At 43.8% G+C, this 72,089-nt stretch overlaps 1 protein-coding gene across 2 annotated transcripts; it reads right to left on the reverse strand.

Annotated features, from left to right (window-relative positions):
• Positions 1 to 936: 936 nt before the first annotated feature.
• Positions 937 to 48,138, reverse strand: ZC3H12C (zinc finger CCCH-type containing 12C). Of its 2 annotated transcripts, none has more exons than XM_038762203.1 (7): positions 48,120 to 48,138; positions 46,466 to 46,535; positions 38,557 to 39,317; positions 15,924 to 16,063; positions 10,203 to 10,437; positions 7,077 to 7,183; positions 937 to 4,668 (listed from the first exon to the last, which is right to left on the reverse strand). In XM_038762203.1, exons 2-7 carry the CDS (start codon positions 46,487 to 46,489, stop codon positions 3,263 to 3,265), a joined length of 2,673 nt encoding a protein of 890 aa, XP_038618131.1. In that variant the 5' UTR covers positions 46,490 to 46,535; positions 48,120 to 48,138; the 3' UTR covers positions 937 to 3,262. The 2 variants fall into 2 exon arrangements, with proteins under 2 accessions (XP_038618131.1, XP_038618130.1); XM_038762202.1 differs by lacking the exon at positions 48,120 to 48,138 and adding an exon at positions 47,315 to 47,378.
• Positions 48,139 to 72,089: the final 23,951 nt, after the last annotated feature.

The following is a 72,089-nucleotide window of genomic DNA, read 5'->3' on the forward strand; positions in this document are numbered from 1 at the left end:
TATATAGAAATATTAAGGCCAGCCAGACCCTTTCTTTGTACTCCAAGATAGAAAATCTGAATTACAATAACAATGCACAAAACAACCAGGCCTTAATGACTCAAAAACGGATTTTCCAATTAACGGTTCCACTGCGCTTCTTCCTCCCCTCATCAATCCTCCTCTTCTACTCTCGCTTGGTCATTTTTCTTCTATTTACTGACAACTCAAATAAAAGATCTGACGGGAAAGTAGGCCGAAACTTTGGCAAAAGGGAAGGTTTTGGATTCTCCGTGGATTTCATTTGTCCACAATACCTCTGCCCTTATTTCCACGGCTAGTCTAGATCAAGCTGTATTTCAAGTAGGCCCCGAAGCTTGGACGCTTGAAATCAAAATGAACTGTCCATTTGACCTGAGGCGGTGGATAGCTATATACCTGGCCTTTCATCACTTCAAGTTGAAGAATTCAATGCGGGCAACTCATCTCTGTTCACCTCAGCTGTAGATTTTACTACTTCTCTCGTGGTGCGAATGATTTGGTCAGGACCAAGTAGTATTTTGTCAACCTGCTAGAAACATCAGGGTATCAAACGGAAAATGAGACGTGCATTTACTCCTACGACCCGCTCAGAGAAGTCCATAAAGCTTAGCAGAAATCTTCCTACGATTTATAATCAAAGATAATAATAACAATAATAATAATGGCATTTATTAAGCACTTACTATGTGCAGAGCACTGTTCTAAGTGCTGGGGAGGTTACAAGGTGATCAGGTTGTCCCACTGGGGGCTCACAGCCTTAATCCCCATTTTACAGATGAGGGAACTGAGGCCCAGAGAAGTGAAGTGACTTGCCTAAAGTCACACAGCTGACAATTGGCAGAGCCGGGATTTGAACCCATGACCTCTGACTCCAAAGCCCGGGCTCATTCCACTGAGCCACGCTGCTTCTCTGTGATGAAAAATGATGAAAGATGAAGATGAAAAATGAAAACGAAAAGTCCGGATCAAATCACCACACCGTCAGTAAGTATAGTGCCCCCCGCCATGCTATGATGTAGCCAAGTCTGCTTCCATAAATTTTAAAAAATAAAAGGTAACTTCACGATCAAACGGAGACCGGGACCGTGTACAAACGAAACTCCGTTAATGGCACTGAATCAGTCTCTACCGTAAAACGCGTTCAACGAAGTGACCGATAAAATCAATGAGAAAGATTTCTACAGGTGAGGGATGCCTCCCTTACGGGCACCGCTCGAGAGAGCCCGTTTGCACCGTCCGCCTTGTTGTCACAGGAGACGGGTGAATGTCGACTCGGCCTCAAAAACAACAGTAAAAGCTGTAGAGAGGAACACTTTCTGTATTAAGTTTGCTGAACATGGTTCAGATTATTGGCTGTGTCAATAAGCACAATGCTTTTTAGAAGCATTTACTGTATACCCAAATCCTACTCGGTGCAACACACGGTGTCACATAAGTAGTGAAAATGTTATCCTAGTTAAAAGGTGCTTGGACATTATTTTTAGGCAGCATTTCACCTTTATTTTTAGTCAAGTTCACACTCGCTAGGTCTTAGGAGGAAGAAATTGCCAATAAAGTTATTTTAATATATATTATATGAAATCGAGACGGACACTTTACTTAGCTAAATAAATTACTGAACTTTTTTTGGCTACCCTACTCTAGACCTCAAATCTACTTACATTTTTTTTTTCATTTAAATAAGGGATAAAATGTTGCCTAAATGTCTAATCAAATATAGTTACACATTTGTGTTTTAACTAGATCTACAAATGAAAATAGTTAAAAAGATACAATTTGTATCAACGGCAAAAGGTACATTCTGGTTCTTCAGGGTTTTGCTCAGCACCGCGGCTAATAGGCTAATCGGCAACAACGTTGTGAGATACGAGATCTCCTAGGTGGTTTCAGGAGATTGACTCTCTGATCGGACGCTTATATGGACTTCCGAAAAAGCAGGCAACAGTCCAAATTCTGTTAAGCAAACCACTGCCTGTCGCTGATTGCCAAGCCTACTCTCTAACCTCTAAAAATATTCACAAGCAGCTAGCAAAACCCGTAACTCTGAAACCAAAAATGTCCCTTACTAATATACAAGAACAGACTTCCGCCTGTTTCTAAAACTACGCTATCTGTGGCAAGAACCAGGCCTTAATAATACAAGAGGCTAGAGAACGCTACCTTCCAGAAAATATACAGTATCTTACAAAAAACACCTTAATTTATCATTTTACAGCGTTACCACTGACCCGATATAGTGCAGTATCAATAAAATGTTGCATATCCTCAACACATAGAACTGTCTCAGGCCAGCCTCGATAAATAGCAAGAAAACCGAACGGTATCTTAAATACAAAACTTGTATTGAGAATAATTAGATAAAAAACTAAATATTGTGAAATGGGTACTTTATCCAATACGACTGTGCACCAATACAGAGCCAGTTGGAACTGCAGCATTAAAGGCTTTTGCCTTGACCTAAAAAAAAAAATGGAAACCAATTCCTTTCCATTGATTGCATCTGCTCTCTCCTCGAACACATTAAAACAACTTTTTAAAAATTAAAAAACGACCCCAAATGAAACCATGAAAAGTGCCGTACTGTAAACCATTCTAATATATTGTTACCTATTTCAACACAAACCGGTAACGTACGTTTCATTTAAAAGATAAACTCAGTGCCGCGGTCTTTCTTTTCTATAAATAACGGTTAAAATACAAAGAAATCCACTCCTTCCCTCCCCCCTCCCCAAATAAAATAACTTAAAAACACTGTAAGAAGTTCAGATGAAGCTTGGCTTGAAAAAAAAAAAGTCATCTAGGTCTACCCAAAATGCTCTCAACTTTCTGCAGATATTCTTTGCAAACGATGGATGAATACTAATTGAGTTCCTCAAACTTGAAACCCGATAAAAAGTGCTGCATATAAACCCCTGATGCACCAAAGGTCAGTCTCGAATATCATAGATATATCTATTAAACTGGCCAACACCCCCCCACCCAGTCGCGAATATAGTTTTACAAAGGGCAACTTTCTCTTCTTAAAAAAGGGTCGGGTTTGAACGGAAAGCGACCCCGCGGTATTTCCGAAGCTTGAGCCTATGTACAAACGGATTCCACGATCGAGTATTTCACATAAATGGATTACTAGTATAACCTCCTTGCCGAGAAGGAGATCGCAAATGCTATTGTAGCAAACGTCCCTCAGCTTTTGAGCTGAACCGCAAACCGCCGCACGCACGTCGCAAAGATGCAGCCTCTCTCAGAAACCCAGCTGGGACTTCTCCACCAGGATGGCCGCCGCCAGCTGCTGAGCGTCCGTCACGTGGGGATTCCTCTTCATGACGACTCTCACCAGGTCGGGCGGGAAGATGTTGCACAGGTTGACGTACACCTTCTCTCGGTTATCCTGGTACCTCGGGGGGTCCGGCGGCGGGCCGCAGTAGGGTATCCTCCACGTCTGATCCCGCTGCTCGGGCAGGCTCTGGAAGGCGAACTGCTCGTAGCACGGCTGGGTGGGGTTGTCCGGCAGAGAGTAGGTCTGGCGATAGCCGTAGGGATCCATCCCGAAACCCGGCCGCTCCCAGCTCCCGAGCCCGTCGGGGCGGGGGCGCGGCTGGCTCTGCCTGGAAGGGGAGCCGTCGTACAGGCGGGAATCCGACCCGCTGTCCAGCCGGGTGGACGCCAGGGATCTCCCGAGATGCGGCGCCTTCGACGGGGCCGAGCTCTGGGGCGAGGGGTAGTCGCCGGGGCAGCTGGAGCGGGCGCTCGCGGCCGGGTGCTGGAGGGGCACGGCCGCGTAGGGGAGAGGAGGGGCGCTGGGGTGATGCTTGGGGTCCTCGTGCCCGTAGGTCTGCGCTCGGATCGAGGCGTCGTGGAAAGTCTGGAGGAAGGCCTGGGAGCCCAGGCGGCCGTGGCCGTGGGGGTGCAGGTGTGGACATTTCAGGTTCTCGTCCAGCTGCGGGTCGGGGGAACTGACGTAAGACCGATCGCTGTAGCCCACGTACGAGTCGCTGCTCCCGCAGCTCACGCTCCCTTCGCTGCTGCAGTCGGACGCCACTGAGCTGATCCGGTAATCCGTGTCCAAGGAGAAGCGCCTCTCGGGGCTCCGCGGGCCCGAGAGGCCGAGGTTCGAGTACCCGCTCAACATGGAGTAATACCCTACGTCCACGGGCGAATCGCACGTGGGATACTGTTCGTAAGGCAGCGGCGTCCCGTGATTTTTGGACGCCATCATCATCGGCGGATACGGGCCCTGCGATCTTTGATCCTGAGGAGGGAAGTGAACTCCGGACGGAAGGCCGTTGCTCGGAGGCGCGGTGCTCGGGGTTTTGGTAGCCGGAGCGGCGGGTACGCTGACTAAAGAAGGGACTGACCTGCTCTCCAGTTTGTTTTTGGTGGGAAGCTTTTCCTCCAAATCTTGGTAGACGTGCGTTCTTATGCTGGGATCCGACTGCCTCTTCGGAGCCGCGCGCTTGACGTCGGAAGCGCTGTCGCTTTTCGTACTGCAAGGGACACTGTTGCTTTTCACCAACCCTCCTTCGCTCGCGGTTTTGGCTGCTGTGGTTCTCGACATGGCCCGGAGTTCGTCAGCGACGGAACGCTGAGGCTGATTTCCCCTTTCGGGATGGTAATATTTACACTTATGCCCGTAGGTGCACTTCTTCCCTGTGGAGAACGAAACGTGTTAGGCCCAGAAGCTCAAGCTGCTCCTCGTTCTCTTAAACCCGGGCCTGAGATACGAGGAGGGACCTCCCGGGCCGGTTGAGGAGATATCTCTTGGCTTCCGTACAAGGAAAAATATGACCGGGTCCTCTCTCAGTCAAGGGTATGGAGAGAATCGGGAACTCGTGGGATTAAGTGAGCCAGGAGCTTGGGACACCCGAGGAACTCGCTTCCTGCCCCTGATATGGTCTGTCTGCCCCTCTTCACTTCCAGAGCCAAACAAAACATCTGGAATTTGCAGCCTCGCCTCCCTGCACACCCTCCTCCCAGCCCGCACCACCATGGGCAAGTGAACTACCTTCACCCAACCCAAGACTGACGTCTTCCCTCAGGAGACCTCATTCCGTCCTGCTTCCCACCACTCGGAGAGAATGAGCAAAGACCCTGCATCCCAAGGCCTCAAAGAAACTTGTGAGTCCGTTGTTGGGTAGGGATTGTCTCTATCTGTTGCCGAATTGTACTTACTAAGTGCTTAGTACAGTGCTCTGCACACACTAAGCGCTCAGTACGATTGAATGAATGAATGAAAGATGTGGCTGCTTAGCCAGTGGTGTGATGTCGTCGTTCTCGGAATCACGAGGAGAAATTCTGTTCCTCCAAAGTTTATTTTGTATAATGTCTATTTGTTCTTTTCCCTTAGCCTGTTTTAGTGTTTCACTGCTCCCTATTTGCCCATTTCCAGTCTTTTCCTTCCACTCCCCAACTTATATTCAGAGATTCTAAGCCCCATGAGGGCCAGGGTCCATGTCTAATTACTACCTGCATGCTATTTCCCAGTGCTTAGTACAGTGCTCAGCACACAGTAAATGCTTAATAACCACTACTACTGATGGGAGATAAACTAAGGCACCCTAGAGAAGCAGCGTGGCTCAGTGGAAAGAGCATGGGCTTTGGAGTCAGAGGTCACGGGTTCAAATCCTGGCTCCGCCAATTGTCAGCTGTGTGACTTTGGGCAAGTCACTTCACTTCTCTGGGCCTCAGTTCTCTCATCTGTAAAATGGGGATTAAGACTGCGAGCCCCACGTGGGACAACCTGATTACCTTGCATCTCCCAGCGCTTAGAACAGTGCTTTGCACATAGTAAGCGCTTAACAAATACCATTATTATTATTATTATTATTATTATTATTATCATTAGATGGCTGTCTGTTCTTTCTTAGAAGTTTCCCAAGGATGGGGACTTAGCAATCTCTCTTGGTAGTGATGTTTTGAAGGGTGTGGCCAGTGGTGATTTTCCAGTAGGCTGTAGACCTTTGGTTTGAAGGGCAAATTTTGTGGGGACGGCAACTTTCAGGAAAAAAATATCCCCCAACAGCTTTTATATTAATAATGCCAGGTTTCTCTATGTGCATATTTTTTCAACTGTCATGTTCACTTTATGCCCCTAAACTTTTACATTTTGTTACAAGTGTTTTTTTTTCATTTTTAGTTACTCCGTTTAGACTTACACATATTCTGAATTATCTCTTTTTGGTATAGAGGACTGCTTGAATTCTACCCATGGGGATCTCATTCAGGCAAGTCTTACCTATTTTAAACTAGTTCCTGCTTCCAAAGTGAATTTGTGAATTCTTTTTGGTGAAGGGTTCCAACTGAAGTTATTAAGTAACATAGCAAGGCAGTGAATGGAAACTTTTGCACTATGAAGCTACCCGTGTTAACACACTCATAGGGTGAACACCTATCCCCCGGGGCCATTAATGTTCTAGCTTACTTATGAAGCAAGATATATAAGGTTTGAAGAGACTTTCACATTTGGTATTTACTCCCTCTGTTTCGAGAAGAGTACATTGCAACACAGTTTATAGCACACAATATGGTGAGATTTCTTGTACGATCAAGGCAACGAGAGTCATTAAAGTCTTCTAGACTGTGAGCCCGTTGTTGGTTAGGGACTGTCTCTATATATTGCCGACTTGTACTTCCCAAGCGCTTAGTACAGTGCTCTGCACACAGTAAGTGCTCAATAAATACGATTGAAAGAATAAATGAATGAAAGGCTTTAAAAAACCTAAAAATCAATCCAATAAACTAAAGGGTAGCACTGAACCTACTGCTGCTGAGTAACACAATGACAAACAGGTCCCTGGGAGTAATCATTAATCAATTGTATTTACTGAGTGCTTACTTTGTGCAGAGCACTGGGGAGAGAATGCAGTACAACAGAGTTGATTGACACGTTCCCTGCCCACAACAAGCTGACAGTCTAGAAGGGGGGGGCTAATGATCTAATGATCCTAAAATACTTTCACCAGTTTCATCACCACATTGTTTTGTAAATGGAAAGAACCAAATGATCAATTCATAGAGCACTCCAAACCGTATGCTGAATACAGTTAAAATGTGGTTACCGTATGGACACGGCTGCTTCTTATGTTCAGGGACGACAGGTTTCTTCCTCAGAAAGTTATCCAGGCTCGGACCGTGGCGGCCAAGAGGATCATCGGGCGGCATGAATCTACGGGGAGTACGATAGAGAATTCTCATCCAGGAGGAGGCTCGTGTGCAAGGATTGGAGTTGGGACAGAAACGAGATTTTAATGCAAATTAATAATACTAATAATGGCATTTGCTAAATGCTTACTCTGTGCCAGGCACTATACTAAGCACCGGGGTTGATACAATCAAATCAGGTTGGACACAGACCCTGTCCTATATGGGGCTCACAGTCTCAATCCCCACTTTACAGATGAGGTAACTAAGGCTCAGAGAAGTGAAGTGGCTTGCCCAAGGTCACATAGCAGACAAGAGGCAGAGTGGGGATTAGAACCCATGATCTTCTGTCTCCCAAATCCGTGCCCTACCCACTGCGCCATGCTTCACCGTAGTGAATTAGAAGCAGTGTGGCCCTCTGGCATGGTATTAGGAATTGGGAGGCCTGGGTTCTAATCCCACTTTGCCACTTGCCAGCTGTGTGACTGTGAGCGGTCACTTCACTCTGTGCCTCAGTTTCCTCACCTGGAAAATGAGGATTAAATAACTGTTTTGACCCTCCCCTTTAGACTGTGAGCCCCAGGTGGGATGGGGATTGGGTCCCATCTCATATCTACCCTGGTCTTTAGCACAGTGCTTGACACATAATCAGTGCTTTACAAATACCACACCATTAACGATGCTTTCAAATTGCACCTTTTCTCCCCAGAAACACAGTACTTAAATATCACCACCATAACTGCAGGAATTAGAATTACAGTCCTGCTGTTAGTCCAGCAGAAAGAGCATTGCTCGGGGAACCAGGAGACTTGGGTTCTTTTGCTGTCTGCTTGATTTTCTGATCAAGACCACAGTGGCCCCCTGAGGGAGGACTTTTTCCCAACTGCCTGTTCTTTCCCAGTGCTTAGCACACTGTGCTTAATAAATTCTATGGCTAACAGCTTTATGCCGTGGCCACTTCAGTCGTAAGTGGATCCTAAATGAAAATACATTCTCAGGCAATCAATCGTCGGTCTTTAGTGAGGACTGATTCTGTGCAGAGTCTTTTACTAAGCACTTGAGAGAACATAGTAGAGTCACACATGCGTTTTTCAATGTGCCACACCCCCGCACTTCAGGCCCGAGGAGCAAAACGGATGCCAGGGAAGTGGGAAAACAAAAATGACACTGCACAAACGCCCCCTCACTGGAACCAATTCTTCCAGGGTGGGTGCTTTCGTCCTGACATCCTAATATCCCCTCAGCTCTTTCGCCACTAGACTGTAAACTCTTTGAGGTTAGGGATCGTATCTACGGATCGTCCTGTAGTCTCCGAAGACCTTAATATAGTGCTCTGCACGCAGTAAGTACTCAATAAATACCACTGATCGATTAATCATTCCTCCCCCTTTCCAGGTTCCAGCAAGCCACTCTGGTAGACTCTCCTTGCTACCTTTTTGGAAGCACAAACAATGTACTCTGTGTTAAGCGCTTGCTGTGTGCCAACCACTGTACTAAGCACTAGAGGTGATCCAAGATGATCAGGTTGGACCCTATCCCTATCCCACGTGGGGTCAGCATCTAATCGGGGGGAGAACAGGTATTAGAACAGTGCCTTGCACATAGTAAGCGCTTAATAAATGCCATTATTATTATTATTATTGGCCCTCCCATTTTACAGATGAGGCAACTTCCAGCTCTTCAGCTCTGTTTCTGTTTTTTCCTATGGTATTTGTTAAGCGCGCACTATGCGTCAGCGCTAGGGTAGAAACCAGGTAATCAGCTTGGGTACAGTCCAGGTCGTAATTCCCATTTTACAGATGACGTAACTGAGGCCCAGAGAATTGAAGTGACTTGTCCAAGGTCACACAGCAGATAAGCAGCGGAGCCGGAACAAGAACCCAGATCCTTCTGGCTCCCAGCTCCATGCTGTATAGGCTCAGACAGCAGTTCCTCATTTACTTCTTACCTCATTCACTCGGAGCACTGCTAATAGAAATTTTAAGTTCCAAGAAGTGAGTGCAAATGGGAGAAAGTCTACTTCTATACAAGAGTCGTTTTGTGGGAAGTTGGTACATTATCTTCCTAGGAAATTTAAATTTAATTTTAGGAAATTTAACCTAGGAAAACCTTATGTTGCCAACATGTACTTCCCAAGCGCTTAGTACAGTGCTCTGCACACAGTAAGTGCTCAATAAATATGATTGAATAAATGAATGAATGAACCTGGCTTAAAAAAATGCAAAAGTGTAGCAAATCAAACACGGACAGTGGACGCTAGCGTCTAATTGCTTTTTCTACAGTTATCAATAAATCAGTACGATTCATCGAGAAATAGCATGGCTCAGTGGAAAAGAGCACAGGCTTGGGAGTCAGAGGTCATGGGTTCAAATCCCAGCTCTGCCAATTGCCAGCTGTGTGACTTTGGGCGAGTCACTGAACTTCTCTGGGCCTCAGTTCCCTCATCTGTAAAACGGGGATGAAGACTGTGAGCCCCCGGTGGGACAACCTGATCACCTTGTAACCTCCCCAGCACTTAGAACTCTGCTTTGCACATAGTAAGCGCTTAATAAATGTCATTATTATTATTATTATTATTATTATTATCGAGTGCTTACTGTGTGCACAGCACAATACCAAGTGCTTGGGAGAGGACAATATAAACAGAGTTGGTAGATGGGTTTCCTGCCCGCAGATAGAGGACGGGCCCGGGAATCAGAAGGTCCTGGGTTCCTATCCCGGCTTTGCCACTTGTTTGCTGTGTGACCTTGGGCAGGTCACTTAACTCTTCTGTGCCTCAGTTACCTCATCTGCAAAATGGGGATTAAGACTGTGAGCCCATTGTGAGGCAGGGCCCGTGTTCAAACTGATTAGCTTGTATCTACCCTAGTGCTTAGTAAAGTGTCTGGCACATAATAAGCGCTTAACAAACGCCATTAAAAAACTCCAAAAAACAAGCTTACAGAAGGGGTTACGAGCTACTGTTTTTGAAATCCATTTTGTGAAGGCCGACATGGATTCTGACCCTGGTGGTTTCTACTAAGTCCAAAGACTGAGTCACTTACTTGTCATTGACAAATGAATACATCAGCAATCGTTCATCTATGAACTTCTTCCATTCTGGCTTTTCATTAGCGAGATCCCTATAGTTGTCATTGGATACAATGATCCCATCTGATTCAAAAGCCAACTTCACAATAAATCTGTCATCATAGCACACTACTCTTCTTCCCTGTACTCTGCGGGATGGAGTGAACACCAGAATTTTCTCCTTTTCCAGCTTTCGCAAAATTTCTTGATCTAGAAGGACATGGAGGGAAACAATTCCATTTACAAGAGAAAAATACCACGCCAAATCAAATGATTTTACCTAAAGACAGGTTTGCAAATAGGTATAAAAACTTTACTAGGCCACGGTGATGTTTTTACTAATATGCCCTCTCCCCAAACTACAAAGGCTAATGTGGAATAATTTAAATACTGTTCATGGATATGATAAGAATAATAATTGTGGCATTTGTTAAGGGCTTACTTTGGGCCATGCACTGTACTAAGCGCTGGGGTGGATACGAGCAAAGCGGGTTGGACTCAGTGTCTGGGCCACTTAGGGTTCACAGGGCCATGCTGCTTCCCATCCCGTCCACAGAGCTGGCGTTCTGCACGGTTTTAAGGTACGTTGGATGTCAAAAAAGAAAAAAAGAACAATAGTTCGGACTGGGCATGGACTGTAACTTAGAAAACCCACTCTAGAAGCAGCGTGGCCTAATGGAAGCCAGAGACCCTGACCTCAGGAGGATTACAATGCAAAATATAGCTTAGATATAAGAAAGAAGTTTCCGATAGGCCTGCTACTGGAATGGGTTACCCCAAAGGGGTGTGAGGAGAGGGCAGGTCTTTAAAAACTGGGCATTCTCATTTGGCTGGCCACTGACACACTAGAAAATATTGTACACTGAGAAGCAGGAGAACGCAGTCCTGGGAATCAGAAGACCTGGGTTCTAATCCTGGCTCCGTCACTTGGCTGCTGTGTGACCTTGGGGCAAGTCACTTCACTGCTCTGGGCCTCGGTTACTTCATCTGTAAAATGAGGATTAGGACTATGTGCCTCATGTGGGAGAGAGACTATAATTAACCGGACAATCTTGAATCTTTCCTAGAGCTTAGTACGGTGTCTGGCACGTAGTAAGCGCTTAACAAATACCATAAAACAAACAAAACATCTGCAAATTAGCAGTAGTAAAGTGTGGAAGAATAGACAATCACCCATGCACTCAGTCCTATCCGCTAAGCACTTAGCGACTCACACCATTCCTAACCCCACAGCACTTCTCTAAGTAAATCCTTATGTTTGGTGGCTTCCCCTACCTGTCTCTCTCCCTAGACTAGATTATACTCTCCCAAACACTTGGTAGAGTGCTCTGCACAAAGTGCTCAACAAATAGCAATGATTGATCGATAGATCTGCTCTCAAAATGGCAGCGCACCTCACAGTGCATACTGGGTAGTTGAAGGATTAGCATTAGCCCATCTCTCCAGAAGAGTAGAAATCAAAAGGGGATGTTGCAAAATGCTTAATAATAGTAATAATAATGGTTCTTGTTAAGCGCTTACTATGTGCAAAGCACTGTTCTAAGCGCTGGGGAGGATACAAGGTGATCAGATTGTCCCACGTGGGGCTCGCAGTCTTAATCCCCATTTTGCAGATGAGGTAACTGAGGCCCAGAGAAGTTAAGTGACTTGCTCAAAGTCACACAGCTGACAATTGGCAGAGCAGGGATTTGAACCCATGACCTCCGACTCCCAAGCCCGGGCTGTTTCCATTGAGCCACACTGCTTCTCCACGCTGCTTCATCCCACTTCGGGATAATTTTTGGCAGTGCAGAGGTCCAAGTCAAACTCTCCAGTGGGCTCAGGCTAGGCTAACTCTCCCCTATTCCTGTTTGGGAAAATAATTATTATGTTAATGATGGTGTTCTATAAGTAAATACTCTCTTCATCTCCCCTCCCAGCCCCACAGCACTTATATATATGTATATATATACACATACATATATATATACACACACATATATATATGCACACACACACATATATATATGCATATATATATATATATACATATATCTGTCATTTGTTTACTTACAGCAATGTCTGTCTTCCCCCTGTAGACTGTAAGCCTGTAGTGGGCAGGGAATGTGTCTGCCTATTGTTACGTTGTACTTTCCACAGTGCTTAGTACCGTGCTCTGCACACAGTAAGCACTATGGGCCAGACACTATGATAAGCACTGGGGTAGACAAATGATAATCAGATCAGACCTTGTCACTGTTCCCATTATGGGCTCTCGCTCAGTAGGAGTAGGAGGGGAAACAGATATGTCATTCCAATTTGACAGACAGATCAAGGGAATTGCCCCAGCAGGCCTGTGGCAAAGAGTCAAGACTAGAATCCGGGTCACCTGGCACCCCAATCTAAGTTGTGAAAGCATGTGGTTTTTACATGGCTGATTTTAGAACGCATAATTTAAGGGAAAGTGTGGAGAGCAGCTAAGATCATTTCCAAAATAATCACACAAATATTGTCATTTCTGGCAGAATCGTGAGCTTCAAACACTCCAAACACCCCTTCTAGACTGTGAGCCCGTTGTTGGGTAGGAACCGACTCTCTATGTTGCCAACTTGTACTTCCCAAGAGCTTAGTACAGTGCTCTGCACACAGTATGTGCTCAATAAATATGATTGAATGAATGAATGAATGAATGAAAATCACCCAGTGTTTTCTACTAATAACGCTTGGATGCCTCGGGTGGCTTTTAACGACGTCTGTTACCGAAACTAGAAGTAGGGAGGTAAATGTGAGTTCTGCGGAAGCCTAGTGGTACCACATTCCTGGAAGGAGATGGTTTCCAGTTGGCTTTTCGCTCTAACCTCACTCTGGGAAAGCTCAGGTTTGGCCTGTGGTTTCTTTCCTGAGGAGTTGCCAAAACTGTTCCTAGCTGGGGCTGGCCAACAAAGAAAGGGAGTCCCAAATGCCTCCTTTGTGTGGAGTAGAAGGAAGTGACCCACTCACAGAGGGGAAACGGGAGAAAGTTGCAAGGTGGGAGAGCAGCCAGAGGTATGGCCATACCTGATTAGCGTGGCCTAGTGGAAAGATCACAGGCTTAGAAGTCAGAAGACCTGGGTTCTAATCCCAGCTCCATCACTTGTCTGCCTGGGAAAAACAGGTCCTTCTCTGGGCCTCAGTTCCCTCATCGGCAAAATGGGGATTCAATCCCCAATCTGCCTCCTGGTTCGACTGAGTCCCATTTAGGACCTGATGATCATGTATCTACCACAGTGCTCAGCACACTGAAACACTTAAATACCACAATTATTATAATAATAATAAAACTGCCATTGCTGGGATGCCAGCAGAGTTTTCCTTTCCCGTGTTCCTACTTCACTTCTCTGCCCTTCATCACATGGAACTCCTCCTCCGGAATAGCCTTATTGTTTCCTCCCACAATCCGCATGTCTGAATGTGTGATTTGTGGCAAGAGAAAACAGGAGAGAGAAAGGGAGAAGAGAGAAGCAGCGTAGCCTAACAGATAGAACACGGGCCTGGGAATCGGAAGGACCTGGATTCTGATACCAGCTCTGCCACTTCTCTGCTGTGTGACCTTGGGCAAGCTGCTTAACTTCTCTGTGCCTCAGTTACCTCATCTGTAAAATGGAGATTAAGTCCCATATGGGACAGAGACTGTGTGCAACCCGACTGTCTGGTGATTGGCATATAGTAAGCAATTAAAAAATACCTCAAGTATTATTATTATTATTTGGAGAAGGGGGAGAACTTTTTACTTCTCTCTTTCTGATCTTTGTTGATTGCCCAGACTCATTCCCAGCTCCCTAACCAGCCTCCTCTTTCAGTTACGGGCATACTGTGCCAAATTTGCAGCCATCCTAGGCCCTTAGGCATGAAGTTTACATACACCTAGTAGCCTTTTCAAAATCATGATACTAATACAATGCTAATACTTACTTTAAAAATTATTATTATTATTGATAGCAATAATAATAATCGTATTTGTTAAGCACTTCCTAGGTGCCAGACACCATACTAACTGAGGTAGATAATAAATAATAAATAATGATGGCATTTACTAAGTGCTTACTATGTGCAAAGCACTGTTCTAAGTGCTGGGGAGGTTACAAGGTGATCAGGTTGTCCCACGTGGGGCTCACAGTCTTCATCCCCATTTTAGAGAGGAGGGAACTGAGGCTCGGAGAAGTTAAGTGACTTGCCCAAAGTCACACGGCTGACAAGTGGCGAAGCCGGGATTAGAACCCCTGACCTCTGACTCCAAAGCCCAGGCTCTTTCCACTGAGCCACGCTGCTTCTCTACAGATACAAGGCATTTGGTTTGGACACAGTCCCTGTCTCACATGGGGCTCACAGTCTTAACCCCCATTTTACAGATGAGGGAACCGAGGCACAGAGAAGTGAAGTGACTTGCACAAAGTCACACTTCAAACCAGTGGCGGAGCCATGATTAGAACCCAGTTCCTTCTGACTCTCAGGCCCAAGCTCTATCCACTAGGTCACGCTGCTCTTCCAAACAGTTTTTATAGAACTGTTCAGATCATTTTCCTCTATCAACAAATGTCTTCCCTCTTTTCCATAGTTTCCCAGAGCAATTTAATTCCAAAAGGACCTTTGGCTATTAATCTACATTTTTAGAAATCCCCAAAATGCCAAATTCAGACTTCATACTTTGCTGGGACTGAGTCAGTTTTTTTTCCTTCCTAGACTATTTTGTGTTCTATATGAAGGCTTGCCTGAATAAAAAAACCTCCTGCTCCTGGGTAATGTCATCCCATTATAACATCTCCGCCTTTATATGACTATCCGTGAATGGAGTTACATATTTTCTTTCTCCTCCCCATTTGTCAACCAATCATCTTAGCTCCTTTTGGAGTCTCAGTTTCTCAAAGTCAAGAGACTTGTTTTATACCTCTCTTGCAATATTTCTACTTCTTAGTACACAAAAATAGGGCTATAAGTTTACATGCAGTACAGCTAGCGGGAGTCTTTCCACTCTAGCTGAGCATCAAAGGAGTCAACTTTCCCTTTCCAGTTTTTGATCTTGGAAAGACTGTAGCAGTTTGTAAGCAAGTACTGTTGCCTGCAGTGATGAAGTGCTCAGAGAGCATGGATTTTTTTTCCTCATTGATATTTTTTTTGTTAATTTTAACTTGTCTGTTGTGTTTACTCTCAAATTTCCTGTGTTTTCCTCTCCAGCTTAGATAGTGAATTCCTTGCGGGCCTTAGAGCTTGTCTTCATTTGATTTTCTTCTACCCTAGTGCTTAGTATAACATCTTGCTGTACTACAAAGTATCGTACAATGACTAAGAAAGAGGAACGACGGAAAATTTCAACATTATAATTGTGGTATTCATTAAGCGCTCTCTATGTGTCAAGCACTGTACTAAGCTCTGGGGCAGTTAGAAGATAATCAAGTCCCACTTGGGGCTCACAGTCTTAGTAGGAGGGAGAAGGGGTATCAAAACCCCATTTTGCAGATGAGGGAAATGAGGCCCAGAGAAGTGACTTACCCAAGGTCAAGCAATGAAGTAGCTGAACTGGGATTGGAACCCAGATCCTCTGACCCCAGGCCTGGACTCTTTCCATAGGTCATGCTGCTTCTCAATAGTGCTATTCAGTAGCAGCCCATAATGGAGATGGGAAGCAAGTTTCAACAAGCAGAGATTGGAAGTCAAAAATCAGAAGTGAAAAGAGAGCCAACCTGTTATGAGAGCATCAGGTCTCGACTGCTCCTTCCTCCAGGCTGGAACAAACACTGTGATGTCCTTATGGCCTCTTTCCAAGAACCAGTCTACAGCCAATTTTATTCCTCGACAGGAAAATACTTCTTTATTCCCGTGGCTGAAAGAGAGCATTTTGGAAATAGTTTCTTTTAAAAAATCATCCATTTACCAAAGAATAGTTTCCACCGAAGAGTAATTGCCACATGATCACACCTAGTGTTAGCCAAAGCACCGATCGGATTCTTCCCAGAGTTCTGGGAACTGGGAGGTTCTGAAAACAGCAGATGATTCAAGAGTTGGAAAATCAGATCTATGAAAGAAAGATTCAAGGAACTAAGGTAATTTACTCCAGAAAAATGAGGTCACTTGGTTTACCTTCAAACAGTCCTTAAGGGCTATTATAAAGTCAACTTGTCTCCATTTACACTGAGTACAGAAAAGAGAAAACAGCTTAAGTTGAAGCACGGATTAATAAATCAAAGGGAATTGAGAGCAGCGTAGAGACACTGTATTAAGTGTTTGGGAGAGTACTCTAGAAGCCAGAGAACCTGACCTCAGGAGGATTACGATCGAAAATGTTGCTTAGATATAAGAAAGAGGTTTGTGATAGGCCTGTTATTGTACCCCAAAGGGGTGTGAGGAGAGGGCAGGTCTTTAAAAACTGGGAATTCTCATTTGGCTGGCCACTGACACACTAGAAAATATTGTACACTGAGAAACATGTGACATCACAGTCATGATCCTGGACAAGTAGCACTACATGATTATGCCATATGTGCCACTTTTCAGAAGCACGCAGGTTGCCAAACCTATAGCATTTCCCTGGGGGTCCTATTCACCGCCGCTTGTTCCAGAGCTGTTGCTTGTCCCTCAGAGTTAGGCTGGGAAACGGAAATAAAAATAACCGATAGAAAGGTGTCCACTGCTATATAAAAATAATAATAATAATGGCATTTGTTAAACACTTACTATGTGCAAAGCACGGTTCTAAGTGCTAGGGGAGGATACAAGGTGATCAGGTGGTCCCACGTGGGGCTCACAGTCTTCATCCCCATTTTACAGATGAGGGAACAGAGAAGTTAAGTGACTTGTCCAAGGTCACACAGCTGACAATTGGTGGAGCCGGGATTTGAACCCATGACCTCCGACTCCCAAGCTCCCAAGAGCCATGCTGCTTCCTATCAGTGCCAGGGGTCACACCAGCAGAAAAACAGACTGTTACGAGTCTGCATAAATGGCCACAATATTTCCCACCTAACTGGGGTGGTTTAGAGGCGGTTCTGCCTGCAGATAAGTGGAATACATTGTTTTGACTCAAATAATCACCCCATTTCGCATAATGGTTTCAAAACTGAAACAGAAGTAGGGCTATTGCACGGGTCATATAAGAATTAAGTCTAGCAATAGATGGAGGAGAAGAAAAAGAAGGAGAAGAAAAAAAGGAAGGAATAAGAAGAGGACACTTGAGACTTGCCCAAACACTGCATGCCACAGGCACTCAATAATTTCCTTCCCATCCACGGATCTATTGTCCATTGTCTCACCCAGGGAATGTCTCACCCAGGCATGGAATGTGTCTTAGTATAGTGCTCTGCACATAGTAAGAGCTCAATCAATACGATCAATTGATTTTGCTCTTCCTCCCTTGGTCGGCAGCAATATTAATGAATTGACATTATTCCTCCCCTGGTTTGTTCTTGCATTCTCACACTCTTCTTCCCCACCCCAAACCCTTTGCGGATGCCCTGTCGCTCCTTACAATTAAGCCCTATGAAACCATCTTTTCAGAGAAGTGACTTGCCCAAAGTCATACAGCTGACAAGTGGCGGAGGCGGGATTAGAACCCACGACCTCTGACTCCCAAGTCCATGCTTTGAGGCCTTTGTTTCAGTGTTCTAGCACTGTTCTAAGCACTAGGGTACATATAAAATAATCACATGAGGTGTACAGTCTAAGTAGGAGACAGCGTTTTAATCCCCATTTTGCCAGTGAAGGAACTGAGGTTCAGAGAAGTTAAATGACTTGCCCAGGGTCACTCGGCAGACAAGTGGTGAAGCAGAGATCAGAACCCAGGACCTCTGATTTCCAGGTCTGTACTCTCGCTGCTTAGAGGAGCAGCGTGGCTTAGTGGTAAGAGCATGGGCTTGGGAATCAGAGGATGCGGGTTCTAATCCCAATTCCAACACATGCTGCTGTGTGACCTTGGGCAAGCCACTTATCAGTCAATCAATCAATCAATCAATCGTATTTATTGAGCGCTTACTGTGTGCAGAGCACTGTACTAAGCGCTTGGGAAGTACAAGTTGGCAACATACAGAGACAGTCCCTACCCAACAGTGGGCTCACAGTCTAAAAGGGGGAGACAGAGAACAAAACCAAACATACTAACAAAATAAAATAAATAGAATAGATATGTACAAGTAAAATAAATAGAGTAATAAATATGTACAAACATATATACATATATACAGGTGCTGTGGGGAAGGGAAGGAGGTAAGATGGTGGGGATGGAGAGGGGGACGAGGGGGAGAGGAAGGAAGGGGCTCAGTCTGGGAAGGTCTCCTGGAGTAGGTGAGCTCTCAGTAGGGCCTTGAAGGGAGGAAGAGAGCTAGCTTGGCAGATGGGCAGAGGGAGGGCATTCCAGGCCCGGGGGATGACGTGGGCCGGGGGTCGATGGCGGGACAGGCGAGAACGAGGTACGGTGAGGAGATCAGCGGCAGAGGAGTGGAGGGTGCGGGCTGGGCTGGAGAAGGAGAGAAGGGAGGTGGGGTAGGAGGGGGTGAGGTGATGGATAGCCTTGAAGCCCGGGAGAGAAGCCCACTTAACTTCTCTGTGCCTCAGTTACCTCATCTGGAAAATGGGGTTTAAGACTGTGAGCCCCACATGGGACAACCTAATCACCTTGTATCCCTCCAGCACTTAGAAAAGCAGCGTGGCTCAGTGGAAAGAGCATGGGCTTTGGAGTCAGAGGTCATGGGTTCGAATCCCAGCTCCGCCACATCTGCTGTGTGACCTTGGGCAAGTCACGTAACTTCTCTGAGCCTCAGTTACCTCATCTGTAAAATGGGCATTGACTGTGAGCCCCACGTGGGACAGCCTGATCACGTTGTATACCCCCCAGTGCTTAGAACAGTGCTTTGCACAAAGTAAGCGCTTAACAAATACATCATCATCATCATTAGAGAAGCAGCGTGGCTCAGTGGAAGGAGCACGGGCTTTGGAGTCAGAGGTCATGGGTTCGAATTCTGGCTCTGCCACATGTCTGCTGTGTGACCTTGGGCAAGTCACTTCACTTCTCTGAGCCTCAGTTACCTCATCTGTACAATGGGGATTGACTGTGAGCCCTACGAGGGACAACCTGATCACGTTGTATCCCCCCAGCACTTAGAACAGTGCTTTGCACATAGTAAACGCTTAACAAATGCCATTATTATTATTATTATTATTAGAACAGTGCTTTGCAAATAGTAAGCGCTTAACAAATACCATCATCATTATTATTATTATATTGTATCTACCCCAGTGGTTAGAACAGTGCTTGGCACATAGTAAGTGCTTAACAAATACCACAATTCTTCTTTCATCAGGCAACACTGCCATTCTAACTTCTACATGTTCCCTGGCATTCTTCCAAGAACTCATTCTTTCCCTCTGTTTTGGTTAATATTTTTCTCTGCAGGTTTACACTCCTGCATTTACCCTTTGGAGCGCCATTGACTTGCTAGTGACCACAGCCAACTTGCATTTTTATCTTACAGTCCAGAGAAGCAGCCTGGCCTAGTGGGCCTGGGAATCTGAATCCTGGCTCTGCCACTGCCCTGCTGTGGGACCTCGGATAAGTCACTTCACTTCTCTGTGCCTCATTTCCCTCATCTGCAAAATGGGGGTTAAGACTGTGAGCCCCGTGTGGGACGGACAGGGACTCTGTCTAGCCCGATTTGCTTGTACCTAGAACGGTGCCTGGCACATAGTAAGCGCTCAATAAATACCACACATTATTATTATTAGCCGGTTAACCACATCCACAAGTAGGCATCAAAAGTAAACTTATTAAGCAAGCTCAAGATTTCATCAGGGAAGCCACTGATGAAAATGTTCAACACTTTCCAACAACAACAACCCACGATGAGTCCAGTTCCTGGCAACGAGTTAATTCCAGGATTTCAGTGACAGCCAATCAAGATAATACTGTTTAGCTTCTCAATGCATTTAAGTTGTCTTTCTTTTTCTTGGTAAGGGAACGGTTGTTTTGGGGATTACAAACTGGCATTTGTTTCTCACACATTGTGAAAACAGTAGATCATTGCTGTTGAGTTTCCAAATCCCATATGGTCTAATTACTTTCATCCAGACTTTGCTGCCTATACAGAGCTGAGATTTCCCATGACAGTTTGTCAGATATGAGTACAACTACCATTAGTCTGTCAAGTTTCTGTAGACTGTACGCATCTTGGGGGGGGGGATCACATCTACCAATACCTATGTATTGCACACTCCCAGAGTAAGCGATCAGTAAGTATCCTTGATTAATTGATCCCTATAGAATCATTCTTCCTTCTCGTTAACGCTGAATATGGCTCCAATGTTGCTGAGGGTAGCACAGTGTTTAGGGTTTAGAGAGAGGCACAATATCAACAGAAACCCTCTAATCCCTCTTAGAATGACTTGAAACAAGCCACTGCCTGACTGCAAAACCTATATCCAAGAGCCTTTGCTCAGAGGAAAGTCTTGGAGATAAAGGTGTTTCTGGCATAAGAATAATGATGGCATTTATTAAGCACTTACTATGTGCAAAGCACTGTTCTAAGAGCTGGGGAGGTTACAGGGTGATCAGGTTGTCCCAAAGGGGACTCACAGTCTTAATCCCCATTTCACAGATGAGGTAACCGGGACAATGAAGTGAGTGACTTGCTCAAAGTCACACAGTTGACAATTGGCAGCGCCGGTTTTTGAACCCATGACCTCTGATCCCAAAGCCCGTACGCTTTCCACTGAGCCACGCTGCTTCTCTAGCCACGTTGCTTCTCAATAAGCCAAGTTTAGCAGGAAATCTTTTCCGACAGGGCTAAAATAGTGATTTCAGTAATGGCTACACACGAGCTAGCTTAATATGTTCTCCTTTTTAGGTGTTTGCAGTTTGCACTGCACGTGACATCCTGATGGTGCATGATGCAGTTGCTAACTGAAGGTTTTCTGTTTCATTGGGACCACAAGGTTATATCTTAGCATTGGTAATTCATCAGTGAGTTTAGTTTGGGTGTTCAAGTATTTTATTAGCAAATGGCTCTTTTCAGGGGGTGCAGTGGTCAAATACATAGGACTGTTCAGATAGATGGCCAAGGAACCTCATCGGTGACCAAGGCCCTGGGCCATCTCCTTGCAGAAGACTTTTAGGCCAAAGTTTTCCCGGAGAGGTGCTGGGTTATACCGCCTGGTACATAGTAAGTGCATAACAAATACCATTAAAAAAAATATAACACTCTCTCCCTGACTTTCTCTAAGCTACAGCAAAGTTATGTGTTGATGAAGAACCAATTGGCCACTGCATGATTAAAGATTTTCATTGGCAGCACCGAACTTAATAATGCCAGCAAATTCTGCTAAAATCAATCACTGATACGTGTTGAGTAGTTGCTACATGTGGGGGACAACCTGATCACCTTGTAACCTCCCCACTGCTTAGAACAGTGCTTTGCACATAGTAAGCGCTTAATAAATGCCATTATTATTATTATTATTATTATTATTACTAGGCACTTGGGAGAGAACACTGCAGTAGACATGTTCCCTGCCCATGAGGAGCTCACCGTCTAGCTCCTTGCTGTTGGTAAAATCCCCAGATGCATGGCAAAATAAAATAGTTGAAACAGGCCAACATGGCTTTGGGTTGGGGGGTAGAGTGTGACAACAGTTTATCAATTCTCTATCAAACTGAAGGTCTGCGAAGCTGCAATAATGTCCAGCCTCCGAAATGGCTGTGAAACCTGAAATAAACACAGAGACCACCTCTTCCTAACTTCATCAAAATCACACACAATCTAACACAGCATAAAAACGCACATTGTGTTTATCCCCAGTAAGATCCTAGAGGGGGAGAAAGTTCACCCGCCATTAGGCTATTGGCTATTTGACCAAAATGAAGAATGGACAGGGAAGGGTAGTTTCTAGTGGGGTGATGGAGATCACATCTCTTCCAAAAGGCCTTCCCTGATTAAGCCCTCTTTCCCTCGGCTCCTTCTCATTCATTCATTCATTCATTCAATCGTATTTATTGAGTGCTTACTGTGTGCGGAGCACTGTACGAAGCTCTTGGAAAGTTTAATTTGGCAACAACTAGAGACAATCCCTGCCCAACAACGGGCTCACAGTCTGGAAGGGGGGGAAAAGACAACAAAACAAGCAGGCAGGTAACAATAGCCTCCCTTCTGTGTCATCTAGGCACTTGACCTCTGGGCATTTGATATTCCCCCTCAACCCCACAGTTCTTATGTATATCTCTTTAAATCATATATGACAAAAAACATATTTGCATTAATGTCTGTCTCTCCCTCTAGACTATATGCTGATTTTGGGCAGGGAACATGCCTACCAACTCTGTTGTACTGTAGTCTTCCAAGTAGTCTTCTGGAAGACTACTGTAGTCTTCCAAGCGCTTAGTACAGTGCTTGGCACAGACAAGTGCTCAATAAATACCATTGATGATTGATGATGAGATGATGATGAGGTTATACTCAACCCAGGACAGCGTTGCTTGGTGGTACGTGGAAGGAGACTGTTATTCTAGACTGTAAGCCTGTTATGAGCAGGGAACATGTCTATTGTTCCCTGCAGCGTGAAGCAGAGTGGCTCAGTGGAAAGAGCACGGGCTTTGGAGTCAGAGGTCATGGGTTCAAATCCCGGCTCCGCCACATGTCTGCTGTGTGACCTTGGGCAAGTCACTTAACTTCTCTGAGCCTCAGTTACCTCTTCTGTAAAATGGGGATTAAGACTGTGAGCCCCACGGGGGACAACGTGATCACCTTGTATTCCCCCTCCCAGCAGCGCTTAGAACAGTGCTCTGTACATAGTAAGTGCTTAACAAATGTCATTATTATTATTATTATTATTTATTGATTGATTATTATATTGTACTCTCCCAAGCACTTAGCAAAGTCCTTTGCACACAGTAAGTGCTCAGTAATTACTACAGAATGAATGAATGAGAGGGCAATAACAGGATAACATGGGCAATTTATCCAAGCAGCCAATGGTATTTATTAAGTGCTTACTGTGCTACAGAACACTGTATTAAGCACCTGGGAGAGGACACTACCATAGAGCTCGTAGATATGACCCCTGCCCTCAAGAAACTTACAATCTAGCAAGGGAGATAGAAATGAACAAACATTACAAGTAGGGGAAGCAGCAGGGTATAAGGATGTTGAGGAGCTGTTGTGGAGTGAGTAGCACTAAGGGCTTAAGGGGTACAGACCCAAGTGAATATGTGATACAGAAAGGAAGGCAAATAGGGAAGGGAAATGAGAGCTTAGTCAGGGAGGACTTCTTGGAGGGGTTGGGGAATCTCGTAACTAAAATCAATCAGTCATATTTATTGAGTGCTTACTGAGTGGTACTAAGCGCATGAAGGACCATACTCAAGCTGGGGACAGAACAGATGTTGCAAAGGCAGGCTGAAGCCCAGCTTCAAACATCATCATCATCAATCATATTTATTGAGCGCTTACTGTGTGCAGAGAACTGTACTAAGCGCTTGGGAAGTACAAGTTGGCAACATATAGAGACAGTCCCTACCCAACAGTGGGCTCACAGTCTAAAAGATGGCTCTATCCTGGAGTCCAATACTGGGAAGAACCCTTCTCCTGGGGGCTAGCCCCCAGGCTAATTTGTCTTCTGACTGTGGTGGTCTCCCAACAGTCACTCTTCTGCTTTCCTAACCCCGTTTCTCACTTAGAATAAATGAAGGTAACACCTTGTAATAGGTTGTGACCTAGAGGTACTGAGGAAATTGTGAGAAAAGTGAGAATCCTCAAGCCGGGCCGGCTTGGTCGGCTATCCTTTTGCAAGTCATTACGGTGCTCTCGCAAATTCTAGGTGCCTTCCTAAATCACCATCTAGTCCCAGGAATTTTCTCTCCACCAGGGAAACATCTGGACCCAACTCCAAGCAGAAGCTTCCTTACGTGATGACTGTGTCCTCAATCTTCTTCCCCATTACTATTCTCAAACTAGAACAAAAACCTCAAATCTCAGCCTTTGCAGATGATCCCCATTTTCAACAGTGAGGTAATCAAAACAATGCCAATAGCAGCCAGAGAATCCAAGTGTCATGTTGAGGGTGAACTTGTCAGCATGTCAAGATGGAACTGTCACTCCAAATTTAAAGGGATTCACAACCAATTTGAAAACTACAGAGCTAGTTCTGCGACACAGCTGTTGAAATCTCTGGGAACAAGAGGAAGAGGGGAGAATCTGTTGTTCCGACAGTAATAATAATAATGATGATGATGATAATGGTATTTGTTAAGTGCTTACTACGTGCCAAGCACTGTTCAAAGTAGTACATTCTGCTTCTCAACTTATAGGAAATACCACAGGACTGCAAAGGCGCCACTTTTAATACCATCTACAAGGTGGGAGACAAGAAAGTGGACTGCAGACATTGCTCGCCATTGCAGAGAAATTCTAGCAAAAACTAGCCAGAGGGTCATGTGCGGCTTAGCCCACAGTAGGACAATTGTGGATGTGATCTTTGCTGCACATTAGATTTAGGAGAAATACAGACATTTGTGCAGCCCATGGAACTCCTTCACCATCATGGGAAAGCCTCCCTTCATTGTTAACCCGTTTCTGATTGCTTCTCCTCACCATTACCAAAACCTGGCTCTCCCCAGCTGACATTACCTCCCCAGTAGTTCTCTGCTTAAACGGACCTCATCTCCTCCTGCTCCCCAATCAATCAATCAATCGTATTTATTGAGCGCTTACTGTGTGCAGAGCACTGTACTAAGCACTTGGGAAATACAAGTTGGCAACATATCAAGACTCACTGGGCAAGGGGGAGGAGTTGGCCTCCTTGTTTCCCCTCTCCCATGCTGCTTTTGAACAATTCCCTCACCTCATCCACCTCTTTCCTTTCCTTTGAAACCCATGTCACCCTCCCTCCCCTCTGTGTCGACTATGAACTTAGCTGTGTAGCCCTTAAGTACTTTGATTCTCACTCCAGCCTCACAATACTTATGTAGGTTTTCTTACACTCTGCTACCTTCAATCTACTTTACTGTCTGTCTCTCCCTTTAGACTATAAGATAATTGTGGGTAGGTGTCACATCTTCCAATTCTGTTGTATTGTAGTTTCCCATGTACTTACTACAATGCTCTCCCACAGTAAATGCTGAGTGATATAATTGATTGACAACCTCAAGACCTTGACATATTTTTAAACTTTACAAAATCATTTGATTCCACAATCTGATGTCATCTCTGGCAGTTAATAATCAGGTCTGATTGCTCTCACTAGACTGTAAGGTCTTTGGGGGTAGGGTTTGTGTCTACCAATTCTAACGTACTCTTCCAAGCACTCAGTACAGTGCTCTGAATATAGTATGTACACAATAAATACAATTGATTGATTGCCCTGAAAAGATTGAGCAAAATCCTAAAAATATTCCTATTTATCCACATGGATCACCAAGTTCAAATTGAAGGGCCCTTCTCTGATCCTTACACCTTCACCAATGTAATAAGCAATACTGTTTCCATAATTTCGGACTTAATCAATGATTTCTACTGGAGGATCCTATAAAGGATCTTGAAGCTGGTTTCCAAATTAATTCTAGCCCTCTAGGAAATTTTTTCAGCTCAATAAGCTAAAGAGTACTTTACCCATTTTACCCATCCATCAAATGTCCTTGAATCAAAGAGGACAAAGACGAGCTGTTAAATGTTGATCACTGTGCTCCAGAAGCACTCGCAGACAGGCAGATGAATTTGACCTACTTTTCAAAATGGGTAAAGTGCTCTATACGGAGACTTAGCTTCTAGAAGACGTTCATGTAACGGTCTACACCCAGCAAGGCCCATCCCCTCCCAACGATCTTTGTCAGTGATGAAGTGTGGTCGAATGATACTGGATGAAATTGAATGCTATGAGTGACGGAGTTTTTATTTTTTATGGTGCCTGTTAAGTGCTTACAATCAGGTTGGACACAGTCTCTGTCCAACCGAGGGCTCACAGTCTTAATCCTCATTTACAGATGAAGTAACTGAGGTCCGGAAGTTAAGTGACTTGCCCATGGTCACACAACAGATAAGTGATAGGACCAGGATTAGAACCCAAGTCCTCTGACTCCTTGCCCTTTCCACTAGACCATGCTGCTGGGAGACAAATGCTATCACAGATGGAGTTGAATGCTATTAGTGAGGGGGTTGGCAGTTGGATGTTTATAAGTGACGGAGTTGAATGCTATCAGTGATGGAGTGAGCAGTTAAATGTTACCAAGTGATGGAGCTGAATGCTATCAGTGCTGGAGGAGGGAGCTGAATGTTACAAGTGATGGAATTGAATGCTATCAGTGCTGGAGTTGGGAGTTGAATGTATAAGTAATGAAACTGAACACTATCAGTGATGAAGCTACGAGTTGAATATTACAAGTGATGGAGTTGAATGCTATCACTGAATTCTGCTTCCTATGGAGCATGCTATCAGGGAATGCAAGAGTAGATGAAAAAAATGTTCTTTGGGAGTCTGTCAGAGCATGGTGCCAACAAAGAACCGAGATCTCTCCGCTAAGAGGCCACAAACCAGTGTGGACCATCAAACACTGCCCAGAACAGAGACCTGCCTGAGGACACTGAGATTTCCCCGATCGCTCAGATCATAGGGAAGTAGCATCGCGTAGCGGATAGAACACGGTCCTGGGATTCAGAAGGTCATGGGTTCTAATCCTGGTTCTGCTCCTTGTCTGCTGTGTGGCCTTGGGCACATCACTTCACTTCTCTGGACCTCAGTTACCTCATCGGTAAAATGGGGATTAAGGCTGGAAGCCCTATTCGGGACAGGGACTAAGTTCAACCCGATTTGCTTGTATCCACCCCAGTGCTTAGTACAGTACCTGGCACATAGTAAGCACTTAACAAATACTATGATCGTTATTATTATCTCTCCATTGAGAGGCCTTGATCTTCCAGGATAGAGACCTGTCCTAGGACACTGAGATCTCTACGCCTAGCTGCCTCAGCCAGACCAGGTATTTGGACAGCGGAACCATCACCTACTATCCTATTATTATTAGTAGTAGTAGTAGTAGTAGTATTTCATACTATCAAATGCCATCATTATTATTATTATTATTCTCCCACCGGTACCTTTATCTTCCCCCTCTCTCTGCAGCCAGGCCTCAATCCCCAGTGGAGAACACAGATCAGGCTTGGCTGTCTGATACTCAGGTGACAAACCCGATGCAGGATTTTTACTTATCAACAGCTGCCTGCCTTCACATCAACCCAGCCTCCAGTTTACTCCTGAACTGGTTTCCTCCTAAAATAATAATAATAATAATAATGGTATTTATTAAGTGCTTACTATGTGCAAAGCACTGTTCTAAGCGCTGGGGAGGTTACAAGGTGATCAGGTTGTCCCACGGGGGGCTCACAGTCTTAATCCCCATTTTACATATGAGGGAACTGAGGCCCAGAGAAGTGAAGTGACTTGCCCAAAGTCACACAGCGGACAATTGGCGGAGCCGGGATTTGAACCCATGACCTCTGACTCCAAAGCCCAGGCTCTTTCCACTGAGCCACTGAGCTAAAAGATCCCCTCTTCACTCTCAAGAACCCAAGGACCTGCATACAACTCAACAGTTTACTCAGGAAACCACTGGATTAAGTAGTTATTGCTCTGATAATCTCACATAGAACCAGCATGGCTCGGTGGAAAGAGCATGGGCTTTGGAGTCAGAGGTCATGGGTTCAAACCCCGGCTTCGCCAATTGTCAGCTGTGTGACTTTGGGCAAGTCACAACTTCCCTGGGCCTCAGTTACCTCATCTGTAAAATGGGGATTAAGACTGTGAGCCCCCCGAGGGACAACCTGATCACCTTGTAACCTCCCCAGCACTTAGAACAGTGCTTTACACATAGTAAGCGCTTAATAAATGCCATTATTATTACTACTACATAGGCCCCTTAAACTTCCCTGACCTCACCATAAACCCTCAATCCCTGTCCTCCAATGAGCCCATCCCTGTCCTGCATCTGCTAGCCAACCTCGCCCCACCCCTTCCGCCACTCCAACATCTCTCCCACCTCTTCCCCCCCAGCCAGCCTCAGCAGAATGCAGCCTGTGGAAACTCTGCTCCATCATGGGAATACTTCCCTTCATCCTTGCCCTAGTCCTGATCCAGTCACTGCTCCTCCTTGCCATCATGGAAACCTGACTCCCCAGATGACCCTGTCTCCCATGTTGCTCTCACTAGAGGGGGGGTCTCATCTTCACTCAGACTCACTAGGAAAGGGGGAGGAGTTGGCTTCTTGCTCCCCAATGTCTCTTTCACCCCATTCCATCTCCCCCATCCCTCTCTCTCCCTTCATTTGAATCCCATATCATCCACCTTTACTCTCCACTCCCGATACTAGTCATGGTGATCTACAGTTCCCCGGGCCCCACCTCCAACTTAATGTAACTATTTTGATCCCTTTCTCAAATTCTTTCTCTCTTTCTCCATCCCTACTTTGATCCTTGGGGACCTCAATATCCACACAGATGTTCCTTATGACCCTTCTGCCGCCCATCTTCTACAACTCCTCAGTTCCACTGACCTCCTGCTCCATTCCAGCTCACCAACTTGGACACAAACTCAATCTCATCATTTTCAGTCACATTACAAGTTCTATCCTCACCAACTCTGATATCCCTCTATCTGACCACAACCTTCTTGCCTGCCTTCTCTCCCTCACATCTTCTCCCCGGTGAATCTGTCCTGTTCCCCGACAGAGACCTCCAATCATTTGACCTCATCCAATTTTCTCAACTCGTCATACCCCATTTAGCCTCTATATTCCAAAGACCTTCCCTTGATGACCTAACTGATGCCCTCAACACCACTATCTCTACTGAACTCAACTCTCTTCCTCTGCTATCCGTTCGTTGATCTCAAACCAGACCCACAGCCCTGGATCACCTCCGCAGACCACTTTCTTTGCTCCTGTACACGAGCCACAGAACACTGTTGGTGGAAATCTAGATATCAGGCTGTGCTTGTCCATTTCAAGTTCATCCTTGCATGCCTTATTTAACTCTACCCTCTCACTGCCAGGCAAAATTACTTCTCCATCTTTACAGCCACCCATGCTCTAGATGTTTAAATCCCTCCTCAAACCTGCTGCCCCCATCTCTTAACCCTGAATGACCTGGCTACCTACTTCACTGAGAAAACTGAAACCACCAGGCATCATCTCCCTAAAATCTCCCTTGCTCCTCTCCACCTCCTCCCTCTTCCTGCCACTTCCTTGACTCTCTCATCTTTCCCAGCAGTCTCTCAAGAGGAGATCTCCTGCCTTCTCTCAAAATCCACCCCTTCCACCTGCATATCTAACTCCATTCCTTCACACATTAACAAAACACTTGCTCCTTCCCTTCTTTCCTCAAACTATTCACTCTCCAATGGCTTTTTCCCAGTGCTTTCAAACATGCTCGTGTTTCCCCTGTACTAAAAAATCCCTCCTTTGACCCCACGGCTCCTTCCGTTATTGTCCCATCTCTCTCCTACCATTCCTCTCCAAACTCCTCGAGCGCACTGTCTACACCTCGAGTTCCTCACCTCCAATTCTCTCCTTGACCCCCTCCAATCTGGTTTTCATCCCTTTCACTCCACAGAAACTGCCCTCTCAAAAGTTACAAATGATCTCCTTCTTGCCAAATCCAATGGCCTCTACTCCATCCTAATCCTCCTCGACCTCTCAGCTGCCTCAAGGCTGTAACCCCAAAGTAGGGAGAAATCATTTTCACACATGACAGATAACTACATATGAAGCCATTAAGTTCAAAGTGTGGCTTAGTGGAAAGGGCACAGGCTTGAGAGGCAAGGACATGGGTTCTAATCCCTGCTCCGCCACTTGTCTGCTGTGGGACCTTGAGCAAGTCACTTTACTTTTCTGTGCCTCATTTACCTCATCTGTAAAATGGGGATTGAGACTGAGTCCCCCACGTGGAACAATCTGATTACCTTGAATCTATCCCAGAGTTTAGAACAATGCTTGGCACATAGTAAGCGCTTAATAAATACCATAATTATAGCTATTATTATTGGATCAGCACTTATATTTTCCCCATCAATCAATACTTATTGAGCAATTACTGACACTGTGCAAAGCCCTTGTATTGTACTGTACAATACAATACAGTTGATAGACATGATCCCTGCCTGCAAGGAGCTTCCTGAAAGTCATTCTGAAGTTTCAACCTCCAATTTGCTAATCTGAAATAGCTGTGTGTCCCAAGGCCCATTATAAAGGGAGGTGAGAAGACAGAAGGAGTGAAATACATATTTAAGAATGTGAGGCAGGAGTTAGAAGCAAACCTAAGAAATCCAGATCTGGCGGGATTACGACACTGTTTGAGGAAACTGCGGGGAAAATACAATCCATCACATTTAATGACAAAACTTAAACAGTCCCACTTGAGACTTGTGATGGATGGTTAGGATGGTTAGAAACTTGAAAGAAAGTTGGGGAAGTCAAGGTTTGTTCACATAACGATGTGTTTTTTAAGGTTATATTTTAGATAAACGTATTTGCAATAACAAGTGGAAATTTCCTAAACCACTGGCTTATAAAAATCCATGACAGCAACATTTAATAGCATTAAGGATAAGGATGTGGAACAGGCAAGGGCAGAAAATACCATTCCTTGATCTTTGCTCATGTCAACCCTTGGAAAAATTTGCTTCATTGGCCTGAATCATGGCTCTGATTCTTTCTACAGTTTCAAGGGGTCCATTTTTAAACATCTTAAAAAGACTGGAACTCTGCCCAGCAACTGGTAAGCAACACCTATACATGACATAAAATGAGGCAGAAGGTTTAATTAATGGCACGCTTCTCCCTAAGTCAGTACTCCAAGAAAAATTTGAGTATGGTATGAGGAGGCTTGTGCTTTCTGGTGATGGCCGCCAAAAGCAAATTCCAATTAAATTCTGGCAATTAAAAGTTTCCCCTCTATCAAAAGTTTCACCTTTGCTTGATATCTTGAATGGCTCTTTTATGAACTATATCGTAAAGCCACCATTGTGCCTCAGTGGTAAATGAAAGGACAGAAAATGAGAAATCCAGTGTGGGAATTTGTAAATGGGTGCTGCCGAGGGCTTTGGAAAAGTTCTGAAATACTTGATTGCTCATGGCTCAATGGAAAGAGCTCGGGCTTTGGAGTCAGAGGTCATGGGTTTGAATCCCAGCTCTGCCACATGTCTGCTGTGTGATCTTGGGCAACTCACTTAACTTCTCTGAGCCTCAGTTACCTCATCTGTAAAATGGGGATTAAAGACGGTACGCACCACATGGGACAACCTGATCACCTTGTATCCCCCCCCAGCGCTTAGAACAGTGCTTTGTACATAGTAAGCACTTAACAAATGCCATCATTATTATTATTATTATTATTCAAGTCTGCGATACCATTATCCCGCTAGTCTGTAAACTCGTTCTGGGCAGGGAATGTATCTGTTTGTTATTACATGTACTCTCCCAAGTGCTTAGTACAGTACTCTGCACACAGTAAGTGCTCAATAAATACGGCTGAATGAATGAATGAACCATAATATGTAAGATTTTGAAGGCAGGCTATCTTTCCACAGAGCAATCAAGTATCTTACCGTTTGGGTTTTTTTGAACAGTAGAATCAAAATCCTGCATACCCAGTGGCACCCCAAAAGGAAAAGCTTCTCAGTTTCTCAGGGGATCATTTCAGAAGTGTTGCCTCCTTATTTTTCTCCCAAATAGCAGTGAAAGTCACGTTGCTCATCCTAAATTCTAGACTGCAGCTATTTTTACCTCAATAACTGCCAAGAAAAGCCACTTGCGACTTCCACGCCTGAGCTGAACCATGCTGAAGTGGAAAGAGCAAACGCCTGGACCCAGGTTTTAATCCCAGGTCTGCTCGTGCCTCCTGTGTGACCTTGGACCAGTCACTTAAATTCTCTGCATCTCAGTTTGTCCGTAAAATGGGGATTTAATCGTATTCCCTCCTACTTAGACTGTGAACCCCAGGTGGGAACTGATGCGAAGCAGTGTAGGCTAGTGGAAAGAGCCCAGTATTGGGAGATAGAAGATGGAGGTTCTAATACTGGTTCCACCACTCGTCTGCTGGGTGATCTTGAGGACGTCATTCAAGTTTTCTGTGCCTCAGTTTCCTTTATGTAAAATGGGCACTAAATAACTCTTCTCCCTTCCCCTTAGACCATGAACCCCAGGTGAGATGAGGGCTGAGTCTAATTTGATATCTTGATATCTTGTAATAATAATAATAATAATGATGGCATTTATTAAGCGCTTCCTATTCATTCATTCATTCAATCATATTTATTGAGTGCTTACTGTGTGTAGAGCACTGTACTAAGCTTTTGGGAAGTACAAGTTTGCAACATATAGAGACAGTCCCTACCCAACAGTGGGCTCACAGTCTAGAAGGGGGAGACAGACAACAAAACAAAACATATAAACCAAATAAAATGAATAGAATAAACATGTACAAGTAAAATAAATAAATAGAGTAATAAATATGTACAAACATATACATATATACAGGTGATACATATATACAGGCTTCCTATGTGCAAAGCACTGTTCTAAGCGCTGGGGAGGATACAAGGTGATCAGGTTGCCCCACGGGGGGCTCACAGTCTTAATCCCCATTTTACAGATGAAGTAACTGAGGCCCAGAGAAGTTAAGTGACTTGCCCAAAGTCACCCAGCTGACAATTGGCAGAGCCGGGATTTGAACCCATGACCTCTGACTCCAAAGCCCAGGCTCTTTCCACTGAGCCACGCTGCTTCTCTTGTATTTAGCCCACAGTAGATGCTGAACAAATGCCACAGTTATTATCAGTATTACCAATAATGAGCCACCTAATCCTAGGTAATCTTACTCAGTTTTGATCAACAGGGGCTCATATTTTAGTGCAGCACCTTGATATATTTAACAGACCTTGAATTTTTAAATTGGAAGTCTCTCCTTACCCTTAACAGAAATGCCTACCTCACTTTTAACCTATTTCTCTTTAACTATTTAAATCTACAAAAGTTAAAAAGGCGTTAGTACAGTGCTCTGCACACAGTAAGCACTCAATAAATACGATTGAATGAATATACATAAATCGAGTATTCTACCCTGCTAATGAAACCTCACTGACATTCACCCAATTCTGTATGAATTTACTTGGGGAAAGAAAAGCAGAGAAGCAGTGAAACAGTATCTTGGTCTTGATGGAAGAATGTTCCAGGATAAATGGAAAAGTGATTTGAATCATTCACTCAGTCATTCAGTCGTATTTATTGAGCGCTTATTGTATGCAGAGCACTGTCCTAAGCGCTTGGGAAGTACAAGTCGGCAACAGGGTCTTACTTTGAACTACAAAGTAAATCCCACGGTTAGGGAGTATTTTTACGATCTCAGTAATTTTTCTCACCTTGTGCTTAGACAAAAGGGTCAAGTAAAAAAACAACTTTAACCATATGGCACTTAGAATGAAACATTTGGTGGAAATTTACTCATCTTCACAATATGCCCAGTTCTGCTATAACACGTTTGCACGACGTGATTTGGGGGTATAGCATGTTGGAAAATTAGGGAATATTCTTCCCACACTAGGAGCTGCAGCAAGGAGACTCACTGGGGCAAATAGATTTGGAATACGAAAAACAAAATTTATCTCTGCCTATGGGATGAGATGCTGCTACATTTGCCAGCTTCTTCTGCCTTGCCTTCCATGCTGTACTCGGTGTTTCTGTGTTTTTGTCATGTTACAATATTTAAGAGTAGCAGTGTGGCTCAGTGGAAAGCGCATGGGCTTTGGAGTCAGTGGTCATGGGTTCAAATCCAATTGTCGGCTGTGTGACTTTGGGCAAGTCACTTAACTTCTCTGTGCCTCAGATACCTAATCTGTACAATGGGGATTGACTGTGAGCCCTCTGTGGGACAACCTGATCACTCTGTAGCCTCCCCAGCGCTTAGAACAGTGCTTTGCACATAGTAAGCACTTAAAAAATGACATTATTATTATTATTATTAATACAGTACAGTAACAGTACTTGGCAAAGGAGTGAAGCACTCTGCTAGTGGGGGACACCACAGGAATACAGGAATTTGTACTGAACAATGTCAGTGTTCACACTTTCTACCCCCTTAACCCATTCATTCCCATTGCTTCGAGCGACTGCTGTAAAATGGTTATCCCATCACCCTAGGTTCTTCAAGAATTCGACCCCCTCGATTAAAGGGGAACATGCTGAATTTAAGAAGAAAAGAGAGCAATGAGAAACAGGTTTATTTACACCTATTCTATTTTTGGAAGAAGAAAAACCCACCACTGATTATAAAATATCTGCAGTATGACTGATTCCTATTTTCCGGCTCAGTTTGGAAGGATGTTGTCACTGCCTGATGTAAACAAATGGTCATTCACTGTGAGAAACAATAGTTTTAGAATTGTTTTTGTAACTAAATTTTGAACAGGTCTAACAACGTTACCTGGTGCTTTCCTCTTAAATCAGAAACATTAATAGTCTCACTTTTGCTAACAATTTTTCCTCATTCCTCTAAACTGTTATATAGAGATTAGAAGTTTTTGGGGTTTTTTTGTGTTTTTGTTAAATTTTACCTTAGTAGTGCCATAAAAATATCATTTTAGTTAAGGTTGTCCTAAAGCACATAATACTAATCAAAATGGAGGTAAGGGATTAATGAGGCAGGGAGTTAAAACAATGTAATATGGATGCTATTTTTACCTTACCTATAGTAATTATGGACAATCATTCGGTACTTTATCTCCATGGTTGATGCATTGTGAGCTGCCATATGTGTTTATTCTAGATTGTAAGCTCGTTGTGGACAGGGAATATGCCTACCAACTCCGTTGAACGGTACTTCCCAAGAGCTTAGCACAGAGCTCTTCACACAGTGAGGGCTCAACAAATACCACTGATGAGGATGACAGCAAAACGGAAACTATAATTTCCTGAGGCGACTGTGGGATGAGACTGAAATCAGACAAATGGGTAACAAAGTGGGGGCAATGATGACTTTAAATAAATACCTTTAGTAATCTTTCTCAATGAGAAAATTTTGTTCGGAGGGTGTCCACTTTTAGTATTGGAAGAAAGCAAGGTTGGAGTTATTTAGTTGCTGTTAGCTTGTAGTGGGCAGGGAACATATCTGCCATCTCTATTGTATTGTACTCTCCGAAGCATGTAGTACAGAGTACAGTGCTCGCCACATAGTAAGAAAAAGAAAGTGCAGCATGGCCTGGTGGATAGAACACGGGCCTGGGAATCAGAAGGACCTGGGTTCTAATTCCGACCACCACTTGTCGGCTGTGTGATCTCGGTCTAGTGGAAAGAGCAAGGGCTTTGGAGTCAGAGGACATGGGCTCTAATCCTGGCTCTATCTTATGTCTGCTGTGTGATTTTAGGCAAGTCACTTCACTTCATTTGTGCCTCAGTGACTTCATCTGTAAAACGTGGGTAAGGCTGTGAGCCCCGGGTAAGCCTGTATCCACCTCAGCGCTTAATATAGAGCTTGGTACATAGTAAGCGTTTAACAGATGCCATAAAAAAAATAGTAAACACTCAACCAATATTACTGATTCATTCATTCAGTCGTATTTATTGAGTGCTTATGATGTTGGTACTTTAAGTGTCGCTTTCCCAATGGCAGACCAGTGACGACTCATGAAGCATTATTCTGTAAAACTTAATCCAGACTGATATAATTGTGGGTTGGTTGCAAACTTAAGTATGATGTCATTTGTGTTAACAATCACATAGGAGCAGACTTCATTCTGATGCTTAGTACGCGAAAAAAGCTCTTCTTGATAGTTTGAACTATAAACATCCACTTCTGACAGGTTCCCTGATCTCTTGCCAATCTTTTGGGTCATTTGCCCTCGAAGCAGATGCTCAAAGGACTACCACTCCGAAATCTGTGAAATATCCATGGGGGAATATCAAATTGTCAAGGGCGAATTTGACAATCACCCATCAAAATGCATTTCCATGGTAACTAAAAGGAAATGCTTAAACCTGTACCTAGTATTTCACTGGTTAGTGAACTGCCCAGAAAACAAATCTTTACATACAAGAATGGGCATTTTTTTTACTGCCATGCTAGTCAGAGAGGCAAGGGGGAAAGCATGCAGGGTGGAAGCCAGATTCCCAAGGGAAGATCCAGGGATGTGGCCACCACTTGCACAGTCTACATCGTTCTCCTCAGTTTTCCTCAATTACTATTTGGAAGTAATAATAATAATAATAATAATAATGGCATTTGTTAAGCACTTACCATGTGCAAAGCACTGTTCTAAGCGCTGGGGGGATACAAGGTGATCAGGTTGTCCCACGTGGGGCTCACAGTCTTCATCCCCATTTTACAGATGAGGGAACTGAGGGTCTGAGAAGTTAAGTGACTTGCCCAAGGTCACGCAGCAGACATGTGGTGGAGCCGGAATTCGAACCCATGACCTCTGACTCCAAAGCCCATGCTCTTTCCACTGAGCCTCGCTGCGTCTCTGGACAGAGGGAAACTGGAGATTTTAGACTGTGAGCCCCTTTTAGACTGTGAGCCCAGTGTTGGGTAGGGACTGTCTCTATATGTTGCCAACTTGTACTTCCCAAGCCCTTAGTACAGTGCTCTGCACACAGTAAGTGCTCAATAAATATGATTGATTGATTGATTGGAGATTGGGGGCAGCCCAGAATAAGAGTATAGGACACAAAATCTGTTGTCCGAGACTTGTAACAGACAGCAGACCCTCAGCTCTGACATGATTTTTAGTGCCAAATAATAGTATTCATGAAGTGCTTACTACTAAAATCACATCTCCTCCAAGAAGCCTTCCCTGACTAGGCCCTCCCTTCCCTGTCCGGGCCTTCCCTTCTGCATCACCTAGGCGCTCTTAAGCACTAGGACAATCACCTTTCCTCCATTTCCACCATATCTAACAACAAAATGTAATTTATTTTAACGTCTGTCTCCCACTCTAGTATGTGAGCTCACAAAGGGTAGGGATCAACCTACTCTTTTGTATTGTACTCCAGCGCTTAGAACAGTGCTTTACACAGAGTAAGCACTTAATAAATGCTATCATTATTATTACTCTCCCGAGTGTTCAAAACAGTGCTCTGTATGTGATAAGCCCTCAATAAACACCACCGATTATGTGCCAAAAACAGTGCTCAGATCAGACACAGTCCCTGCCCTGCAAGGGCCTCACAGACTAAGGTGGAGGGAGAATGGGTACCTAATCCCCACTTCACAGATGAGGAAACTGAGGCACAGAAAAGTTAAGTGATCTACCCAGGGCAACCCAGCAGGCAACGGCACTGCCAGGATTAGAACCTGGGTCTACAGGTCTCATTCATTCATTCAATCATATTTGTTGAGCGCTTACTGTGTGCAGAGCACCGTACTAAGTGCTTGGGAAAGGCCAATACAGCAATAAAGACAGACAATCCTGCCCACAATAAGCTCACAGTCTAGAGGGGGTATGCTGAGGGCTGCTAATTCCAAAATCGTTCTGCCTTCCTTCTCACCCTCTAATGAAAAATGAACATACAATCACAAACTTGTACTTCCCAAGCGCTTAGTACAGTGCAGTAAATGCTCAATAAATACGATTGAATGAATGAATAAACCTTTCTGGATCAGATGTCAATTCTCAACTCACCATAAACCTTTACTGAGGATTCCCTGTGCACAAGGCACTACCTCTAACATTTAGATGTTTCTTGTAATTATTCAAGCCATAAGACTCACGATTAAGAGTTTTCATTTTGACTCATCCCGTTTAGTGATTCTACTTTCTTTTTAAAGTATGTTCAACCCTCAATAAAAATGATTTTTCCTTTCACTTTAGTAACTTTAAATGGAATAAGTGGCAGTTTCTTTCCAAGGCAGAAAAAAACATCGTTTTATTTTCTATAAATTGAGGGTTTTCTTCTATGGTGACGCAACACAGACCTTGACTGTTTAATCCCAACTCAATGTATTCATTCTCTCTCTTTCACACACACACACATACACACACACACAATCCAAAAACTCTTTCAACTTTTAAAACTACAAGCAGGACAGAGGTAATTCTTAGTGTAGCACTGAGGGCTAGTACTAAATGAAAGAGAAACTGACCCCTGAGGAGTCTGAAAGTAAAGTGGGTGGAGGGAAAGAGGAGAAGAGAGAAAACGTTTTAAAAATGGGTCAGCTAATGCAAGAATCCAGAAGAATGGAGGAATGAGGAGGTTAAATTCACTTTAGCCATATCAATCTTTGGAAGGAGTACTACTCTAGGATGAGAAAGCAGCTTTAAGGAGTGTCCGGCAGCAGTTAATAAGGATGGCTAGGTACGTACCTCATCGCCACGTTGCTGCCATCAATAACTATCGGCCTCAGATTATCGCCATCATCTGTCACAACCTCCTGAAGTGGAGATTCAGACCTCTGGTATTCGAGAGAAGATGCTTCCCGCATTATGCTCCCGTTAGCAGAATTGGCAGTCTGATCGGCCTCGCTTTTATTTCCAAGTTTGACCAGTTCTCCCAAAATATCATTGATTAAAGCATCGGTACCAAGTTTATTGAGCACAAGCTGAACTTGTTCTTCGGAGTAGCCTAATTTAAGTGCAAACTCCAGTTTGGTTTGGTATTCTTTCACTACGTCAGGAGGCTTCGTCACGCCCTTAAGTGTCGTGGGAACTTCCTCTGTCTTAAGATCTTGGAAGATTTCACCGCGTTTGAGTCTGTGAGGTTCTGGGCAGGGAGACCTACATAGCCGTCTGTGGACTTTCGTTAACAAGCAAGAATCGACTGCCACGCTGCCCGATCTCTCCGGTTCGTTGTCCGAATTCGTGCTTTCTTCTGAATCACAACTGGAGCTTCCAGTCTCTTCAGGCACCTCCTTTTCAGCATCCTCCTTCCTAGAGTTAATTCTATCCATTGTTGGTTTCTCCACCATTGGCCAAGGTACAATGGCACGTATCTGTGTCACAGGGCTTTCCACATGAAGGTGGCCTTCATCATGCCCCAGGTGATCTTCCAAGCCCATGAAGCTGCATGTACTTGACTCCACTTTGCTGTTTTTTATGTATTCCTGAATATAAAGTGTCCTGCAGTCCTAGAGAAAAGAACAAAGAGGAGTTCAGCGGATCACCTGAATTCTGAATTTCATGTCAAGCCTTTGTTGCCCAAAGGCCTTCCTACCTGCAATCTTTGGTTGACACATTGTTCTTAGAACAATTGTTACAACTTATAGTGCTTGAAAAATGCATTTATAATTCTGCTTTTGAATAAACCCATTAAAGTGTGTGTGTTTCAGGGGGGCAGGACTCATTTTCTCCAGAAGATTTCCCCCTTCTAGACTGTGAGTCCGTTGTTGGGGAGGGACCGTCTCTATGTGCTTCCGACTTGTACTTCCCAAGCGCTTAGTACAGTGCTCTGCACACAGTAAGCACTCAAGAAATACGATCGAATGAATGAATGAATTTCCAAAAAAGGTCTAGGTTTTTCAACTACAAGGTAAAATGTATTAAAATACTATTCTTAAATAAAAGGTTCCAGTAGATTAAAAAAAAAAAAACTCTTACCGAGGAAAGGAAGGTAAAAAAAAGAAAACATAATAAAACATCAACTACAACTTTCCAAATCAAAGTGATCACTTCCATAGTTTGAATATTTGCATTGCTCTGAACACTCAGAATATCCAATCGACATTACTTTGGCAGCTTTCTAAATAACAAATGCAATTGCAATATAACTGGATGGTGTGATAGTTTATATAGCTCACCAAATTACAATAACTGGCCTTATTTTTAGACTGTGAGCCCCACGTGGGACAGGGACTGTGTCTGACAATTAATTTGTATCTAACTCGGCGCTTATAAGACTGGTTGACGCATAGTAAAAACTTAAATACTGCAATTAATTATTATTCACTTGGAAGATTTTACTCAGTTTAATGCACAAATTATTAATCATAATCTGGAAGAAAACCAATCAATTGGATTTGGAGAAGAAATCAGAGAGCAAAAGACAATCTCTGACCTAATGAAGCTTTCATTTCATTACAGTAAAGTAGAAAGTAGAATACAGAAACCTGCTTTATAAAACCACATGACAAAACACACATACAGAATATCAGCATTATCAAAGCCTTGCATATTAGCTCCATCCTTGGCAGCCTCTTGGAATAAGTGTTGTTATTCTTGCCTCACATTGGATACGACCCCTTGTCATTATCCTCACAATTGAACCTTTTCTCTTATTTTGTTCCCAAGAGCACATTATTAAACATTTTAAAATGTTCTCTTTGCTTATAGCCTCTTGGAAAGAATCTCAATTTCTCTGCCAAGAGTCTGTTATAGAGGGAAATAATTTTCTCCTGCATTTAATAGTTTGCAAGATTTGTCATCTAACTATCCAAGATGCTGGTTCAGGCATCAAAGCAAACAATACTTCACACAGGACGGAAAATGGCAAAATGCCAACCAGTCTTCAAGTGGGTTTGGGGTGTATGTCAGCAAAGAACCTAGATAAATTGCAGCACTTTGCAAAACATATCTCAGCTTGTCATGTGCAACTATTTACACAGTGGAAAACCACTTGAATTCAAGAGCTTCTACATCTTTTAGGCCCCAAAGTATACATTATGCAAACGGTTAGACGAAACTACTAAACTACTTTCTGAGAAGCTAGTCCTTGTTTGCTGGAAACTATTAGCTGTTGGAATAAATGTTTCAGCATAAATGCCGTAAATCATGCTGACTCAAATACAAGGCAAGGTAAAATGCTATCTTTAATGTAATCAGAATGGATTTTAAATGCATTAGACGTCAATTCCTCTGACCTTTCGCCTTTCCAAGCCAACCCTGAACACTTAGCTTTCTCTAATTCATACAGAAAACAAAACTTTTCACGTATCTTTCTTCGGTGCCGAAAAGCCGCTCTCTCTTTAGTGCCGTCTAAACTCATCTGCACATTTAACCTCTGGAGTTCTTTATTGTAATATCAATCTCTATGAGTTCAGCAATTCCTTTAAAGGAAAAGCCTGCCCCCACCAAAAAAAAAATAGAAAGCAAATACTCCCTCTGATTTATTAACTACTGTAATATACTGACACCACAGTGCAAGTAACAAATCACAACAGCATTCTAATCAAAGGATACAGTTAAAAAAGAAAACCCTCACTGTGGCCTCCACACTGAGCTCCCACCAAAACTATCTTAGACAAGGAAAACCCATTGGAAGCCGGGCTGCCTAGCAACCTACCTCTTGTTGCTAGGATGCACTCTTTTAACGTGCCACCATGAATGCTAGCACAGGGAAAGAATAATTTGGTACGAACAAAGGCCCGTGAAAGAGACTGGGATTTAAGTGCGTCTGGTTTACCCTCTGATAACAATGCAGCTGCCAAACCAATCTGGACGCTCCGAAATCATTGTTCCATAAACCCCACAATCTGCTCTCACTGGAGGAAGTAGATTTAATAGGCAACATTTTAAAGTCTGACCAAAAAGTTTGACTTGACTCACCGAAATCTCTAGGATGAGAACCTGTCCAAATACGCGTAGCGTGGAGTAACATTTTTGCACTAACTCGAGCAGTGTCTTTTGTGTCAGTTGAAACGTGAATGGCGTACAATGTGAATGTCATAACTGGTGGGGCAAATCTCCGTTTATTAATTTAGCTTAAAATTGAGAATTTTAAAGAATGTTTTTCCTAAATTTAAAAGGTACATAATACACGCTCTACAAAATGCCCCCAAATAAAATGAGCTCCTACAGAGTAGAGGAATATCTATAATTGTATCGCTACGGAAGCTTTATTTTGGGAAAACAAATGAGCGCATACCATTCTTCTTGTAACAGGGGGGTTTGTTTTTAGAAAACTCCATTAACGAACCCACATTATTGCATATCCAGTTGTTAGGACACGTGCTTTCATTACGTGATTGGGTATCACTCAATACCCCATGGCAGATGGCACTGGCAGAATGCAGGATGGCAGAATTAAAGAAGGCCTTTCCCACAGCACGAGTCTCTTCTGGTGTAACCTGGTCCACAAATTGATGCAAGTAGATTCGGCGAAGTAAGAAATGGCTCTGTACCTGCTTGTGATTGGAGAAGCAGTGTGGCCTCGTGGATACAGCATGGACCTGGTTATCAGAAAGACCTGAGTTCTAATTCCAGCTCCGCCACTTGTCTGCTGTGTGATCTTGGGGAAGCCACTTAACTTTTCTGTGCCTCAGTTACCTCATCTGTAAAATGGGGATTGAGACTTTGAGCCCCGAGTGGATCACAGAGTGTGTCCAATCTGATTATCTTGAATCTTTCCCAGCACGTAGTACAGTGCCTGATGCATAGTAAGTATATCACTGGAGGAAAAAAAAAAGGACTAGAGGCCGCTAAACCTCCCAGGCTCTGCCTCAGCCTTCTTTGAGCTGTTACCACAGAGTAGTTTGTGTTTCTTTGTGTTTTTGCCATTTCACAGTACATGAGTGTCAATGAGTGAAAAGCATTCTACAAATGGTGAACAAAACACTAATAAGGAATTTGCATTCTAAAATGGTGTATGTTTGAACTATCTATCTCCTAACCCACGAATTCCCATTGAACCAATGGTTTCTCTAATGTGGATTCCCCAAAACACAAAATTCTTCAAGAGATGGTCCTCCATCGTACAGCTGCCTGTTCTCACTTCTAACAAAAGGTGCATGAATCCTATTCCTTCTTGTTCTGTATACAGGGATGTGTTAGAAGAACTTTCCCTAGTTCTGCTCTTGCATTCCATCCCAAATGTGTAGTAATAATAATAATAATAATGGCATTTATTAAGCGCTTACTATGTGCAAAGCACTGTTCTAAGCGCTGGGGAGGTTACAAGGTGATCAGGTTGTCCCATGGGAGGCTCACAGTCTTAATCCCCATTTTACAGATGAAGGAACTAAGGCCCAGAGAGAAGCAGCGTGGCTCAGTGGAAAGAGCACGAGCTTTAGAGTCAGAGGTCATGGGTTCAAATCCTGCCTCCGCCACTTGTCAGCTGCATGACTTTGGGCAAGTCACTTAACTTCTCTGTATCTCAGTTCCCTCATCTGTAAAATGGGGAATAAGCTGTGAGCCCCACGTGGGACAACCTGATCACCTTGTAACTTCCCCAGCACTTAGAACAGTGCTTTGCACATAGTAAGCGCTTAATAAAATGCCATTATTATTATGTGACTTGCCCAAAGTCACACAGCTGACAATTGGTGGAGCCAGGATTTGAATCCAGGACCTTTGACTCCAAAGCCCATGCTCTTCCCACTGAGCCACGCTGCTTCTCTAGTGTAGTGAAAACAAGCACTCCAGAAGAACTAAATGTATTCCAACTACCTAATTTGGTATTATGTAGAAATGACATTAATAAAATCCATCTAATTTGATGGAAAAACTATGAAGTTCCAATCAGCTGCTCTAAAAGTGAGATGATACTACTGGATCACTATTATAGTCTACATATAATTATGTTATACAAAAACAATCTGTTAGTTGCAAAAAAATGATCAGCTTCATCTGTGTACAAAACTTAAAACCTCAGCAATAGTGGAATTATGTAGATCATGAGCCCCATGTGGAATAGGGACTGAGTCCACCCTGATTATCTCATATCTACCCCAGTGCTTAGAAAAGTGCTTGACACAAAGTAAGCGCTTAACAAATACCATAACCATTATTACCCCCGAGAGCATATACTATGTACTTGATTGATCCGACTGCCACGCCTATAGATTAGCCTTCAAATTCTATATCACTTCACACGGGTTTAAAAGCACTTAAATTCTCTGTTCACAGTTTATGAAATAAATGGCATAGATTGGGACGTTATAAAAACTAGAACTTTATGGTTTTCAGACACATGGTTCAAACCTATCCAACAGTCATTTATATGTATTTTGAATCCTGGCCCATGAATGTTTCTGGGGTAAAAAAGTGAAGTGTCAGCAAAGAAATATATTTTGGTCATCATGAAACACCTGTTACTACTAATAAAAAAGTTATAAAACAATTAAAAGATTTAAGATAAATAACCCTGTGTGACCTTTAATCACAGTAAGACTCTTCAAAACAGTAACAGCAATAGTAATAATTACGGTATTTGTTAAGCACTTTACTATGTGCCAAGCACTGCTCTAAGCACTGGGGTAGATACAAGGTAATCTGGTTAGACACAGTCCCTGTCCCACAAGGGGCTCACATTCTCAATCCCCATTTTGCAGCTGAGGTAGCTGAGGCACAGAGAATTTAAGTGACTTGCCCAAGGTCACACAGCTGACAAGTGGCAGAGCTGGGATTAGAACCCAAGACCTCTGACTCCGAAGCCCGAGCTCTTGGCACTAAGCATCCAGTCTCAAAAAAAAAATGAAAGTTGAAAAAGCACTTCGTAAGATATACCAAAATGTTGACCTATTAGGTAAGTGATGAATCTTTTCAAATTCACTAATCAGGAATGAGTACCGATCATTGCAAAATCGGCTATGAATATTACCTTTAAAACTACATTCTAATTATATATTAGCTATTGGAAGTCATGCACAGTTAAAGTACTTAAATACAAATCAGGTTTAGGCTTAAACTTGCAAATGGCGCAAGTTTTCAACTTGACTTTTAGATCTTATAGAACTGTATGTACTATATTCTTACATTTGTTTGGGATCAGGCAGGTGTATTTAACTCTGGGAGTGTGTTCTGCCTCTGTCTTACAGACTTGGTTTTCCCTAGTTGATAAAACTCAAATTAAAATGTATTTTTCATCCAACGATGTCTTAACCCTCAAAAATCCCTAAAAATGCATGGGCTAGTCACCTACTTTTCAAGAAATTGTGAAAACTGAAACTCCTAAATAATATGGAATTTAAGATGCTGCTCATTTTGAAATTTTTCAGCTATCAACAAGTGTAATAAGTAATTAAAAGTGTGCTGCATTATTCCAAAATCCTAAATCGAAAAGTAAGTACTCTATCCATTGAAATAACAGGGTACACAGCTATATAATTTTAGTAACATGTGTACAGTAAAAATTGCTTTTGCCCCACATGATATGTAGTGACGGACCCCCCCCCCCCCCCAATACACACACAAATCACATCATGTTTGAGCTAAAAACCTCAAAATGGATATTTTCAGGCCAATGCAAGATTACCAATGCTGTAAAATCAGGCATGGGTCTGCTATCCAAATGGTAGAGCTCCTAGGACAATGCAAATAAAATAATGAATATGTAATAAATACCTACTGCTGTAGTTTCTGGGTATTTAATTACCATTGTATTTCAGTGAGTGCTCTTGTCTTCATCGGCCTAGCTAACAAAGGAAGGATGTCCCACTGAACAGATTGGTTAATGATCTGGGGCAACAGATGTCTGCTGAAACTGCAAGAGACTGGCAACTGGTGGCCTCCCCATCTTCAGAAAACTTTCAATAGACTTATGCATATGTTCACACAATAGGGCATGTGGTAGAAATGAAAACCTCTTTTTAACCCCTTCTGCACCCATTTTCTCTCCCAGCTCATACAAGGAGGTCTTCCTTCTTTAAAGGCTTCTCGGAGCACTGGTGACAGTGTATGCGTTCTTCAACCTAATATCTGAACCTAACGCAAGAAACAAAAATTACAGGTTGTATCTATTAGCCGAGCGAACGGTTGACGCCCGAGCAGTGTTTTGAAACAAAAATTTCAGAGACAGAGGAGCTGCCCGGCGGCTAGTTTCAGTAGCACCTGAAAATATCTAAACGGAACTGATTCATCCCAATCTAAATGGATCCAAGTTGGGCATTGTTCCAAGGCTAAGCTCTCACCAACTTAAGAGAACACCTGCCATTCTAAGATTTTGTTCTAAACGGCAACCTCCCTGACAATTTTAAATGCATCTAGACATACTTCTTGGGGAGGAACTGAAAACACTGGGGCTCATAGAGTGAGCCACTAATAAGGTACCGAACATTTGAAAATGCTACCGCTCGAGCTGAAGAGTTTAAGGTTACCCGATACTGCATATCCTTGCAAAATGTCACATTACTAGTGCGACCATCTGTTTTTTCATCTTCACGGAGCACGGCAAGATAAAGGTACAATTCAAGTTTTAGAAAGATGCGGCTTCCGATCGTTGAGATTAGCTACATTTTTAGGCTTCCACTCGGGAGGCTTCCTACCCTCTGACCAGCTGAGAGCGATCTCTGAGGAGCTAGAAAAGTTTTAGGTGCCGATACGGTCCGGGAGTCCAGATACTCACGTTGGCCGGAAAGCACAAAGACATTGGTTTCTGTAGCAGCTTCGGCAGCAGCTTCTTTACACGGTTTTAGCTGCAGACGTCCAGGGAGAGAGCAGAACAATAAATGGTTGAACAGATGGAATAGCAAGGTCTTTGCTTAACCTATTACGGGGAGGAACTCCAGCCAATCATAGGCCGGAGAACTCACAATTTATTCGGCTGGGCAGATGCAAGGCAACCTCCCTTCTCTGTGTCAGGTTTGTAGGGCTCTAAGATAAGCAAGTTGATGTCATTCTCCGGGTCTGCCCCGGGCAGCATGTGTATGAAGGAGGGATGGGCATGCAACAATAGGCCATACAAAGGCGACTAGCAGGCAGCTGCTGTACGAGAGCCAGAGTCATTAGGGAGAGAGCTGCCAGCAAGAAACACCTGGCTTGGGCAAGCCATAGCTTTTCCTCATTGTTTCTAATCCAGGAAACAAAGCAGAGAATTCCTCCTAAAGGAGTAAAAGTTGCGTATTAAAAAAAAAAAAGTTGGGGGTGTAGCGTGGGCGGTGAAGAAAAACGTTTCACTTCTTTAAGACCCACAAACAAAAAGAATAAGGAGTTATGCCAGAAGCACTTGGGCTTACACCTTTTCCTTTCGAAATAAACAAATCTCACTGGAGTCAGTGACATAATTCTCCTGTGATTACTGTTTACTTTGTAATAAAAGATGTATTTCTTGAAAATGTAAAACATCTAAAATGGGATCTCTCGTGGCCTCCTCTACTATCTTAAGAGACATACTGCTCAGTTTCGAAATGATGTTAAATACATGATGTAAGGTGCAAGAGAAAAATAAAAAAAAAAACAAGTAAAGTGTAGCTACCCTTAATTTTTGTTCCAAAGCTTAATCAGCAGACTGTAAACTTTCTGGAGTACTTCTATTTCCTTGGTGTGATTTTTCACAGTAGTAATTAACCCCTAGTGAAGTTTAAAAGATTAGTCAAAGCAAAAACCTGTAGATTAACATACATTTCCTACTGAAGTAAGATAACCATTCCAAAACAAAGCATCCTATGCATTTGAATTTTCCCTGAGAGTTGCATATTCAGCATTAATTGCGACACCAGAAAATGCAAATTAGAGTAAAAAAACCCCACCATTCATTCAGTCGTATTTATTGAGCGCTTACTGTGTGCAGAGCACTGTACTAAGCGCTTGGGAAGTACAAGTTGGCAACATATAGAGACGGTCCCTACCCAACAACGGGCTCACAGTCTAGAAAATAACAGAATAGCATTCTGAGACTGTTTCCCTACTAAAAAAAAGTAAAGCCTATGATTCTTTTTGCTGTTGGCATAGAGGGTCCAAAACAATGAAAAAACTCAAATCAATCAAACCTCTTTGATTCAATAAGAATTAAAGAGGCCAAGAACAGCTCTAAATACTCAATTTTTTGATATGAGTTGGTCAAATGTAGAAATACAATAAGGCTCTTTAGAACTTATTGAATATTCCAGGTCAAGTGCTTTTAAAAAAGGTAGATTGATCAATCGATAGTATTTGTTGAGGGTTTACTCTGCGCACAGCACCCTACTAAGTACTTGGGAGAGTACAGTAAATTAGTAGACAATCCCTGTCTTCAAGGAGCTTTTAATCCAGTGGGGAGACAGGCACCAAAATAAAGTTACCTCACAGTATGCTTTCTTTGCTCTTGTACATGGGCCTCGGAGCGCTGCTGGAGGAAATCCAGATAGCACGTTGACCTCGTCCACTTCGCCTGATGTAGCGACAAGAGCACGGGCCTGGAAATCTTGGATTCTAATCCCAGCTCCGCCACTTGTCTGCTGTGTGACCCTGGGCAAGTCACTTCACTTCCCTGCGCCTCGGTTCCTTCATCTGTAAAATGGGGACCGAGACTGTGAGCCCCACGTTGGTCAGGGACTGTGTCCAATCCACCGCTTAGTACAGTGCCTGGCACACAGTAAGCAGTTAACAAATACCCGAATTATTATTATTAATTATTTTTGCTTCAAATTTACCCTTTTGTGCTTTAAATCTGCCCTCTCTTCTGTCCAGCAAAATTATTTTTCCATGCTTACTGACATCCATGCCCAATGCCCTCACCAGTTGTTTCAGATCTTCCTTCTCAAACGCCCGTCTCTCCCACCCCCCCATCCTTTGCCCCTAATGACCTGGCTACCTCTTCTACTGGGAAAATCAAACCCATTAGGTGGACTCTCCCCTCCCTTCCCCTCCCCAGTTCCTCCCTCCTGCCCCTTCTTCAACTCTCCCAACTTTCCCAGCAGTATCTCTGGAGGAGATCTCCTGCCTTCTCTCAAAAGCCACCCCCTCCACCTGTGCTTCCGACCCTATCGCTTCCCACCTTATCAAAACACTTGCCCCTCCTTTCTCCCCTCCCTAACAACCACCCTCAACTGTTTGCTCTCCAATGGCTTCTTTCCCACAGCTTTCAAACATGCCCATGTCTCCCCCATCCTAAAAAAAACCCTCCCCTGAACCCACAGCTCCCTAAAATCAAGCGCTTAGTACAGTGCTCTGCACACAGTAAGTGCTCAATTAATACGACAATGAATAAAGTTATCATCCCATCTCCCTCCTACCATTCCTCTTCAAATTTCTTGAGCGAGTCGTCTACATCCACTGTCTCAAGTTCCTCTCCTCCAATTCTCTCCTTGGCCCCGTCCAATCTGCCTTTCGATCTCTTTGCTCCGCAGAAACTACCCTCTAAAAAGGCCACAAATGATCTCCTTACTGCCCAATCCAATGACCTCTACTCCACCCTAATTCTCCTCGACCTCTCAGCCGCCTTCAACCCTGCTGACCGCCCCCTTCTCCTCGCAACATTATCCAATGTTGGCTTCATTGACTCTGTCCTCTCCTGGTTCTCCTCCTATCTCTTTGGCTGCTCATTCTCAGTCTCTCTCGCGGGCTCCTTCTCTGCCTCCCTTCTGAGTCCCCTTCTATTCTCCACCTACACCCACTCCCTTGGAGAATTCACTCGCTCCATGGCTTCAACCATCACCTCTATGCAGATGATACCCAAATCTCCATCTCCAGCCCTCATCTCTCTCCCTCTCTGCAGTCTTGCATTTCCTCCTGCCTGTAAGCTTGATGCTTACTGTTGTTATTGTACTGTCCCAAGTGCTTAGTATAATGCTCTGCACACAGTAAGCATTCAATGAATGTAATTGAATGAACGAAAGGTGTTGACTATGCATGTTGAGAGAGAGGGAGGAGTCAAAGGATGTGGGCTTGAGAAAAGGGGAGTATGGTGGTACTGTCAGTAGTAATGGGAAAATTAGGTAGAGCAGAAGTTTTGGAAGATCAGTTCAGTTTCACACATGATAAGCTTGAGGTGACAGCGGAGCAGCCATGTAGAAATATCCAGGAGACAGGAGATATGAGACGGCAGGTAGGGAGGTCGAGGCTAGACCTGGAGTTCCAGATTGATGTTTTTAGAGTTTTGATTTCTCAATATTAAGAAATCTATAACTTACTTTTACCAAAATAATAACTCAGTTTGCACTGCTTCTAGCAAAAAGGAAATTAAAACTAATAATGGATGCTTTGGATGCTGCTGAAGGGTTAGGAAGAATAACCAGAAATAGAATAATGTATGCCAAGTAGCATGTACAAGGCCATTTATCGATCAATGGTATTTAATGGAAACCTACTGTGTGCAGAGCACTGTACTAAATGCTTGGGAAAGCATTCAAGGAAGTTCAGTTTTCCTATGAAAGCTAGTCTTTCTAAACTTTTTTATATTTTACTAACCTTTCAGAAGAAAAAATAAGTCAAAGCTTGCAGTCTCTTGTGTATAAGAAACGTAACTGCCAATTCTGTTGTGTTGCGCTTTTCCAAGTGCTTAGTCCAGTGCTCCGTACATGATAAGCACCCAACAAATACCACTGATTGATTAAAAAATGCTTCTAAAGTTTTGACCTATGATTATTTCTTTTATGGAACTCCTTTTTAGCCGTAAAAAGGTCTAATGAAACTTTTTCTAGCACTACATTCAATATTTTCATTTAGCTGACAAGCCGTGATCAGATTCAGAATTTTTTTTTGATTGTACAGGAAATGTATTTGGAAGCCAAGACTGAGTGCCAATTGATAGAAAAAGAAGGGTAAATTTAATTCCGTTTTCGAATTTGGCTTTAATTGAAGAAACTCAACAGTGAAGAGTATCATAAACGCTATAAGAGTAATGGTCACTTCTACTTAGTGAATGTCCATATTTATATAAGCCATGCAAACACATATAAAATATGAGCTCAATCTCTGTGAATGCATTTGCATGTATAAATTACTTGGGATTGAAAAACCATATCTTTTGAAAGAGAATGCCAATAGCTACTCAGAAAACGTGAGTCATCTCCATTCTCTTTTTTTGTCGTAACTTCCCCCACTAAATATGTATGTACGGCTACTATAGTAACTACTTTAAAGTTTTAATTCAGAAGAAGGAATCTTCTCACTAATTCCTGCCACTAGGTACACAAAGAAAGAGAGAAAGCTACCCAGGAACCCAGCGGGAAGTCTGATCTCCAGCCTCGGATTAAGCTTCTTTGCAAAAAGAAAATAAAGGCAGAGATCTGAAAAAGCCAATCAGACCCTGCTGTGGTATTTAGACTACCTCGGTTGTCCGTACTGGAAGAAGTTAAGCATATTAAAACATCTGTAGGTGAAATAAGGCGCTAGTCTAGTTTACCTAGTCACAAAGCCCTTGACCTTATTCGACTATAAGACAAAATGCAAGCACACCCTATTAAAGCTATCGTGGCAATACCAAATAACACTCTTCATGCAGTAGCAGAAGTGTTTGGTTTGGAAAAGAGTGATATGATGTAACAAGCATGAAGCCACAACATGATCCAAGAATATCTCTAGCTGTCTTCACAGAAATACATATACACTAGAGCCTGTGGAAGGTTTGAAATGAGCATGGGTTTCAGTGAAATATTTTATGGAGTTACTGATTAGCAAAAAATTTGCTCTGCAATTTTTCCGGTCTCTTGTGGTAAGGGAGCTGAAAAGAAAAGATCAGTTCAACAGTTTGATTCCATCAGCTTCACCATTTGATATTTTGGAATGTCATCAATGTCCCAGGGATTGCATACCAGCCCCCCAAATGTACAAAGTATAACGATTCTCTACTTGCTAAGTGTGTCCTATTTCTAAAGACGCCAGATAAGCCAATCAAATACTTTAGTCTCGGGGCTGCACTCCTTGCTAAATTTCTGTGGGACAAATTACACCCTAACTTAGTATCCTGAGCAATATTTTGATTGTGGTTTAAGACAGAGACCTGGATATTCTAGAGCAAAAAAGCGAGCTGAAGTATTGTTGCATTTTCACATTTCGGGCGGTAAATAACACACTTAACAATAGGTAGCGAGCTAGCTCTACTCCATCATTTCTCCCACTTCTTTACCTATTTGTTATGTGAAAAATGAGCAACACCATTTTGTTATATTTTGATATGTTGACAGAAGAGCCCTGAAGTACGGGTTTTAACAAATACACCAGATTTCCTACTGGGAACATGGCGGGCAACAACAAAAAAAAACCCTTAGAAACAATTTTGGTCTCTTGTCACATGTCTGAAAGGCCATAATAGCATTACCAGAGTACCAGGGTAAGTGAACAAAGCTTCATCTACTTTTTGAGTCTTAAACTTTACCCAATAAGCCTAGCTATCTTTCACTGATACATTGAAAACACATCGAAGTAAATAAGTTAAAACTGATAATGAGTCATAGACAAGACAGTGGCCATGAAATGAGCTAATGGGTTAGCAAGGAAAGGAGATTTATTTTGCTCCATTGACAAGATGAAACATTTTGTTAAGGTCATATTATACTATAATGTTTACTTATTCGACTACACAGAGCTAAAGCGCTACTGCTAAGAACAATCAACACTACAAAAATTTTGGACTAGGGAGTAAAAATGGATATAGTACAAACTAGGGTTTGGGAAGGAAAAATCAAAATTTCCTAGAGAAGAACAGTGTGTGGAACTGTTTAGAAAATTATCTGTTAGAAAAGCCAAGCAAATAGGAGTGAAATAATGATAACCCGCCCTTGTCATTCATCTTTATAATTGATGATGTGCCAACAAGCTTGGACAACTGGTATTTTTATGAATTCATCATAGGATAAAAAATAAACACACATAAAGAGAAAACTGGTTCAAAGAAGAAAGATGGAATTCCTTTTTGCTGAGGTTAGGTATAGGCAATTAGAACTGTGGTTGATGGAAAATCTTTGGTTTGAGCAATTGCTATCACATCAAGAAAGGATAGCCTGCTCTGCTTTCATTCCCCCTCTTAATCGCTTTCTTCAGCCTCTCTCTCTCTCTCTCTTCCCGCCCCCAACCCGGCTTATTTCCACTGCTTTAAAACCTGACCAAGTCTCCCAGGATGGAAAATAAAATCCCTCAATTCCTGTTTCCCTTCTCTCATTTTATCTAAAATCTCCAGTCCCAGGCATCAGTTTATCAATCAGTGACTCAATGACATTTATTAAGTGCTTACTGTGTGCAGAGCACTGGACTTAGCGCTTGGGACAGTACAGTAAAACAGAGTTGGTAGGTGCGATCCCTGCCTTCAGGGAGATTACAGTCCAGTGTGGGAGAGAGTCATTCAAGCAAATTAGACAGGGGAAATGGCAGCTTATACTAATAATTATGGTATTTATTAAGCACTTACTATGTTGCAGGGGTGGATACAAGCAAATTGGGTTGGACATAGTCCCTGTCCCACATGGGGCTCAGAGTTTCAATCCCCATTTTACAGATGGGGTAACTGAGGCCCAGAGAAGTGAAGTGACTTGCCCAACCTGGCATACAAGTGGCCGAGCCAGAATTAGAAACAATTTCCTTCTGACTCTCAGGCTCGTACTCCATCCACAATGTAAGGATATGTACAAAAGTGCTGTGGGACTGAAGATTGGGTGAATATAGTAATAATAATTATAATAATGATGATGATGATGGTATTTGTTAGTGCTTACTATGTGCCAAGCACTGTTCTAAGCACTGGGGGATATACAAGGTTATCAGGTTGTCCCAGGTGGGGCTCACAGTCTTAATCCCCACTTTACAGATGAGGAAACTGAGGCCCAGAGAAGTTAAATTACTTGCCCAAAGTCACACAGCTGACAAGTGGCAGAGCCGGGATTAGAACCCACGACTCTGACTCATAAATCGATGCTTTTTCCACTAGTCTAACGCAAAAGGCCGATATACATCAATCCAATCATCACTATGTGCAGAACAATGTACTAAGCGCTTGGGAGAATACAACAGAGTTGGTAGGCATGTTTCCTGCTTACAGTCTACAAGGAGTTTATACTCAAGAGGCCTAGACTGTAATCTACAGACTAGAGTTTACAGTCAAAATTCAGACCCAAATTTATACATGCTTACAAAACCTAAGTCCATACATTTGCCAAGCTGTATTTTTGAAAAGCGAGGAAGCCAATAAAAAAATAACTGAACAAGGTTTAAAAATCAAAAACAAAATCTCTGTACACAGGTCAGTTTTAATCTTCAAAAATAAAACAGCAAACCTTGAGAAGTGGCATGGATAGGGCATCAGAGAGACTGGGTTCTATTCCCAGCTCTGCCACTTGTCTGCTGTGTGATCTTGGGCAAGTCACTTCACTTCTCTGGGCCTCAGTTACCTCATCTGCAAAATGGGGATTAATGCAGTGAGCCCCATGGGGGACATGGTTGGATTAACTTGTAACTATCTAAGCAGTTAGTATAGTGCCTGGCAGGGAATGTGTATGCTGTGATATTTAACTCTCCCAAGCACTTAGTACAGAGCTTTAAATGCAGTAAGCGATCAATAAATATGATTAATAATAATAATTAAGAAGGCGGGAGAGCCAGACCAGAGGCAGGACATGAGCAAGGTAAGATCTATGTACAGTGAGTAGGTTGGCATTGCAGAGTGTTGGGATTTCAAAAGAAAAAATGTGAAGAATAATGTGGAACATTGTTAATAAATAATACTGGAAATCTGTTGGCTGGCATTCCACAGTTTCTAAAATCATCAGGGAGCTAGTGATTAAAATATAATCAACTGATGTCTGTTAAAACACAAAAAGGTTCCAGTGACCAATTGATTCCAGACCTAATGGGAACCAAGGCATCGAACCCCCATTAATTCATTCAATTGTATTTATTGAGGGCTTACTGTGTGCAGAGCACTGTACTAAGCGCTTGGGAAATACAAGTCGGCAACATATAAAGACGGTCCCTACCCAACATCTTCTCTTCAGTGGTGCGGAAAATAGCCACCAGTACAGAGAGAAACGGTTTAGATCTAGTAATTTCCTCTCATTTTGAGAAGTCTGACGTAGAGGCAGGAGACACAGGCTCTAGTCACAGCTCCACTACTTGTCTGCTGTGTGACCTTGGGCAAGTCACTTAACTTTTATGGGCCTTAGATTCCTCATCTGCTAAATGGGGATAAAATAACTGTTTTCCACCCCATTTAGACTGGGAGCCCCATGTGGGAAAGGGGCTGTGTCTGAGCCCATTGTGGGGTAGGGATTGTCTCTATCTGTTACCAAATTGTACTCTCCAAGCGCTTAGTACAATGCTCTGCACATAGTAAGCGCTCAATAAATACAACTGGATGAATGAATGATTCAATTATATTTACTGCAGCGCTTAGAACAATGCTAATCACAAAGGCAGCACTGAACAAGTATTGCTAAATACAACTATCATTGCCCTCCAGATTGTTGAGGAGCCAATTCCTTATTCAGCGTGGCTCAGTGGAAAGAGCCTGGGCTTTGGAGTCAGAGGTCAGGGGTTCAAATCCCGGCTCCGCCAATTGTCAGCTGTGTGACTTTGGGCAAGTCACTTTACTTCTCTGGGCCTCAGTTACCTCATCTGTAAAATGGGGATTAAAGACTGTGAGTCCCCTGTGGGACAACCTGCTCACCTTGTAACCTCCCAACGCGCTTAGAAAAGTGCTTTGCACTTAGTAAGTGCTTAATAAATGCCATTATTATTATTATTATTATTATATTAAAATCTCCCAGCAATCACTGGGTCTCTACCTTTCTCAAGGAGGAAGAGCAGGGACATTTCAGCCAAGGTGGAAGGTGAAAAGTGATAGTGCCAATCAGAGATGTGTGACTGCAGTTTTTAGCTAGTCCACCATACTATTTCCTTCCTTCTATTCACTGCTAAATCCTTAGAAGTTATTTGTGGAGCTGAGCCTAATAGGATGCGTTATCAAGGTAAAAAGTTGTTGACCCAAATACACCGGTGACATATAATTCGGGTTTGTCTTAAGAACTTGTTAACATATTCATTCATTCATTATTTATTAAGCGCTTACTATGTGCAAGCACTGTTCTAAGCGCTGGTGAGGTTACAAGGTGATCAGGTTGCCCCACGGAGGGCTCACAGTCTTAATCCCCATTTTCCAGATCAGGTAACTGAGGCCCAGAGAAGGTAAGTGACTTGCCCAAAGTCACACAGCTGACAAGTGGTGGAGCCGGGATTTGAACCCATGACCTCTGATTCCAAAGCCCAGGAGCTTTCCACTGAGCCACGCTGCTTGTCTATAGGTCCTACTGGTCTGTTAAAATGGGATTCCAAATCCATGTTTTAATGATGGCTTTTTTGTTGCCTCGAGTGACCTTCTAGTCTTAATTCCCCTTCAGGAAACGGCATTTTTACGGCTTTTAGCCCTAATAATAATAATGATGGTATTTGTTAAGCACTTACTATGTGCAAAGCACTGTTCTAAGTGCTGGGGAGGTTACAAGGTGATCAGGTTGTCCCACGAGGGGCTCACAGTCTTAATCCCCATTTTACAGATGAGGTAACTGAGGCCCAGAGAAGTTAAGTTGGCTACTTGGACAGAGTGGAGGTGTCTTCGAGGGGTGAGTGTAGTGATGATGAGAAGCAGCATGGCTCAGTGGAAAGAGCCTGGGCTTTGGAGTCAGTGGTCATGGGTTCAAATCCCAGCTCCACTGATTGTCAGCTGTGTGACTTTGGGCAAGTCACTTTACTTCTCTGTGCCTCAGTTCCCTCATCTGAAAAATGGGGATTGACTGTGAGCCCCCCGTGGGACAACCTGATCACCTTGTATCCCCCCAGCACTTAGAACAGTGCTTTGCACATAGTCAGCGCTTAATAAATGCTATTATTATTTGTATTATTATTATTATTATTAAGTGACTTGCCCAAAGTCACACAGCTGACAAGTGGTGGAGCTGGGATTTGAACCCATGACCTCTGATTCCAAAGCCCGGGCGCTTTCCACTGAGCCACGCTGCTTCTCTATAGGTCCTACTGGTCTGTTAAAATGGGATTCCAAGTCCATGTTTTAATGATGGCTTTTTTGTTGCCTCGAGTGACCTTCTAGTCTTAATTCCCCTTCAGGAAACGGCATTTTTACGGCTTTTAGCCCTAATAATAATAATGATGGTATTTGTTAAGCGCTTACTATGTGCAAAGCACTGTTCTAAGAGCTGGGGAGATAAAAGGTGATCAGGTTGTCCCACGTGGGGCTCACAGTCTTAATCCCCATTTTCCAGATGAGGTAACTGAGGCCCAGAGAAGTTAAGTGACTTGCCCAAAGTCACACAACTGACAACTGGTGGAGCCGGAATTTGAACCCATGACCTCTGATTCCAAAGCCCCGGCGCTTTCCACTGAGCCACGCTGCTTCTCTATAGGTCCTACTGGTCTGTTAAAATGGGATTCCAAGTCCATGTTTTAATGATGGCTTTTTTGCTGCCTCAAGTGACCTTCTAGTCTTAATTCCCCTTCAGGAAACGGCATTTTTATGGCTATTAGCCCTAATATTATTATTAATATTAATTATTAATTATATCAATAATAATAATAATAATAATAATAATGATGGTATTTGTTAAGCACTTACTATGTGCAAAGCACTGTTCTAAGTGCTGGGGAGATAAAAGGTGATCAGGTTGTCCCACGTGGGGCTCACAGTCTTAATCCCCATTTTCCAGATGAGGTAACTGAGGCCCAGAGAAGTTAAGTGACTTGCCCAAAGTCACACAGCTGACAACTGGTGGAGGCGGAATTTGAACCCATGACCTCTGATTCCAAAGCCCAGGCTCTTTCCACTGAGCCACGCTGCTTCTCTATAGGTCCTACTGGTCTGTTAAAATGGGATTCCAAGTCCATGTTTTAATGATGGCTTTTTTGTTGCCTCGAGTGACCTTCTAGTCTTAATTCCCCTTCAGGAAACGGCATTTTTACGGCTTTTAGCCCTAGTTGTAGTTACAGTAAACTCTTGATTATCTGGGCGAACGTCCAGCTCGGCTGAAAAGTGGAAAGAGCCCAGGCCCGGGGGTCAGAAGACATGGGTCCTAATCCCGGCTCTGCCACTTTCCTGCTGTCCCACAGCACTTCAATCAATCAATCAATCAATCAATCAGTCAATCGTATTTATTGAGCGCTTACTGTGTGCAGAGCACTGTACTAAGCGCTTGGGAAGTACAAGTTGGCAACATATAGAGACGGTCCCTACCCAACAGTGGGCTCACAGTCTAGAAGTACTAGACAGACTTCGGTACACAGCTGTAATTTATTTATTTATAATAAGATCTGTCTCCCCCACTAGCCTGTAAGCTCGTTGTGGGAAGGGACTGTGTCTGTTTATTGTTATATAGTACTCTCCCAAGCTCTCAGTACAGTGCTCTGCACACAGTAAGAGCTCAAGAAATACGACTGACCTTGAGCAAATCACCGAACTTCCCTCTGCCTCGCTTCCCTCATGGGGATCACATATTTAATTGTATTTATTACGCGCTTACTGTGTGCAGAGCACTGGATTAAGCGCTCAGAAAGTACAATTCGGCAACATATAGCCCACTGTTGGGTAGGGACTGTCTCTATATGTTGCCAACTTGTACTTCCCAAGCGCTTAGTACAGTGCTCTGCACACAGTAAGCGCTCAATAAATACGATTGATTGATTGATTGATTGATTGATTGATAGAAGGGGGAGACAGACCACAAAATAAAACAAGCAGACAGGCATCAGTACCATCAAAATAGAGAAGCAGCGTGGCTCAGTGGAAAGATCACGGGCTTGGGAGTCAGAGGTCAGGGGTTCTAATCCCGACTCCACCTCATCTGCTGTGTGACTTTGGGCAAGTCACTGAACTTCTCTGTGCCTCGGTTCCCTCATCTGGAAAATGGGGATGAAGACTGTGAGCCCCACGTGGAACAGCCTGATCGCCCTGTATCCCCCCCTCCCCCCAGCTCTTAGAACAGTGCTTGGCACATAGTAAGCGCCTTACAAATACCATCATCATTATTATTATAATAAACAGAATTATAGCTATATACACATCATCAATAAAATAGAGTAATAAATAGGTACAAATATACACAAGATAGAGGCCAGTGGAGGGTGAGTTGAGGAGAAGGGGGAGCGTGGCTTAGTGGAAAGAGCCCGGGCTTGGGAGTCAGAGGTCATGGGTTCTAATCCTGACTCCGCCACTTGTCAGCTGTTACCTTGGGCAAGTCACTTCACTTCTCTGTGCCTCGGTTCCCTCATCTGGAAAACGGGGATGAAGACTGTGAGCCTCATGTGGGACAGCCTGATCGCCCTGTATCCCCACCCCCCAGTGTTTAGAACAGTGCTTGGCATATAGTACGCGCTTAACAAATACCATCATCATTATTAATATTATAAATGGAATTATAGCTATATGCACATCATTCATAAAATAGAGTAATAAATAGGTAGAAATATACACAGGATTGAGGGTCTGGGGAGCTGAGGCCTACTTCCAGCCCGTTCCCCCATGTGTGCCCTGCCGTTCGTCCCCGCTGTTCTATCTCCCTTTTAGACAATGAGCCCCGTGTGAGACAAGGTCTGTGTCGATCTGATGATCTTGAATCTACCCCAGAGCTTAGCGCAGTGCTTGGCACATAATAAGCGCTTAACAGATAGCACAATTATCATTAACAGTGGCTCGGCCTCCCACGTCCAAATGCACCATTAAACGCACCACAGCGCCTGCGTCCCAGCATGATTCAGTATCAGAGTAAATCGAATAATTGAGAAGCAGCATGGCCTAGTGGATAGAGCATGGGCCTGAGAGTCGGAAGGTCATGGGTTCTAATTCTGACTCCACCACTCATCTGCTATAACGATGGTGTTTGTTAAGTGCTTACTATGTGCAAAGCACTGTTCTAAGCGCTGGGGAGGATACAAGGTGATCAGGTTGTCCCACGGGGGGTTCACAGTCTTAATCCCCATTTTGCAGATGAATCAATCAATCAATCATTTATTGAGTGCTTACTGTGTGCAGAGCACTGTACTAAGTGCTTGGGAAGTACAAGTTGGCAACATATAGAGACAGTCCCTACCCAACAGTGGGCTCACAGTCTAAAGGTAATCAGGCTGTCCCACGGAGGGCTGTGAGTCATGTGAGATGAAGGAACTGAGGCCCAGAGAAGTTAAGTGAGTTGCCCAAAGTCACCCAGCTGACAATTGGCGGAGTGGGGATTTGAACCCATGACCTCTGACTCCAAAGCCCATGCTCTTTCCACTGAGCCACACTGCTTCTCTTGCTATCCAAACTTGGGCAAGTTACTTAACTTCTCTGTGCCTCAGTTCCCTCATCTGTAAAATGGGGATTAAGACTGTGATCCCTATGTGGGACAGGGACCATGTCCAACCTAGTTATCTTAAATCTACCCCAGCGCTTAGAACGGTGCCTGGCACACAGTAAGTGCTTAACAAGCACCATGATTATTTATTATTATAATTATTATTTCACTGCCCCCAGCCCTTCCTTTGCCCCATGCTGTCCCACGTATGACTGATATCAGCCTCAGATGCAAATCGCCAAAGGATTTCTACGGCCCTACTTACTGGAAATGATGTAAGATTTCCCGCAGATCTTCTCAAGAGCTGGCCTGGTCTCAGCCCGAGGAGGAGAGAGTCACAGACATATCCCTGTCAGTGATCGGGGTCAAGGACTTCCACCATAACCCTCAAATAATGAGAAGCAGCGTGGCTCAGTGGAAAGAGCCCGGACTTTGGAGTCAGAGGTCATGGGTTCAAACCCCAGCTCCGCCAATTGTCAGCTGTGTGACTTTGGGCAAGTCACTTCACTTCTCTGTGCCTCAGTTACCTCATCTGGAAAATGGGGATTAAGATTGTGAGCCACCCCGTGGGACAACCTGATCACCTTGTAACCTCCCCAGTGCTTAGAACAGAGAATATGGGAATATGAGCGCTTAGAACATGAGAAGCAGCGTGGCTCAGTAGAAAGAGCCCGGGCTTTGGGGTCAGAGGTCATGGGTTCAAATCCCGGCTCCACCAACTGTCAGCTGTGTGACTTTGGGCAAGTCACTTAACTTCTCTGGGCCTCAGTTACCTCATCTGTAAAATGGGGATTAAGACTGTGAGCCCCCCATGGGACAACCGGATCACCTTGTATCCTCTCCAGTGCTTAGAACAGTGCTTTGCGCTTAACAAATGCCATCATTGTTATTATTATTATACATATGTATACATCTTTGTACATGTTTATATGTTTATATAGAGGATATATTCAGATAGTCTCTGTTTATACCCTACTATTTCCTCCTATATGCAGCATGGTGTAGTGAAGACAGCACAGGCCCGGGAGTCAAAAGGTCATGGGTTCTAATCCCGGTTCTGCCATTTGTCTGCTGTGTGACCTTGGCCAAATCACTTCTCTTCTCTGGGCCTCCGTTACCTCATCTGTAAAATGGCGATTGAGACTGTGAGCCCCTCGTGGGACAGGGACTGTGTTCAACCCGATTTGCTTGTATCCACCCCAGCGCTTAGTGCAGTGCCTAGCACATAGTAAGCGCTTACCAAATACCACAATTATTATTATTACTATCGGTCTCCTCCACTAAATTTTAAGGGCAGGGATCGTGTCTACCGATTCCATTGTACCTTCCCCAGCGTTTAGTTCTCTGGAACAGAGTAGGTGCTCAAGAAATGTTATTGTTTGGTTTCGGGCTGCCCTGCTCTCAATCTACAGCCCGAGCCAGCAAAGCGGAACTCGGGACACCAATTCTGAAACCGAAACCACTAGATTGACGGCCCAAACCGGGGCTACAGAAGGTGTCCCTCGCCCCGCGCCAATTAAATGAGGAATGGAGGAGGATGGATCTGTTCTGGCCCCATCTTCAACTAGCTTGGTAGCCCCAAGCAACCTGAAAGGGGCTCTGGAAACTCGGACTTTCCAAATAGATCCAAGTTCCACGGGGAATCCCAAATCCAAGCCGTTCTCCACCCGCCTAGTCGATGATCAGATTGGACAAGCCAAGGCTGGAAGCTGGAACGGCCCGGGGGTACAGGTAATATACACCTGTGGCCTCTGACCTCTGGAATAGCGGATCGAGACTCGCAGCAGCCGGCCGTGTGCCACCTCTGCCCAGAGCGTGGGATGCCCTCTCTGCCTGCACCCAGCGAGGAGCCGTGGGATGGCTTCCGTCCCGCTGAACGCTCGAGGGGCTGGAAGCTACGGCGCTGAGCCACGGGTGTGGAACACAGAAATGGATTCCTCTCGAGTGGGAGGCGTTTGAGGGTGGTAGCTAGCTGCTTCGCCTCGTGCAAACAAGGCAAAAGTGCCTTCCTCCTGATTGAGAAGCGTTCGTGGGCGGGACCTTGGTGTTTCACCACATGCAAGTAAAGCATTAAGTACATTCCTCCCAACAGGGAAGCTCTAATATCATGAAATAATCATATTCCTCCCACAAGGGGCCTCCTGAAAGGGAAGTTCAATTCCCCTCCCGGAATAAATTTTGTATTAACTCAGCCTTTCTAATCCCGGTCTCTCACTCTCGCCGTGGCGACTGCAGAACGAACCCGTCCCCGAGGGTAGCAGAGATGGTTTTATTTCAGGGGACGGTGGAAGTGAGGAGGGAGGATCCCGAAAAAGAAATGGCCAACGTATTGTCAGAGTGCCAGACTGTGGTATGCTCGGTAGCCGTCTTGAATGTAAGCTCATTGAGGGTAGGAATCGTGTTTACTAACCCTATTGTACTGCACTCTCCCAGGTGCTTGGTACAGTGCTCCGCACACAGTAAATACTCAAATACCATGGCTCGATCGGTTCAGGAGCACACGGAGTGCTGCTTCAATGTGGTTAGTCACCTCGAGTGTCATATGTAGCCAGGCCCACACATAAAAGCAAGCACTCATGAAGCCCAAGGTGGGTGTGGGATTCTCAGGATGGATCATCATCATCATCATCAATCGTATTTATTGAGCGCTTACTGTGTGCAGAGCACTGTACTAAGCACTTGGGAAGTACAAGTTGGCAACATATAGAGACAGTCCCTACCCAACAGTGGGCTCACAGTCTAAAAGGGGGAGACAGAGAACAAAACCAAACATACTAACAAAATAAAATAAATAGAATAGATATCTACAAGTAAAATAAATAAATAAATATAATATATATTATATTAAATATAAAATAAATAAAATAAATATATATCCATATAAATATGGGTCTGTTCTGGCCCCATCTTCGACTAGCTTGGTAGCCCCAAGCAACCTGAAAGGGGCTCTGGAAACTCGGTCTTTCCAAATAGATCCAAGTTCCACGGGGAATCCCAAATCCAAGCCGTTCTCCACCCGCCTAGTCTATGATCGGCTGAACTTCCCAGCCGGGGACTCCTCTAGCAGTTTGGGGGCTCCAAACCCGCTCGGCCTTTATAAGCGCCGGCCGGAGGCAAACAAAGTCTCAGCTTGGAGGGGAAGTTGGTCAAAATGGGCCACAAAGGAATGCGCCTTTCAAGCCTGACACTTTTCATTCATTCAGTCATATTTTTGAGCGCTTACTGTGTGTAGAGCACGGTATTATGCGCTTTTCAGACAGTGTGCTGATGGTCCCAGGCAGAGACGATCCCCCTGAAGGCTCCAATAGGTCGAATTCCATCCGTCAAGAGAGTCTACCTTAATGGCTCCCACTGTCGATACGAGCAATGGAACATCACGTACCTCATGACACCAAAGGGCTTAAAATAAGAAGATGACAAAACAATAGAAATTTCATAGGAAAAGAAATCAAAGGCCTTCTCTTTCGGGCACGAAAGTTGCAGTCATTACTGCTACTTTGCATAGAAATACGTGTACATTAATCAAAACCAATGTCTTAGTTTGGGAGGATAGGAGCGTATTAGTTTACTTTTTTATCCACTAAGATACTTAGCTCAGTGTAAAGGCCCTGATGCACTAAATACAAGTAATCTGGATAAAAATCTATGCTACCTTGGTGTCCTGCTAGCTTGTTATAGGTTTTTCCTGCAGCATGTACATAGAACAAAGGAATAGACGGACTTGAGTGGCTGCGAGGCCAGCTGCTCTACTCAGTTCCTTTGTTCCAGGCGCACGCCACCAAGGGAAATTTGCAAAAAGGTTTCCTTTTCAAGAAGAGAAAAAGAGAGTTGGGGTGTGGGGTGAAATGCATAACTGGTGTCTGGACAGGAATAATGTTCTGCCGTTAAAGAGAGCCAACGATCAAGAAGAACTCTTAAAAAATGAATTCAGAAAATTCTAGAAAACATCCTTAGAAGGAATTTTTTCAGTACTCTAAATCATGGATGCTAACCACAGAATATTCTCAAAGCATTAAAGGAAGACATCCATCCTACGGCCAACGTTCTTCCAAAACCGTATGTCTGGAGGAGGAGTCGAAAGAATAATGGACCCAAGATATTCCCCAACAAATTCAGTAATTTCTTAATGAAGTCTATTAAAATAATCTCCCCTGCCAGTTCTGTACCATTGAAAATAAGAGGTATTTATTGAGACCATACTGTGTGCAGAGCACTCTAAGTACTTCAGAAAGTATAATGCAATAGAGTTGATAAAAGCAATCCTCACCTTAAGGAGCTTACAGTGGTTACCAGGAGCCAGGGACTGATGCCATCTCTGACTCACATGGGAGGTTTTACGAGTTTATAGGTTTAATCAGGAGACTTCATACTGCTTATAGCATGGTAGGAATAAGGGTTTCTCCAGCATAACAGGAAAAAACTGTGATTTGAAATACTGGTCACTTGTTTTAGTAAAAAACAAAAAAACTCAATTACATGTGTCCCATCCTGGCAACCTAATACTTAAGAGAAGCAGCATGGCTCAGTGGAAAGAGCCCCGGCCTCGGAGTCAGAGGTCATGGGTTCAAATCACAGCTCCGCCAATTGTCAGCTTTGTGACCTTGGGCAAGTCACTTAACTTCTGTGGGCCTCAGTTACCTCATCTGTAAAATGGGGATTAATACTATGAGCCCCCCGTGGGACAACCTGATCACCTTGTAACCTCCCCAGAGCTTAGAAAAGTGTTTTGCACATAATAAGCGCTTAATAAATGCCATCATCATTATTATTATTACAAGCAAATCGGGTTGGACACAGTCCCTGTCCCACTTGGGGCTCACGGTCTCAAACCCCATTTTTCAGATGAGGTAACGGAGGCCCAGAGAAGTTAAGTGACTTGACCAAGGTCACACGCAGACAAGCGATGGAGCCAAAATTAGAATCCATGATCTTCTGACTTCAGGCCTGTGCTCTACCCACTCCGCCATGCATTACGGAAATGATTAGCCCAAATTATCCTCTGGGGAGACTCCCAGCTAGCTCGGGTCTCCAAGCTCATACTCTTGGGGAGGTTCCGGGGATTCCAAAGTTTCCCCAGAGTTTGGAGATGTTGAATCACCTTGGATGCCAGGACTGCCAATTTCCCACCTGACCCACTTATGATATTAAAAATAGTATTTGCTAAGTGCTTACTGTGTGCTTATTATGGAATGTGTCCAACCCTTTGATTTGCTTATAATGATGTCTGTCGCATCCAATCTAGACCGTAAGCTCATTGTGTTTATTGTTGCATTTACTCACCCAAGAGCTTAGAACAGTGTTCTGCACACAGTAAGTGCTCAATAAATAAGACTGAATGAATAAATGAATGAACCCGATTTATTTGTATTATTATTTATTATTATTTATGGCATTTATTAAGCACTTACTATGTGCAAAGAACCGTTCTAAGCGCTGGGGAGGTTACAAGGTGATCAGGTTGTCCCATGTGGGGCTCACAGTCTTAATCCCCATTTTACAGATGAGGCACAGAGAAGTTAAGTGACTTGCCCAAAGTCACACAGCTGACAATTGGTGGAGTCAGGATTTGAACCCATGACCTCTGACTCCCAAGCCCGGGCTCTTTCCACTGAGCCACGCTGCTTCCACCCCACCCCAGCACTTAGTGCAGTGCCTGGCCCGCAGCAAGCGCTTAGCAAATACCACAATTATTATGTGCTAAGCACTGTATTAAGCCCTGAAGTAGTTATAAGATAATCAGCGTGGCTCAGTGGAAAGAGCCCGGGCTTTGGAGTCAGTGGTCACGGGTTCAAACCCCGGCTCTGCCAATTGTCAGCTGTGTGACTTTGGGCAAGTCACTTAACTTCTCTGTGCCTCAGTTACCTCATCTGTAAAATGGGGATTGACTGTGAGCCCCCCGTGGGACAACCTGATCACCTTATAACCTTTCCAGCGCTTAGAAAAGTGCTTTGCACATAGTAAATGCTTAATAAATGCCATCGTCATTATTATTATTATTATAATCAGGTCCCACATGGGGCTTGCAGTCTACGTAAGAGGGAGAACAGGTATTAAATCCCCATTTTGCAGATGAGGAAACTGAGCAACAGAGAAGTAACTGCCTTTTTTTTTCTTTTTTATGGTATTTGTCAAGTGCTTACTATGTGCCAGGTACTGCTCTAAGCGCTGGGGTAGATACAAGGTAATCAGGTTGGACACAGACCCTGTCCCACAAGGCGCTCACAGTCTTAATCCCTATTTTACAAATGAGGTAACTGAGGCACAGAGAAGATAAGCGACTTGCCCAGGGTCACACGGCAGACCAGTGGAGGAGTCAGGATTAGAACCCAAGTCCTCTAACTCCCAGGCCTGTGTTCTACCCCTAGGCCACACTGCTTCGGGCACACAGCAGACAAGTCGTCGTACTGGAACTAGAACCGGGGTCCTCTGATTCCCCGGCCCGTGGTCTTTCCATTCAGGCCGTGCTGCTCCTCACTGGATTTGAAATTTTTAGGTAGAGGGAAGTACATGACTACATTCCATCACCCTTGTGAAATCGCTACATCCAAACCAGGACAGCTGCACAATTTCCACTTTGGCTAGGATGTGTCACGTTCTTTTCTTTAGACCATATTTTTCCCAACTATGCCATGGAATCATTTACTCTCAGCCTACAATGACACACCGCTTATTTTAAAGCGCTGCAGAATGCACAATAGACACCTCCCTCAACAGAATGAGAAAAATAGATTCACTAGTTTTTCATCTAGAGAAGCAGAGAAGCAGTGTGGCTCAGTGGAAAGAGTAAGGGCTTTGGAGTCGGAGGTCATGGGTTCAAATCCTGGCTCCGCCAATTGTCAGCTGGGTGACTTTGGGTAAGTCACAACTTCTCTGGGCCTCAGTTCCCTCATCTGTAAAATGGGGATTAAGACTGTGGGCCCCCCCATGGGACAACCTGATCACCTTGTATGCACATAGTAAGTGCTTAACAAATGCCATCATTATTATTATTATTGTTTCCCGGAGGACAACTGATCACCTTGTAACCTCCCCAGCGCTTAGAACAGTGCTTTGCACGTAGTAAGCGCTTAACAAATGCCATTATTATTATTATTATTATTATTATTGTAACCTCCCCAGTGCTTAGAACAGTGCTCTGCACATAGTAAGTGCTTAACAAATGCCATCATAATTATTATCTACCACCAAACAAAATATCATAGGCCATCCCTCTATTACATTAAAAAACAAACAATTTTGCTCTAATCAGATTTCTGCATTGGCCAGAGCATAGAGGTAGAAAGGACAAAGAGGAATAAATGCACTTAGTTTTCTGGATGAACAGAAAGTACCATTTGAAATCACCAGGTGTTCTGAAACACTGTGTTAAGGTCTGCAGTCTGTTGCAGAACTTTCATTAATCAAATAGCCCTCCAAATAGTGATTTATGGAGTCTTTCTTCCATAAAGATTGCCAGATGAGGCTCGATCTGGGCCTTCAGGGCTGAGAACAAGCATGAAAGAATTGATTTTCGGGAGGGAAAAAAAAACACCCTAAACCACAACACTCTTCCTTGTCTAGAACCTTCTGGATCTAGGCGGGCAGAGGGGTAGTAGGCTGTGAAAGGCATTTGAAGGTTTTTAAAATGTAGGCCCCATTTAATAATAATAATAATAATGGTATTTATTAAGTGCTTACTATGTGCAAAGCACTGTTCTAAATGCTGGGGAGGTTACAAGGTGATCAGGTTGTCCCACAGGAGGCTCACAGTCTTCACCCCCATTTTCCAGATGAGGGAACTGAGGCCCAGAGAAGTTAAGTGACTTGCCCAAAGTCACAGAGCTGACAATTGGCGGAGTCGGCATTTGAACCCATGACCTCTGACTTCAAAGCCCGGGCTCTTTTCCACTGAGCCACGCTGCTTCGAGGTTTACAGTTGAAGTGACCTCAGATTACTATGTGCAAAGCACTGTTCTAAGCGCTAATGCCAGGCTAAACAAGCAGTCGTCTTGGTAGCCACTGCAGTCTCTGCAACCTAATCCAAGTTATCCAGTTATTTTGCAGGATTTCTCCTGGGCCCGACCACCTCATAATAATAATAGTAATAATTATGACGATGGCATTTATTAAGCACTTACTCTGTGCAAAACAAGTAGACAGGTGTCAATACCATCAGAATAAATAGAATTACAGCTATATATACATCATTAATAAAATATAGTAAATATGTACAAATAAAGTAATAAATATGTACAAATATATACAAGTGCTGTGGGAAGGAGAAGAGGGAGGTGGGGGGGGCAATGGGGAGGGGAGGAGGAGGAGAGGAAAAAATGGGGGGCTCAGACAGGGAAGGCCTCCTGGAGGAGGTGAGCTCTCAGTAGGGCTTTGAAGGGAGGAAGAGAGCTAGTTTGGCAGATGTGTGGAGGGAGGACATTCTAGACTGTAGTGAAAACTTATATGGAGTTTTGACACTCTGGTAACCACAAGAGAAAATGTGGTTTTTCTTATCAGGTTGGAAGAGTATGGTAACTCCGTTCATTCGTAACCCAGGTGGTATGTTTGAAAGGCTACTCAAAATCTTACTAAAAATCCACACACGATTGTTATTCATTATAAATGCCAATACTACATCCTTCCACCCTCCTTAGCATCAGTCTTTATAACATCCTAATTATACATTTTTTATTAGAAAATCAATGCTTTCATTTTTCTTAATAGTCTGATTTGAAGACCCAAAATAGAATTTTCGTTTGGGTGAGGTGGGGCTGTCGTTTGCAGTCTATTTCCCCTACTCCTAATCTACTTTAATGCTTCTCTCCCTTTGTGGACTGTAAGCCCTTTGAGGGCAGAGATCACGCCTACCAATTTTGTGGCACTTGGCTTTCCCAAGTACTTATTCAGTGTTCTGCACACAGTAAGTACTCAATAAATACCACTGATTGAAAAAAACACCATCGATTGACTGCAGGAGGCTGCCTGAGGAGATCATTTTCTGCTAAATGGTTTTTAACATTACTGAAAAATTTTTTCAATTTAGGATGAACTGCCTTCTTCTCTTGACAAAGTAGCCAGTAGCGGCCTACCTTCTTCCAAATATCTGAATAGCACTTTGAACTTCTCTCTCAAGTTTTTTTTCGATCACTTTGATGAATTCATCACCTCTCTTGAAAACACTGACTTTTTAATTCCCCAGTTTTAGCTGGTGGTAGGGAGGTCATAAATTCTTCTTCACCTGTTAAAGCATCTTCCAGTGATGCATTAGATGGTCAGAGTTTGTCAAGGTGGTCAATGGCTGTCTTGGACAGCCATTCCTCTGACTGAGATGGAGATAATTCATCGACAACGGCACGGCCCGTTTCTAAATTAGAGTGGCCTCCCCAGTTCAACAGTATTTAATCGTATTAAATAACAGTAACAGTTCAATCGTATTTATTGAGTGCTTACTCACTGTACAACAGCATTGGTAGATATGTTCCCTGCCCACAACGAGTTTACATTCTAGAGGACTCCCAAAGAACTCCTTTGATTATCTGCTCAGGGGTTTCTTGTAGCCCCCTTTAAAAAAAAAAAGGTATTTGCTAAGTGCTTATTATGTGTCAGGCACTAAGCTGGCGTAGATGCAAGATAATCAGGTTGGACAGAGTCTCCAGCTCACAGTGAGGCTCACAGTCTAAACTGGAATAGTGTTTAATCCCCATTTTACAGATGAGGTACCTGAGGCACAGAGAAATTAAGTGACTTGACCAAGGTCACACAGCAGACAAGTTAGTGGAGCTGGGATTAGAACCTAGGCTTTTCTTTTTACTTTTAGGCTTTCACTAGGCTATGCTGCTTTCTTTGCCTTAAAAACCTGGCACAAACTGGAGGCAAAACTTCCTCCTTGAGCCATTTGTTGTTGACTGCCTGATCTCTGCCCAGATGGGGAGGAAGCGGAGAAGGATTTAGTTTCCAGCTGGGCTAAGGCATCCACAATTTTTACTGTGTCCCTGGGTTGTTTAAACTGGAAGTGAGCAATCGATACTGGCCAAACCCCCAGTCTGTCTGTATCATGGGGTGATATAACCTGGGGAAGTCCCGCGCAGGGTAGTTACTCTCTTCCATCCTAGCCACAACAAAATTACCCTTACCAAAGTGGAAAGGCAGCATGGCCTAGCGGAAAGAGCTCAGACCTGGGGGCGAGAGGATCCGGGTTCTAATTCCAGCTCTGCCACTTGTCTGCTACGTGACTTTGGGCAAATCACTTTCTTCTCTGTGCCTTAGTTTCCTTACCTGGAAAAGGCAATTCAATATCTGTTTACCTTCCCCCTTATACTATCAGCCCCGCACGGGACAAGGACTATGCCCAATCTGATCATCTTGCGCAGTGCCTGACACGTAGTAAGTGCTCAACAAAGATAGCAATTATTATTATTCTCATTGTACACCTAAATCCTTAAAGGTCTGTGCTACACACGAGAGTATGCCAAGGTCATTGAAAGTAGATTTAATGTACAGGATCCCTAAACTGTGTGACTTCGGGCAAGTCACTTAAACTTTTCTGTGCCTCAGTTACCTCATCTGTAAAATAAGGACTAAGACTGTGAGCCCCACGTGGGACAACTGATTACCTTGTATCCCCTCCAGCGCTTAGAACAGTGCTTGGCACATAGTTAGCGCTTAACAAATACCACCATTATTATTATTATATTACATGGCTCGTTGTCTGATTCGCTCCGAACTCACCCTGACTACAATTGTGTGAGAAAGAGGCCTCCAAATTGCCAAGAGAGCTAAAGGTTACTCTCCTGGCTAAGGAACGGATCTGCAAGGAGCTCCTCACTAATATCCCAACACACCCGTAAGGACGGCAAACACAATTCCTACTGTAACTGACAAGAGGGCATTTCTCCACTCCACCTAACGCCATTCCCCTCCAGGGAACTGTCAAGTTACACATTATATGGATAAGCAAAGTCTCCAAATAGTTGTTTGACCCAAATGACTGAAATAAAAGGTCTAACTTGCAGGGAAAACAGCTCCTGCATCAACAGCCCCTTGAGGCCCCCCCAGACCATGGACAAGAGCGAAGCTTTCAGAAACTTGCATCGTGACTTGCGAATTAAACCCAGGAACCTTCCTGACGGGTGGCGGGATACCAAAGTGAAAGAGATAACCAGGTTGGGCGGGCCACTGGGAGGCCAAGGACTTTCTACACGTTGTTAAAGACATCACGTGGACCTGTAAATACAATTAAGCAGAGGCCACCATCATCACCACCTTCAGGAAGATAAGCAAAATGGTGGATTATATAATTATCAAGGTGACTCATTTTTCTCTATTGTCGGCAAGATCCCAGCCAGAGTATTCCTGGACTGGCCATTGACCAAACTCCGCAGGATTCAGGACTGGACACGATCTTTGCAACATGCCAGATCCAGGGAGAGCAAAAAGACCTCTACATAGTTTTCACAGACCTGACGAAGTATTAGATACCCTCTGAAGATCGGGACTCTGGGAATACCCTTAAAGAATGACTGCTCTGAAAAGTTCATTAAGATTCTGCCCTGAGCGGCTTATTAAGATTCTGAGGTTCAAGGGGAAGATTGAGGGACAATGGGGCCTCATTTAAAGTGCGTGAGCCTTGGAATCACAGGACCTGGGTTCGAATCCTGGATCCGCCATTTGCCTTCTGTGTGTACCCTTAGGCACGCGGTCCCTTACCTTCTCTGGCCTCAGGTTTCCTCATCTGTAAAATGGAGATTAAATACTCATTTTCCCTCCCTCTTGGACTATGAGTACCATGTGGGTCTGGGAGCAGCACGGCGTAATGGATAGAGAACAGGCCTGGGAGAGCAAAGGTCTAATCCCAGCTCCACCACTTGTCTGCTGTGTGACCCTGGGCAAGTCACTTCACTTTTCTGTGTCTCAGTGACCTCATCTGTAAAATGGGGATTGAGACTATGAGCCCCACATGGGACAGGGATTGTGTTCAACCCGATTTGCTTGTATCCACCCCAGTGCCTGGCAAATAGTGCTGAAATAACA

The sequence above is a fragment of the Tachyglossus aculeatus genome, chromosome 20 (genome assembly GCF_015852505.1).
Source record: "Tachyglossus aculeatus isolate mTacAcu1 chromosome 20, mTacAcu1.pri, whole genome shotgun sequence".
Classification (NCBI taxonomy): Eukaryota; Metazoa; Chordata; class Mammalia; order Monotremata; family Tachyglossidae; genus Tachyglossus; species Tachyglossus aculeatus.

Bases quoted from the DNA above. Each gene is read 5' to 3' on its own strand.
- ZC3H12C (XM_038762203.1), bottom strand. From the start codon at position 46,489: ATGTCTTTGTGCTTTCCGGCCAAC. The intron at 39,318-46,465 runs GTGAGTATCTGG...TCTTTTCTCTAG, and splicing joins CTTTGTGCTTTCCGGCCAAC to GACTGCAGGACACTTTATAT. The intron at 16,064-38,556 runs GTACGTACCTAG...GCTCTCTTTCAG, and splicing joins GGCAGCAACGTGGCGATGAG to CCACGGGAATAAAGAAGTAT.